Source organism: Durio zibethinus, chromosome 22, assembly GCF_047325235.1.
Source record: "Durio zibethinus cultivar Kanyao isolate XHJ-2024 chromosome 22, ASM4732523v1, whole genome shotgun sequence".
NCBI lineage: Eukaryota > Viridiplantae > Streptophyta > Magnoliopsida > Malvales > Malvaceae > Durio > Durio zibethinus.
The window spans coordinates 17,709,945-17,782,033 of record NC_143183.1 but is presented as its reverse complement, the minus strand read 5'-3'; the positions used below and the strand labels follow the sequence as shown (position 1 = coordinate 17,782,033).

Sequence of the window (72,089 nt, the reverse complement as noted above, 5' to 3'; positions counted from 1 at the left end):
AAAGTCCAAGGAAGAGTGGGTATTGATTTTGCAAAATCTCACCAGTACTCAAGTTATATAGAGAGCTCCATGGATGCCACAAGAAGCTATGCTGTACAAGTATGGTGACAAGCTATAGGTTCCACTCTTAAGGTTGTGGAGAGGTATAAGCTATGCTCCAGTAATGTTTCATCAACAACTAGGGTTAGTGCAGTTTGTTCCTATGACTTATAGGCTTCAAAAATTAGAATTATTTTTTGAGGAGCCAGGATTTCTTGAAAAGGTGAAAGAGATTATTAAACAATAGAAATAGACCCAAAGAGTGGCTCGTGGGGGATATACAGACAAAGCCATATAAGGATATATGATATAAATGAGTCAACACATCACAAGCAAAGTTGGTCCTAAAAACGAAAGACTATGCCACCAAGAAGATGCCTATTGTGAAAAGATCCTTGAAGACATGAAGCACAAATTTAAAGAAGAAAAAGAAATATGGGAGTTTGAAAAGAGTGAAGTAAAATCTCGAAGGCTCATAGGTTTATCACTTCAATGACCATAAAGCTTGAAGAATTTAGAAAAAACATAGAATAGCTCTAGTCTAATTTATTGTCTAAGAAAGAAGAGCTTAGTCAGTATGTGGAAGAAAAAAAGATATTGCAAGGTCTTGTAAAGGACTTGAAATAGCAAATGCACTATTGACGTGAAGTTATTCAACTTTTGAAAAAGGAATGAGATCAATTTGAACATAAAGCATAGTATTGAAAGAAAAAATGTCTGTTGAAGAAATCTCAAGCCACTCACTTGATAGAATAGATAAAAGAAGTCAGCTTCAAACTAAGAGACATGGCCCAAGAAGCTAAACAAGTAAAGAAGAAAATTTACCCAAGACAGTACAACCAACACTTGATCAATTTTTTAGATAGTGCTTATGAACAGTACAAGCATTTAGGGCACTGCTTTTGAAAATTTAAATATTGTAATGAAAGAAGTATTTAGTAAGAATAATGTGACGTTATGATGTGGTAGTTTAAGTTTATACTTAAAATCTTTTATAAATATTGGATATATAACAAGCACATCCTTTGCATTCATGTATTCATGCATCATACGTGTGTTTCATTCAATGTTAAATCTTAAAAAAATATATACATTGTGACTAAAAGAAAGTAACCTCGAAATAACAAATCCCAAAGAGTTTCTTTTAACTCAATTAGGTGCAAAGATAGTTAGGCCGTCAGAAAACATAGATCAGACCACTCATCATCATTAGAATACTCGCTCGTAAGTCAAAATCAGGGAAAACAAGCAAGCATTTAGAATGGAAAAAATGGAGAAAGCTTAGTTTGATATGTAGGAATAGATGATTTGGTCTCAACAAGAGTTGATTGAACAAATGACTAGGCCTCAAGAAGAGACTCAAAAAGAAATGGTTGCAATAATGGACATGATAAAGAAAATGATCAAGAAAAAAAGGGTAGTTGAAGAAGTGACCATTAAAAAAGAGCTTCAAGCCTAAGAAACACCAGTGACAAGAAAAATCCATTGTATGCACTAGGGTTTACCCCATCCTATGCTCAAACTTTTTATCAAGTACATCTATAAATGACACAGCCTAAAAGGCAACCACATGCTCAGTTTAATTTACCTCTCTTCACTGTTCGACCATGGAGTTAAAGACACGTTAAACTAAACATTGGGGCAAAATCATGTTGAGCTCATTATGGTCCTAGATTTAGATAATCTAAGAGAACAAGAAAAACTAAAAAAAGACACATCTGAACAATCTGAGAATATAAAAGCATAACAAAAGTTAGATCTCTTGGAAAAAAGGCTACGAGCTATTGAAAGTGTGAATATTTTTGGCATAATTGATGCAAGTGAACTCAGTTTGGTTCCAGATTTGGTAATTTCACCAAAGTTTAAAATACCAAATTTGAAAAATATGATAAAACTAAATGCCCTCTGGCACATATCACATTTTTTATCGAAAGATGATTAGGCATACAAATAATGACAAGTTACTTATCTATTATTTTTATGATAGTCTTACTAGATCAGTTGCCAGATGGTATATTCAATTAGATAAAAGCTGTATTCACTTATGAAAAGATCTAGTCAAAAAATTTATTACTTAATAGACACATGTCACAGACATAGTCCCAGATAGACTGTCCTTATACAATATGAAAAAGAAGGCTAACAAAAACTTTAAAGAATATGCCTAGAAATGGCGAGATGTTTTCGCCTAAGTTTAGCCTCTCACCAAGAAAGAAATAATTACTCTGTTCATTAATACCTTTCAGGCCATATACTATGATAAGCTCATTGGTCATGCCATGAAAAACTTTGCTAATATTGTGATTATGGGTGAGATAATAGAAAATGCCTTAAAAATGAAAAGACCAAAGAGGGTAATGTTTTTGGATAAAAAAAGATGACCACCCAAGAAGAAAGAACCAGAAGTGCAAGCTATCACTATTAAAAGACTAAAAGCCAGACTTTTTACCTCATACCACTCATATCCTATATACCAACCTTCTTACCCAATTATTTCCAACATTTCTCAAAACTCATACCATTACAAACTAGTGCAAACCCAAATACCTACCTACCAAACCAATGTTCGTCCCTAAGCACCTCTACCACAACCTTTCCCTTAGTCAAACATCATAGACTTTAATCAAATGAAACCTCAAAATAATCAAGAGCAACAATGATTTGATCAAATTTCTATGACTTACATAAAATTATTCTCTTAGTTATTCCAGAAACATTTGATGGCCTGACAATTCATGGAGCCTTTAAAAACTCTATATTCGAAATGGTATGATCCTAAAGCTTCTTGTGACTATAATTATGGGATTTAAGGTCACTCTTTAGAAAATTGTAAAGCTTTCAAACATAAGGTGCAAAGCTTGATTGATAACGAAATTTTGAATTTCACAATAAAGGTTAGACCAAGTATGAAGGCCAATCCGTTTCGTAATCATGGTGGGGAATCAGTAAATGCTTTAAGTAACGAGACGACTTGAAATATCAAAAGAGAAGTAAGCAAGATCAGAACCCTTATGGACTAAATATTTGCTATCCTATTGAAAACCAATATGATTTGCCTAATACCTGAAAACACAAAAAATCAAAATTTCACATATAATCCCAATCACACTTATGAATTCCATATGGGGGCGATTGGTCATTCGCTTAAGGATTGTGAAGCCTTTAAAAAAAATTACAAAAGGATGATGAATATCTTTCTAGTCAAATTTTATGAGGAATATGAAAAGAGTTTAGTAAATGTTGTTACTAGAGTTCCTCCAAAAGCAGACCTTATTGAATGAATTTTAAGCTTGTTACCATATTTTATGAAAAGAAATAGCATGTTATGGTTGATAAGCCAATTCGTATAAATTTTGAAACTATCACCATCTTTTATGATGAGAAATTGAATGTTAAAATTAATGAACTAGTTTGTACAACTATGCCAAAGGTGACAATTAAGGTCCTTAGCCCATTCCCATTCAAAACTGATAATGCAGTCCTTTGGAAATATGATTGTAATATTGTATCACAAGGTTTGGATAATTGTTCCCTTCAATGTGGCTTATGTTACGCAAGCATAGCAAACATAATTGGTGTAGGCGCATAACTCGAAGTGGGCAGTGCTATATCCCAAAAATATTTAAGAAAGCATAAAAAGAAAAAGCAAAAAAAAGAGAGATGAGCTTAGAAAAAGAAGATAGGCCACCCAATGATTAAGAGATTCACCCAATCTTAATTTTAGACCAAGAATGTAAGAATTCAATTACAAAAAAAAAAGGTTTGTGAGTTCTTAAAACTTATTAATCATAGTGAGTATAGTGTGGTAAAGCAATTAAATTACTTACTAGCTTGAATTTTTATGCTCTTGTTGTTGCTAAATTCTAAGCCTTATAGAAATGCTTTACTCAAAATACTCAATGAAGCTTATATAGCTTACAATATATTTATGGAGAAACTTGATCACATAGTGGAAAATTCTATAGTAGAAAATTTTATATCATTTAGCAATGATAAGATTTCAACCGATGCTAGAAGCGATGCCAAGACTTTACATATCTCCACAAGATACAAGGATCATACACTAGCCAAAATGCTTATTGATAATAGATCTTTTTTTAATGTCATGCTTATGATTACACTATCTTACATGCTGACATGTCTTACATGAAGATGAGTCATATGATATTGAGGGCTTTTAATGGGACTTATTGTGAAGTGATAGACGATATCGAGCTACCAATTTAAATCAGCCCATGTACTTTTGATATATTCTTTTAGGTCATGGATATCGCTCATTCCTACAGCTATCTTTTAGGAAGGTCATGGATTCATAGGCAATAGCTGTCATTTCTACTCTACATTAAAAGGTGAAATTCATAATTCGTGAAAATGTGGTCATTGTTACTAGTGAAGAAGATCTATAGATGATTAAACCATTTACTATATTATATGTTAAAGCAGCTGAAGAAGTTTAAGAATGTTTTTTCAAATCCTTTAAATTTGTTAATGCAACCTATGTAGGTGAAGGATCAAAAGTGCTTATTTCATGTCTATTCAAAGCTTCTAAGATAGCTTTTAAAGAAGTAGTGAGAAAATAACAACAAGTGTAGGCTAACTTGTAGGGGATGTAACGACTATGGATGATGCCAAAGAAAGATGATTTATTTGGTTTGAGGTACAAGCCAACTCGAAAAAGAAGATTGAAGTTTATAAGGGAGAAAAAAATGTTGGCTTATTTTTTAGGATAAGAGGCAAAAACTGAAAGCTTATATTTTTTTTCCCTTTTACGAGACTTTCATTTCAGTTGGTTATATCTATCTAGATAAAGCAAGAAACATAGAGAAAGAGCTTACACCATCATTGAAAGATATATGCACTAAATTTTCAACATAAATGATGGGTGAAGAAAAGGTGAACAAAGATCTAGGTTGTCTTTCGGTGTATTTTACTCTTCCTAAAACAGAACTGAAGGATTGACATGTTAAGGAGCTACCTGTTGTTTTTAAATTTTTTTCAAAGTAATGTGTTATACCTAATCTAAATGTTTTTCTTAAAAGCATTAAATGTCTTATGTGTGTTTGTTTTCTTATTTTCAATTGAATAAATGACAATCGTAGTGCATTTGTCCATTTCTTTTACGTCTTTCATTTTAATTTCTCATATTATTATACATTTCTCTATATTTCATCCATTTCATTCACTTTCAGGTACTCAAATAATGAATGTGAAGATCATTATGATAATATTTCAAGATTTGATTTTGAAAATTTTATTTATATTGGTGAACTTGATGATGAAGAGAATGAGAAAAACCATGCAATATCCCCGAAACTATTAAGATCAATGGAACAAAAAAATAAGCAAATCATGCCTCATCAAGAAGCCACTGAAGTTATGAATTTGGGGGACAAAGAAACTAAAAAGGAGGTTAAGATTTGTACTTCAATGCCATCACCAATATAGCAGGAACTGATAAATTTACTACATGAATATATGGATGAATTTACTTGGTGGTACCAAGATATGCCAAGGTTGGATATTGAAATTGTAGTGCATAAACTACAACTGAAATCTAAGTGCAAACTAATTAAACAGAAGTTAAGAAGGATGAAACTTCAAATGTTGTTGAAAATAAAAGAAAAAGTAAAAAAGTAATTTGAAACAAAATTCTTAAAAGTAGCTAAATATCCTGAATCAGTGGTGACTATAATTTCAGTACCCAAGAAAGATGGCAAAGTGAATATGCGTGTTAATTATCAGAATTTGAATAGAGTAAGTCCAAAAGACAACTTCTTATTGCCTCACATTGACACTTTAGTGGACAATACAGCTAGGTATTCAGTATTTTCATTTATGGATAGGTTTTCTAGCTACAATCAAATCAAGATGGCATAAGAAGATATGGAAAATACTACTTTTGTGACATTATGGGGAACATTTTGCTAAAAGTCATGCCATTTAATTTAAAAAATGCTGGGGTAACTTATTAAAAAGTCATGGTAACTCTATTTCTTGATATAATGCATAAAAAAATAGAGGTGTATGTTGATAACATGATTACTAAAACCCATGAAGAAGAAAATCATATGGCTAATATTAAAAAGTTATTTGAGATATTAAAAAAATTTCAGCTTAAGCTCAATTCAGCTAAATGCATTTTTGGTGCAACTTTAAGAAAATTACTTGGATTTATCTTTAGTAAAAGAGGAATCAAGGTGGATCCAAATAAGATACGTGCCATCGAAAAGCTACCACCTCCACACATGCAAAAAAAAGTGAAAGGATTTCTAAAGAACTATATTACTTATTTCATTTCCTAACTTACAGCAAAATGTGACCCCATATTTAAGATATTCAAAAACATAGGTTAGGAGAATGGGATGAAAACTGTCAAATGGCATTTGAAAAAGTAAAAGAGTCTTACCAAACCCATAAATATTAATACTATTTATCCCTAGAAGACCTCTCGTCTTATATTTGACAGTGTATAAAAAATCAATGGGTTGTGTTTTGGGGTAACATTATGAAATAGTAAGAAAAAAACAAGCCATTTACTACTTGAGTAAAAAGTTCACTGATTACAAGTCTAAGTATTTACCATTAGAAAATATTTGTTGTGTACTAGCTTGGACAGCTCGTTAGCTTAGATAATACATGTTGTATTATCCCACTTGGTTCATTACGAAGTTGAATCCAATCAAGTACATCTTTGAAAAGCCTTCGTTATCGGAAAGAATAGCAAGACAGCAAGTACTATTTTTTAAATATGACTCGTATATGTATCCCAAAAGGTAATCAAAGAAAATGCTATTGTTGAATTTCTTACAAAATGCACTCGAAAAGATTATGTGTCTATGACATTCAATTTTTCATATGAAGACTTAATATCCATATTACACATAGATGAAGAATAGCCTGATGAAGATACATAGAAAATAAATTTTGATAGAGCATCAAACGCTTTGGGGCATGGTATAAAAGTAGTTTTGATATCTTTAGAAGGAGATTACTACCCAATTATTGTAAAATTAAGCTTTGATTGCATCAATAATATGGCAGAATATGAAACATGTGTTATAGGTCTTCAAACTGCTCTTGAAAAGAAAGCCTATATATTGAAAGTTTATAAAGACTTTATCTTGGTCATATACCAATTACAATGAAAATGGGAAATTAGAGATTTAAGGTTGGTTCTATACCAAAAATACATATCATAATTGATCAAAAAATTTGAAAATATTTGATTTCATCATTTACCTCGAGAAGAGAATCATATGGCTTATGCTTTGGCCACATTGGCAATAATGTTCAAGCTAAATGAAAATGCTGAAGTCAAACCTATCAAGTTAAGCTTGTGAAAAAAACTAGCTCACTATTCAAATATTAAGAAAAAAGTTGATGGGAAACCATGATATTATAATATATTACAATATGTCAAGTATTAACAAACCTAAAGCACATATCAGATAATGATAAGAGAACTTTAAAAAGACTGCCAATGGGCTTCTTTTTGGATGGAAAAATTTTATATAAGAAAAGTCGAGATCAAACACTATCGACATATGTGAATGCTGCTAAAACCAAAAAGTTGCTTGAAAAAATCCACAAAGATGTTTGTGAAACTCATACAAAGCATGATACTATTAGTTGATAATGAAAAAAGATTGCATCGATTATGCTAGAAAATGCCACAAATGTCAAATTTATGTAGATAAGATGTAAGTTCTTATAACATCCTTGCATGTTATGTCAACACCTTAGCCTTTCTCTATGTGAGAAATGGATGCGATAGGGTCCATTATGCCAAAAGCTTCAAATGGACATCGATTCGATTTAATGGTGATTGACTACTTCACAAAGTAGGTAGAGGCAACTTCATATGCTAATATGACAAGAATGATGGTTTGTAAATTCATAAAAAAATAGATCATATGTTGATATAGACTTCCAAAAAAGATCATTTCGGATAATGCTCTTAACTTGAATAATAAAATGATGAGTGAGGTCTGTGTTCAGTTCAAAATCAAACACTATAAATCGGTGCCTTATTGTCCGAAAATGAATAGGGCAATTGAAGTGGCCAACAAGAACATAAAGAGAATTATCGAAAATATGACAGATGTGTATAAAGATTAGCATGAAAAGCTACCATTTGCATTACATGCCTATCGAACTTCAATTCGCACATGTACAAGAGCTACAACATTTTCATTAGTTTATAGGATGGAAGAATGTTGCCTATTGAAGTTGAAATTCTTTCTTTACACTTTCTTACGAAAATTGAGTTGGAAAAAGCCAAGTGGGTTTGCATTTAGTATGAACAATTGAATCTCATTAAAAAAAAAAGATTAGCAGCATTATGCCATGGTCAATTGTATCAAAAAAGAATAATGCGAGCTTATGATAAGAAAGTTTGCCCTCAACAATTTTGAGAAAAAAATTAGTATTAAGAAGATTTTTTTTAACCAGCAGGATCTTTGAAAAAAATGGACTCCTAATTGGGAAGGTTCATATATAGTGAAGAAAGCCTTATCTGATGGGGCATTGATCTTGACAAGAAATGAAAGAAATGATATGCCAAATCCAATCAATACTGATGCAGTAAATAAATACTATACTTAAAAAAAAAGATAAAAAGCATAATGAATTAAAAAGATATCTAAGTTGAAAATCGAAAATGGTAACTTGGATAAAGAAGAATTGAATAAAAGGAGACAATTCCCAAAATGTGTTAAAAGATCTTATTGGTTTTGGGCTAACTTGGTTTATTGCCTTTTTGAAATGTCAAAAGGCATCAATCAAGGATTTTTAGAAAAAAATCCATGGTGAATTAGTTCATGATGATCTGAACATTCATTATGTGATTACTTGTTTTCTTTGTTAAATCTTTTGGATAATGCATGAAGCACTTCTTCCTTTTACTGAAATAAAATAAACTTTTGTTTATCTTTCCTTTTATCTTTCTCATTAAAAAAAGAAATGTGCAATGTATTATAATTGTCATGAAATTCAAAAGATGATAAGTGAGTGACAATGATCATAAAAGACACACACATTATTTTGAAAAAAATTTAAAATGATAAGCAAAATAGTAAGGAACAAAAGTTGATGAGAAATGAGGCTTATAAGTTAAAAAAGTGGTAAACATTGAATATGAGATATCATGGAGAAAAACTAACTAAATTTTACCAGTTATTAGGATGTATAAGATGCAAAAGAAAAAGAAAAAAAATAAACATTGAAAAATTTTAAGGATTAAAAAAAGATAAAAAAAGTGATGGTCTCTTCATTTGCATCATAAGTGCATTTGTATCATGATCATCATTCATTGTATGACATTGCAAAAGCATAAAAATATCATTCATGCATACGTGTGACATAACAGTTATATGGGTCTAGGATAATCCAAGACCAACAAAAGAAAAAGTCAAAAGCAGAAAAAATGTAAACTCTCTGTTTAAAGTAATCTTTCAAATACTATTGCTTTTCAAATTTTTAATTTAAAGTTTTATTGACTCTGGTAAGATAAGCCTTTTTAAATTGAAAGTTTCATAGTCTCTAGTCATATTAACCTTTTAATTTAAAGTTTCATTACTTCTGGTTAGAAAAGCCATTTAAAGTTTCATAGCCTCTGGTCAGAGGAATCCATCAAAATTAGGCATGATTTGTAAGACCAAAAGACATAATCTATAAGTCTTCTCAAATTTTTAATTTAAAATTTCATTGTTTCTAGTTAGAGGAGCTTTCTTTAAAGTGTCATAGCCTTTGGTCAGAGGAGCCATTTAAAGTATTATAACCTTTAGTTATATAAGTTTTTTTAATTTTAGGGACCTCTAGTTAGAGGATTCTTTCAAAATTAGGCATGATTTGTAAAACTGGATAGCATAATTTATAAAACCTCTCAAATTTAATGAGCCATTTAAAGTTTTATTACTTTAGGTCAAAGAAGCCTTTTAAATTTAAAGTTTCATTACCTTTGGTCAGATGAGCTTTTTAAATTTAAAGTTTCATAACCTTTGGTTAGATGAGCCTTTCTAAATTTTCAGGAGTTATTGAGTGTTGACTTATAAAAGCCTTCCAAATTTTCAAAAAACAAAAAGAGAAAAAGGTGTTCGTAAGTCTTTTTATCTTTGCTATATTCCTAATTCTTAGCAATGTGCAAAGAAAGATAATTGTAGACATATATTTTGTCTATAAAAATATATATAATAATAAAATAAATTAATAACAAAAAGTAAAAAAAAAATTAGTTTCAACTCTGACAGCTGAAATCAAGCTGCCAAAATAGTGTTTTCTTATTTGACACCAACCTAATTTTTGTAGCATGAAATCTTGTTACCTTTTAAATATTTTCACAAAAACCTAAGAAAGTCCATAAACATCCCAGATTTTATGAAATTTTGATATTCTAATTAGCTCTATAAATAAAGCCAATTCCTAAATACACAGGGAGAAAAAAAATAGAAAAAATAGAGAACACATGAAGCTTAGCCTAGGGAGTTGCTAAAATATAGAAAAAATAAAGAAACACTACAAAAAAAAGAACCAAAAAAACAACACAAACACAGAAGAGTTGGGCTACAAAGGGTTTAGTGAAAAGAAAAAGAAAATATATACAAGCACAAACCACAATCCTCTTTGAATAGAGGAACCAGTAAATAAAAAATAAGTAAAATTATAAGTCTTGATTGGGGCATTTCTAGATTTTTATTTGATAAAACTAGTTTAGGAAAGTTGTTGATAAGGTAAAGAGGGTTTTATTAAGCATTTTTTGGATTTTTTAAAATTTTTTTAGGTTGACCAAAATTTGAGAAAGATGGTTTTTTCAGCGACCTTTGAATTTTTTTATAATCAAAAATTAGGAAAATGGCCATATTTGAAAATTTTTTATTTTTTTGACATTGTTACATATTTGGACCACCTTTGTATGGCAACAACCAACTAGAATTTGGGTAACTAGAATTTGGGTTACCACGGTAGCTAACGAGAAGGATAAATTTTTATAGAGAGAGATTTTAAAGGGTAGAGAGAGAAAAGATAAAAGAAAATTAAAAAAAAAGTTTTTGGTCTTTTATAGTCACATTAAAATGATGTTGTTTTGGTGTCCTGACCTGTACTCGACCCACGCCGGATTTGCACGTCAACCCGTGCACCAACCCGACCCATTTGATAGTTTTTTTTTTTGTTTTGATTTTGATTTTATTTATTTTGTTTTGATTTTTATGTTATTTTTTATCTTTTATGATATTATTATTTTATGTTTTACTAGTAATAATTCTTTTAGAAATAAATAAATAAAATGAAAATTAGAATTAATGTAAAATATGGACTTAAAAAAATATAATATGCATAAATATTTTTAAAAAACTAATATTAATAATAGCTATTTAAGGAAAATAAAATTTTATTGCAGGTAAAAATATTATTTAAATTTCACCAAAGTGTTGAGATAATTTTAAAAATAATTTTTGCTAAAAAAAATATAAGATTTTTTTTAAAAAATAATAACAGGGCAAATAAAATAAAAGAGAAATGATAAATTGTTTAAGTGAATCTTTTAAATATAATTTTTAGAGAAAACTCAAAGAGTTTGATTTTCTTTAATTATTGCAAGTAAAAGCAATTTTTTGGATTTCACTATAGAGTTGAAATAATTCAAAATTATTTTTACTAAAATAAATGTTTATTTAAACAATATAAAAAAATAAATAAAAACAATATAAAATAATAATTATGATAATGGATTGTTTGAATAAATGTTTTAAAAAATGTAATTTTTAAAGAAAATTAAAAAAGTTCTATTTTTTTTAATACAAGTAAAAGATTAATATTTTTAGATTTCACTAGGATAATCTAAAATTTTTTTATATAATAAAAAAGATAACAATAACAATAAACAGTAGATAATAACAAAAAATTAAAATAATGACAATAAGAATTAATTAATTAATTAATTAAATTGTTTAATTATCATCAATAAAAAATAATTTTATTTAAGATGATGTTAAAAAATTGAGATGATCCTAAACTTTATTAGGATTTCGCCAAAAAGTCGAAATAATTATAAAATCTATTTAATAAATTTTGAAAACTCACCAAAGAGTCGGGGTGTTCTTAAAATTATTTTTTAATAAATAAATAAAATATTTTATGATGAAATTTTGAGAATTTTTGTGAGTAGTCAACTTTCTCAAAATATTTTTTAAATAAATATTTTCTATAAGTTCCACCAAAACATTGGAAAATTTATAAAATATAGTACTAATAATACTAATTTCACAGCAAAATGTGTTTTTCATTTAAAAATTTTAGTAAATTAAATTTAAATATAAAGAAGCCCATATCATCAAAATCAAAAGATTATATATAATTAATTGATACTGTTATTCGAACAAATAAAATGAGAGTGCTAATACTTTACTCACTCATAACCATACTCCTTAACTTAACATTAATTTCGTAGATTTAAATTTTTTTTAATAAATCTTAATTAATTTTCAAATTTTTATTAAAAGATGATATTTTTGGGTGATCAATCACACTTTATAAAAAAATTAATAATAACTCTAAAAAATTTTTATTAAGTTTAGTGCTTGAGTTTCTTCAAACAAAAAATTGTTATGACATTGGTATGCTGTCAAAATATTAACCGAGAAATGTTAAAGAATCCGAGAAAGTATGAATCCAAAAGTGAGATTAAATCTTTCATTGTAAAGTTTATGTTATCAACGCTCCATCAGTAATTTTTGTTTCATTTGTTTCATCAGTTTTGGATTCCGACCATTCAGTACATCCTAGTTAAATAAGTTATAAATAGCATGGAGCTGGATCCAAAAATGGCATACATTTATGCAAATATTGCTTAATTTGTTAGGTAAAACCTAGAATTACACATTCTGTTGAACTTGCAACATAATGTAACCTTAAACATTGAAAAGCCATAAGTCTATTAAAATACAAAATGATTGAATATGAAAATTTAATCCTTTTCCTGGTTCCGCTATTGCAATTTTTTTATATATATGATTAAAATCATGCAATCACGTCAAATACAATGAACAAAAGACTTTAAATGCTTTAAGGGTACAATAAATTGATATGACAGTCTAAAGACAAGATATGTGATCTTAGAATGTCTAAAGCAAGATTTTTGAATAGAGGCTTTGGGGGTTTGATTGGGAAGAAAGTCAATAGTTGGGGAAACATTCTTGTGTACTGATAACTTTTTAATGCTTTTTAGCTGTAAGGCTAAAAAAATTAGGTGCCTGTGAATACCAACAAATCGTAATTTTTTATGGTTCAAAATGAGATTTCCTTGTTTAACATTGGATAGATAATATTGCCTGTCCATATTCACTGCCCACAGGACACCTTTAATAAATGTCTGAGAAAACTTTTGAATTTGAAAGTGGTAATTGATTTTGTGGACAGTATGATAATTGTGTGGGAGTATTTCATTCTCTGAAAAAAAAAATGTGCCGTTGAGCTAAATTGAGATGGGTTCTTTTCATCCAGGTTTTGGATTTAATGACAGAAAACTGCTGGATTGTCCACAGAAGAAGTTTGTGCCCAAGGGAGCAGATGGGAATCCTCTCAAATTGGATAATGGTTGTGGGTCACTGCAATTACTTTAGTTACAGCTTAAAAATGAGAAGTTTGAATTTGGGTGCTTAAATTTCTTTCAAAAAAATGACATGTAGTTATTGCTCTGTTTGATATGTTCAGGGTAGGCAGCACAGCAGGCAGGTTCCGGCCAGGAGTTGAGTCATCTCTACCAAGAAAGAGGGACCAATTGAAAGCCAGCCAATCAATCTAGCTTCGTTGCCAAGAGCCTAACGGGCACTTATGATTAATAGGCACATGCTTTTCAAGGTTGTTGAAAATTTTGCAGTTCACCAACTTTGGTGGACCCTCCTTTTGTTTTGCTTTGCTTAGATGAATTCTGATTTAAACAAATAAATAAACCTGGAAGAGGAGCTGGTTGGGCCATATTGGGCCAGACTTGTTAAAGCTGTGGGCCGTGAACTTGATGGTCCACATCTCTAACAGCAGACACCGTATTTGGGCCATTATAATCCAGTTGTGCCCCAAAAGATTGGAAAAAAAAAATGAAAATGAAAATTCTTTGTGGCTGATATTGTTTTTGTTATTTTTAACAAATTTCTAATGTTTGTCGGATATGTTGGGATCGAAATATGATCTTTGTTTACTATTCTAGGCCATGGTGGCCACATTATGCAATGAAAGAAAAGAGTTCATAGGGATTCAAGAAAGCCTTTGACGGTGATTTCCAAGTGTAAATTAATTACAAATGCCCTGAGATATAACTTAAAACTTTGAATTTTTAATTTTAACGATTGAGATTTATATTTTGATAAATTTAAATATAAAAAATAAAATTTATTAAAAATAAGTTAATCATTCAAGAAAACAAATGAGAATTAAGATGATCAATTATATGTCAAAACCTAAACTCATAGGAAATGGTTCAATTTTATAAATATATTTATGTTTTTCGCATTTTTATCTAATTGCTTTGGTGCCTAAGTTTGATAAATGATTATTAGATTTTCATGCGAAATTTAAAATGTGGATATGCATGTAAGAAGAAATGGAGAAGATCACAAATAATTATATCCACTCGCTGGGTGAAACATTACATGAAGCCGTTTTTAAAATTCAATTACGAGACTTTATGATACTATCAACAAAAGATAGTTATATCTTCCTAAACTGTATACTAATATTAAAGTATTTGATTGAATTTAGTGTCACTTGACATCAATTCAATTTGAAAAATTACTTAAAACTCAAACCAAAGTTATAATAAAAGAAATGAAGTTAAAGGTGTTTATATCTTAAAAGTCTTAAAACAAAATAATTTTTAAAATTTTTTTGGGGTCATGATGAGAGAAAGCAGATCTCATGATTAACCCTTAACAACGTAATTACACAAAATGGTGCCTAAGAATTGGTTCTAGTGCCTAGACCAATTTAAATTGTTCAATATTATTGGATTGCAAGCATAATTAGCTAGCTGTTTTCAAATTCCAAATTAAGTATCAAGAAACCAAGAAAAGACACGTTATAGTATATTTTACTTAATAATTAATGCAAATTTATTCTCCTATTCAAAGAATTGAATTTTAATCTTTCATATCCCTTAAAATGATAGGTTGATAATCCTCATCAGCGGCAACGGCAAACACTTATAAATGAATCTTTTCTGCTGAGAAAAAAAAAATCTGTATGTTCAACTCATCCTCCCCGGATCAAAGAGAGGAAAATAATGATTTGGAATGGAAATTTTAAAGGATTCATCGATCTGGTTAGGATGCTAGAATCTGGTGACTAAATTTAAATAGAACTAATAATTATAGCTCACTCTCCCTATGTAGAGCAAGTTGGTGCTAGGAGGTTTGCGTTCATCCCCCTTTCCATAATGTGCTAAGGCTAACTGTTTTTTTTTTTTTTTTCTCTATAGGCTTCATTAAATTATATATATAGCTATAAAGTGGAAATTATACCATTTTCATAGTTTAAAAAGCTTTAATATGTCTGTCACTCTCTTCATTTGCAAAAGTGATCAATGATCGAATAAATGTCAAAGATAACTGCAATTAACTCGATCGAGGATCATTCTTGATTATCCGAGCATTTATATACGTGAGAATTATTTTTTCAGATGGGAAAATCACTTGTCTAATAAGAAATCCTTTCCCTCTAATTGATTGTTAGAAGTATATATATATATATATATATATATATATATATATATATATAAATTATAATTATAATTACTGCAAGTTACTACCTTTGCAACAGCTTAATCTGGCACAATCCATTTAACATTTTTTTTAAGGCATAGCTGCCTATATATGGCTACATTATATGTACATGTTGATTTAGTTTTGTTTGATTTAAGCTCACCTAAAAATTTTGATCTTTAGAACCTTAAGCTTAATTCAAGTAGTTTATATAGTTATTTTTAAAAAATGACATCTAATAAATTTGAAATTTAAATTTCTAACACTTGTAACTTTTTTTATGTATTTTTAAATTGTGATCTTCTTTATAAAAAACAAATTGATGCTTACAATATAATTCATTAGAAAGATTAACTGCTTTCTGAATACAAATAAAATCATGTTTAGGTTAAAAATTGCTATGATCTTCATTGATAATAAGTTTCTAAATATTTCTAAGTCGATCTCTTAACAAGAATTCCTATAATTCTAATTAAGGATGACTTAATTAATTACTTTTGAAAACCTCTAGCTTTACGACAATATAGTACAAGCTGAAGCCACTTAAAAAAAAAAAGAAAAGAAGAAGCTCATAACATTTCTATAAATAATCTTCACATGCATGTAAAGAACCCTAGGATAACTACATATATACTTTAGACATTTACAATAGTACCAAAGAATTCGCAGCGAAAACATCAATGTCATCACTTAATCCAATCACGTTTAATGTTGATCATACCAAAAAAAACTATGATGTTAAGGATATACAAATAATTGTAACATTATTTTCAATTAAAAGAAAAAAATATGCAACATGAAATATTTTTCAAAATTTTTTTTGACAAGAGTTTATAATAAAATTGTTGTCAAACTAATAATGTCTAGCCTCAACAGGAAAACTACACATGAATTAGACAAGAAGAAACATAAAGGAAGATACCGTGTTGTATGTTGCTTGATCAAATTCAAAGGATACAATTTGAGGTTTGGAACTTTGAATTGACTATAATTAAATTATATTTAGAAAGAAATTAAAAGGAAGAAATTTGAGGAAGAAAGATGTTCCTTTACAATCACAAACATAAATTAAATAAATGAAATTTGTGGAAAATTAAAAGTAGAATATAGAAAACAACAGCTCGATTTCTACATAAACACATCGAAACAATATACTTACCTCAGGGAGCATTGATTTTAGGTTGATCAATTCATTCAGCGCCATTCTTCCATCTTTTGGTCCCAATTATTTCCAGAACAAGAAACCCCTTTTTCATTCAATCCAATCCCAATGTGCGTCCACAAATTATTTCTAAATTCTTAATATCTACAGAAAGAACCTTATAAATAATGTTTTTTCTGAAAAAAAAAGGCTTCTTAAAATCAATTTGCCCTATCTATGAATCATGCAGTACCTGTCAAAACAATTTCTCCACTGTACAATGAAATTCCTTAATACAAGAATATATGGTTATGTATAGAAGTTGCAACAATACTGTACTATGGATCATGACCGAGTCGAAGCTCCAAATCCACTTCATCTTCTTTCATGATTCCCCTCCTCACGTCACTTTCATCTAGATTAATTGCAGGGCCAATTTGAAGGCTCAAGTCTGCACCCAAACGCTCTTCATTCATGCTCAAGGGTTGCGACCTTGGAGGGGCAAGAAAATCACAATCATAATAACCATATGGAAGTCTGGGGCTATACACTGGTGGTTGAATTTGAGCAGCCTCCATAATCGGATAGTGCTTTGATGGTTGATCAATTGGGATTGGTGGAACATATCTAGGGTTCATGTAGTCCTCATTCATTGGTTCACTTGGAACCCAAGAACTTGTTGGTTGCTTGGCCTTGGCTCGATCTCTTCGGTGTATGTTCATGTGTCCCCCTAAGGCCTGAGCGTTGGTGAAGCCTCGCTTGCAAAAAGTACACTCATAGGAGCGTTTCCTGGTAGCAGTGGTGTCACCCTTGACTGGATCAACCCGATCATTTTCTTCATTCAAAGTATCAGACCTTCCTTGTTTCTCTGATTCCATCCCCACCAAAATTTGTCAAAAACTTTTCCAGCTAATTACTCTTAACACAGAAGATCACTTCTTAATTATTAGCTACACACTTCTCAGAAAGAAAAGAAAATAGGGAGAGAATGGTGTGGGGGGTAAAGAAGGGTTATATAGAGAGGAAAAGGTAATTAAGAAAGAAGGGAACGTAGAGACAATTAGAAGACATTGGCTTTGCCATTGCATTTTTTATGTATTTGTATGAGGAGAGACTAGGTTTTGGCTTTTGCATTAGGACTTTTCCTTTCAGTCGGCTTTATGATGGATACATCTATTTTATTTTTACTTTTTATATAATTTAATCTCTCCCTCACACTCTTACAAACAGACGCTTTGATTTGGTTTATGAACCAGTGATTTGTGCTCATGTTCCCTACAGCCAGTTTTTCTCAACGCGGTAACTCTTCTCTTGAGAACTAATTTTTGTGATTAAGCTACAAAAAGAAAATGAAAAAAAACCCAAAAACGTTTTTTTTTAAAAAAATTCATAAAAGGGTATTTTGTATTCTAATTTTTGAATAAAATTTGATCATTGCCATATCTTGAAGGTTCATAGTGTGAAACCGAATAAAACGTTTTAACTTCACATCATGCAAATATAGTTTTGCATACAATATTTGTAATTCACGAGGGAGACATACTAATTTCAGTGACACGAAACATGTGAACGCAAATCTCTCACAAATGGGTGATGCATGGCATGGAAAAACAAATGTTATTAGCAAACAGCGTCGTTGAAGTATCTTTGACAATATTTTCGCAATGTAAGCAAAAAATCATTGAGTTTCTAAAACTTCTTTCTCCAACAACTCCCTATAGTAAGGAAAATGGACTCTCATTAATATCACCTTGTTTGTTTACCCTATTTAGATTTCCTTGATGAATAATTGGGGAAAGGAAGATCATGTGACATATTTCCATATTTCAATTTTTATGAAAAATTTTGGGTCAAAGTAATTGGCAGCATTCTGTGTGACCTAATGGCATGCTTCATCGAAGGTAAAAATGGGATTTCTTTGAGGCTCATCTCTTATTAGCCACATGCCTTAATCTCATTCATTTAATGCAAGCTAGCTCCAACTAAACAGTCTATAGTAACCTGGTCAAAGATAAGAAGGGAAAGAAGGAGCAGTTCAGAAAGAATAAATTGATGTAACCCATTAATTATGTTTTTTAGTGTATGCTAATTTCATTTAGATGGGTAATTTGGGACAGAAGACGGCCAGAAAAACGCGTTTAAGAGACTTAATTTTTGACCCTATCCCTTGAAACAGCTGCCTTTTTCAAGTTTAAATGTGATACCCTTCAAGAATTGTAATTGTAATAAATTTTTGTATAAAGTAATTAAGATGTTAATCAGTCTTTTACAAATGGAAGATGGGCGACAATGAGAACAACTTAAGTGCTGTATTTCTTGCCTAGTGCCAGTTCATTCATTGTTTCATCTTAATACAAAAGAATTAATTCAGAGAGGCTTTGACTGATCCCTCTTGATATCCTGTTTAAGTATGTTTTCAATTTTCTGATGGAATCTCATGCTTCAAACTAGGTTTTCAATATGGGCCCAAAGTAAAGATAAGCCGAACTAGTAGGGTTCACCAACAAATCAATATATAATTATAATTGAACTAAAACTCAAACTTTGATGAAATTTGGATTCGAAATTTAAGATTTTTTGAAGTTTTTTTTTTTTAAATTTAATTAATTTATGTAACTATATTTAAGAAGTGTATTTAGTAGATTTAAAATTCAAAATTTATCATTTATGACACCTTTGCTTATATTCTTACATTATGGCTTCATTTATATCAAAAAGTTTTTTCCATTTTTAGTTAACCAATTCTTTATTTCCCCTAAGAACAATAATTTTTTTATTATATTGAAAAAATAGGGAATTTTGAAATAAGTACCAAAGAAGCAGCTGTTGCCTATAGAAAATTAAATGAAAAGAAATTAAAGAATGATGAAGAATTTCGAAACAATACAGTTGGTTTAGAAATATACATTTGCGGAAAGTGGTGTTTTATGAGGAAGATATTAATGGATTTAGAACATAGAATGATAATAATGTTGAAAAATTAGACAAAAACTTGGCTTTCAGAGCCATCAATTTAAGAAGTGCCGCATCAGCAAGATTGTAAGGTTCTTAGAAAGATCGTAAAACAACCAGAAAAACTTATCCAAAATTCCCCCATATAAAATTTCTATGTCAATGTCATTTTGCAATTTGTACTGATTTACAAGTGACTTTTTCAATTTGATGATATTTTTTATTTTAAAAATCCCTTCATCTTCTTTTATTTAAGTATTTTATTATTTATTTTGCTTAGGGTCTGGATCCTGGAGTGAATCAAAATTTCCTTGAATAATAAATGGGCCAACCTTTGTTCTTTGGACATGTCATTTGGGCCAAAGAAATTTTGGGTACATTAATTATTGTTGGATAAATTTTATTTTGCTTATGATGGTTAAAAAATCATTTATAAAGAAATTTACAGTAAAAGATAAAAAAATAACAAATGTTAAATTTTGAACTTTAATTTTATTAAATGTTAATTTTTATAGGTAATTATATAAATCAATTAAATTAAGTTTTGGATAAAATATAAGATGATTTAGAAATAAATTTTTTTTCTCAAAATTAGTACAATTTAATCTTTAATATGGTAAGTTGCATGTAATTGAAAGCAATGAAGAAGAGGGAGGTAGAAGCATGGTGGATGGCGATGTGCGCCGACTATGTATTTTATTATATTATATAGCTAGGGTTTGCTCTTTCCTTTTTCCAAGCCATGCCTCTCGCTTTCTTCCTTTCACTAAACCAAGCACTGTTACGGCCTCCCCTCCTACCCTTTTGTCCATCCTCCTTTCTCTATATTTCCTTTCACCGTCCACGTGTGGGCCCTCTTAATTTCTACTTTTAAGTCTTCCTAAATGAAAAAAAAAAAAATTCCCATCAATTTGTTTTGGTCACTTCATTAGTGCCTTTCTTTTTTTTTTTTTTTCTTTGGAGTACTTATTTATTGGTACGACCCATCAATTCACGATAAGTTAGTTGGCAATGTCCATCACATTAAGCTTAATTTGATAGGCCAATCTTTGAATCCATGGGGATCACATAAAAAATTAAACATTCATCTATATACATATTAGACATCGATTTATAAAGACAAGAAAAGTCTAAATGGAGAGGTTCTTAGTTTTTTTTTTAATCAAACGTATGTTAATTTTTGTAAATTGATATTATTTCACAAGGACAGATGCAAATGTAAAGATAAAGTATCTATGGTAAAAATTGAAAAATAAAAAAAATTTAAAGCAAAATTTCTTCTGGGCATTCCAAAATTTTTTTCTAACATTTTTTTTTAATTCCTTAACTACTTCACTTACTGTTATTACCCAATATGCAACCATAGTTCACGGTTAACCGACACTCACACTCAACAAACACCCGTTGCAACAAGTTTATACTTTTGAAAAAAAAAATTGGATCTATCACTATTATTTCTTATTTGTTAAATTTTAATTTTTCATAATTTTATATTCAAATTAAAACTTTGTAATTATCAATTTTTTTTTATTGATGGCAACGGGTCAATTCGGTTGGGGTGTATTTTTATTGCTTAGACTTCTACCCGATTTCATAAAGCATATACTCAATTCTAACCTAATCAGATATTAAAATATTAATTTTATATCCGATCTAATTTATATATGCATAAAATCGTATCTAACTTAATTTGATCTGAAATTAATTTAATATAATATTTATAAAATATTATTTTTAATATAAATTACAACTTAATTATATATAAATATAATATTTTTATTAAATTAATATCTTAAATTAAAATATTAAAAATAAATTTATTAATATAATACATATATATAAATATAAAATTAAATAAATACTAAAAGAATATTTTTTTATATATATATACTGAGTTAAGATAGGTTTACTTAAAATTTGACCCCAAATTTCTTTATAAAAAATTGTGTCTGAAGTTCGATTTTCAAAAAAAATAAAAATTGATCCTATTAGATCAAGTCAAAACCCAAACTCATCCCTATTTGTTTTTAGTAAAAAAATAGAATGCTTAATGAAATTTACATTAGAGTTCTAGACGATATGAGAGTAATATATAAGGTCCTCACATGTAATTAAATGTCAACATTAATCATGCATTAGAATAGGAGAAAAATTGAGTTTTAAGGTTCGAATGTTGCTCTCTTTATACTTCTTATGTGCAATTTGAAAAAAAAAAAAGAATAGGTTTAAGTATCGTAAGTAAAAATATCTTTGAGATACACATTGTCTTTGAAACAACAATAACTTCACATGCAATTCCTAGTCTTGGGACTTTAAGTATGATACAACAATGTCCTCATTTGTGCCATGGATCATAAAAACAAGTAATTTCTTTGAACATTTTCCTATTTGGAGAACTAATTAGGTGACCAGTTACATATAAAAGCAATTTTCGGTTTGATTTTCCGGAAGATGCATTTTTGTGATGGTGTGTTTTTAATGAGAAATGAATGCAATTTTCCTCTACTATAAAAAAAATAAGAAAGCGAAATGAATGGAATTTTTGATCGAAACAATAATTAAAGATAATCACCAAATAATAAGGCATAATATAAAGTTTGCAAGTTTTAATTGATTGAATACTTCATGAATAGATATGTATATAGGACCGGCTATCCGCTTAAATTTGAAGGGCCTGTTTCGATATTTCTGAAGGTTGCCTTAACATATTTTCCTACTAAATTCTATCAGTATTTTATCTAAAAAATTTTGTTTGATGGCAAAAATAACGTCATTAGTTACTTTTATGTTGTCAGTAGTCACATTATTGGGAAAACAAGAGTAAGAAAATCATGTGAAAATAACAGACAAAGTAAACACTTCTCATTTTTTTGGTGCAAGAGGGAGGCACTTCCATCTCTACTTTACCACTTGCCCCAACAAATTAAATATTTCAACAAAAAGAAGAGTAATTATAGGGGATTTAAAATAATTGGATTCCGATTTTTTCGAACTTGATTGTGGATTTTAGATTTTTTTTTATTTTGCTTTTATATTTTTTTTATCTTTTTGATGTTTCACTGCGTTTATTTGTGTATATTTATTTATTTATTTATTTATTTTTATTTTTTCCTTTTTAGTATGCTTTTATTATTTATTTTGTCACATTTATTGTTGATTAACTTTGTTTTTTATTTTATTTGTCATTTTTATGGTTGATTATCTTAACTTTAATTTTATTTATCTTTTTTTAAAATTATCTTATTATCTAAAAAAAAAAAGGAAAAAAGAATAAAAAAGGGTTGGATGGTTGAAAAAAGAGTCGATGATATGTGATAATAAGTTTGATTTTATCACTATTAAATTTAATTTAATTTTTTCAAGATAAATTTTATTTTTCATAATAATATTAATTTCTTTTGGAGTTGGAATTCATTTGAATTTATTCTGATTGTCCTATAAATACGCTTTGTAATTCACTGTCAACAACATGGCAAAAATAGAAAATCATAGAGAAAAATTGGGCAAAAACAAATACCCAGCCAGCATCAATCAATTCCTAAGTAGCATATTGTCAACCGAACCCTCCATCATCTCTGAATTACTGCTTCAATTGAAAGCATACCTTCACCAGCCCACTACATCATCATCTTGTTGCCCTCGGCACTACCCCATTGCTAAGTTGAAACCACCCACAGCCATTACACTCAGTTATCCAGCCCCAACCTTCGTCAGCCTCACCATTGTTATCGTTGTAATCACCACCACAATAGACAAAATCAAACACAACCAAAAACCGAAAGTTGAAATCAATTTAGCACACCCTTCCTACAATTTCAAAATCGACCTCCACACCCACTGTTACCTTCCTTTCATCACAACCATCTTCATCCATACCCAAAAAAAAAAAAAAACTGTTAGCCGACCATAACAGCATCCCCATCACCATCAGTCATCCACATAACAACCACTGTTGGCCATCTCCCCATTGCCGAGATCAGGTCCTCCCACCATCATCAAATCCCCGCCAAACGGCTGCCCATAAACGATACTGCAACAAAAAACCAAGTAGACACGAGTAGCGGACAAGGAAAGGAATTGAGGAAGAGGCAAGGGAGGCATCGTTTAGATAAGAAGGAAAACAAAAAGAGGAAAAGTAAAAGGAATTCGTTGCCGGTAGTTCAAACTCGATAATGGCTTTGATGGATAGACAATAGGGGGCAGCGGTTTGAGGTTGGATTAAAGTTTTGGTTTTAGGAAAATAGGGAGAAGCGGCTTTGAGGTTGAAGGAGAAAAGAAAGATAAGAAGAGAGGGTTTATGCCCATTGTCTGCAGGGGAAGGCGAAGAAGGAAGGTTTCATTTCTTTTAAGCGAATAGAGAACGGCGTCGTGTAAGACTTGGGTGGTTCGACCAGGTTTAAAGACCCAGCCCAATTGCAACCCATTTCCAATCCAGAAGAAAGGCTCAATTTACATGTATACTTGGCCCACATTGAATCAACCTTGGACTTTTAATTTGGGCCAAAAATCAAGCTCCCTTGTTTGGACCTACACAGCTTTGGGCTTCTCTTTGGGTTTTAACCCAAAGTTTGCTTATTTCTTGTCTTTTATATTTTTTTTGTGTAAATTATTTATATTGATTATTGATTTAAATTTAATTTTAAAAAATTATTATTAAAAATAAAATAAAATTTTACCAACATATTAGAAGGTTGTGTTTTTTTTTTAAAAAATCTAAAAATAAGATTTTACTACCATATTGAAAAACTTTATTAATTTAAAAAAATTATTTTAGAAAAAAAAATTTCAATCATACCAAATTATTTGAGGGTTTAAATATCGAATTATGAATTCTATAATTTCATAATGACTTTTGAAAAAGTAAATTTTCAATCTTACCAAATTAGTGGAAGATTTAAAATTTGAAATTATAAATTCTACCAAATTATTGGAGAATTTTATAATAAATTTTTGAAAAAATAATAATTTTGTAATCCTACCAAATGATTGGAAGATTTAAATCTCTTAGTTAAATCTTACCAAACTATTAGAAGATTTAATGACATTTTAAAAAAAATTTCATAAGAAAGTTTTCAAATAAAAATCCTATCAAATGATTGGGAGTATGTATCGATATAAAATCTTACAAAATAATTGAAAGATTTTATTAATTATTTCAAATATTAATGATTGAAAAAAAAAGTTAGTGAATTTTATAACAGAGACTCTTCAGAGTATGGCACCAGTCTTCATTAATATTTTTGAGGTGAGAAAATTATTTTAAACTACTACCAAATGATTGGAGTAATCGTACTCTTAGACCTAGTTATAGTTTATAAATTAGAATTTACTTTTTAAAGATACCTAAATTTAACTTGAGATTTCTTTTTAAAATAGGATAAATTCAATTAGGTGGCCAATCTTATCTAACTAATAAAGATTAGTGGTAGCTCTCTAAGTCAGGTCTAGTGATAGGTCCATGATTTATACATTATGACGACTCTATTGGGGATACCCTTAGAATTAGGCCATTTAATGAATTTGTGTTATCCAAGCCTAATGTTTTTCTTAAAAAAATTTTTTTTTTCTTTTTTTATTTTTTAAGCTTTTAATATTTTGTCATTCATATGTATATGTATAATATGAGCTCTACACCCAAGCTCTGTCTTTTAGGAGAGAGTAAAGCAAATATGCTTTTGTGAAATTTCATGTCTTTGCTTGAGCTAGTGAAAACACTCTCACTAAAATTGAATTATTTTCGTTTATAGCCTATGATGGGAGAGAATTTGAATGCTTTATTAGTCTGTGATGGACAATGATTTAAAAAAAAAAATTGAAAATCGATAGATTGTGAACCCAAACCACATGTAGTAAAACATAAGAAGCTAACTCTAAGTTAGAACCGTATCTATCTATTATTAGAATGTAACCTTAGTTAGGACATATGAGTAAACTTTTTGAGTTTTATTTGCATCAATTTAAAGAGAAATTTTATTTGATCTCTTTTTTATTATTAAGTTGTTAACATATGTATTCATCCAAGCATCATAATGTGACAAACATTAGTACATGTATTCCATTCACACATCATTGTAAATATATTCATGTGTTTATGCATCATAATTTGTTATGTCAAACATCCAATGCTTTCATTCATTCATATAGGATTATTAAGTAAGTTAAGTTAATCTTGAAAACTTTGGCATAAACACTTAATAATATGTGTATGCTAATTATGGTACACAAGGTTCAAAGGTAGCTCCACCGTTCAAGAATCTAGTTCAAGCCATTATCATCAATACAACATTTAAGCCCAAGTTAGATGAATGGAGTAAGAGAACACACACTACTTCGAGAAAATAGAAAAGGCCTAAGAAAAGCTTAAGGGAGAGTTAAATAAAATTCTAGAAGTTTTGAACAACATGAATTTAGGAAAGTCATGGAAAATGAAGCTATCCCTTAAGACCATTCATCACAAGATGTCGTTGAGCCCTTATATGGCCCAACTTAAGCCCATTTTACTCAAGAAATTCTTTCGTAACAATTCATATTCCTTACAAAATATCTTGGATGCCATCCGTATCAACCCAAAGGTATTTTCAAAGCTTGATTAATCTTGTTTTCATAAAAAAGATAGGTGAACCAGTTCAAGTCCCCCACCTAGATGATCTAAAAAAGAAAGAAAAGCTATGCCTAAAGGCAGTTAAGACTTTAGAAGACTCGAAAGTCGAAGAAAAAATCAACCTGCTGGATTAGAGGCTATGAGCAGTCGAGGGGATAGACTTTTATAGCTCCATGAATGCAGTTGGCCTATGCTTGGTCTAGATGTTGTAATTTTTCCAAAATTTAAGATCTCGAAGTTTGAGAAATATGATGGTATGAAATACTTGATAACTTACATCACTATGTACTATAAAAAAATAACTACTTACACCAGTAATGAAAAAATGTTAATGCATGTGTTCTAAAACAACTTTGTTGGCTTAGCTACAAGATGGTACATTTAATTAGATTGAACTCATATCCATTATTGGAAAGAGCTTGCTCAGGCATTCATTATCCAGTACTGACATATTATAGACTTGGCTAATGATTGTCTTTCTTTACAAAGCATGAAGAAAAAGTAACATAATCCTTTAAAGAATATGTCTAACGGTGGAAGGATATGGTTACTCAAGTTTAACCACCTTTAACTGAGAATGAGACAATAGTTTTGTTTGTCAGCACTCTTAAAACTCCATACTACGATAAGATGATTGAAAATACAACTAAAAATTTTGCTGACATGGCCATATCTGGGGAGATAACAAAGAATGCCATAAAAATGAAAAGCTTAAAGAGAATACTACAACTAGTATAAAGGAAGTTAGGGCACTAATAATGGAAAAAGGAGAGGTTCAAGCTATAATTTGTAAAGGAAAATAGGTTGGAGGTTTTACCCCACACCATCCTTATTCGGTGTATCAACCTTACCATCTTTTTATAAATAACCTTTTTCAAAATCTTTATTATCATCAGCCAGCCCAATATTCAGTTGCTCATACAAGTTCTTATCCACAACCTATTGCTAGACCATTAAACAGTCAAAGAAGATCAATAAATAATCTTAAGAAAATCCTAATTCCAATTTTTGATTTTTTGCCTTTGCTGGTCAAGTACTGATACTTTAGCTCAATACCTTTGAAGGCAATTTTGAATCCATTAGTGAAAAGTTATGATCTAAATTGTAAATATGATTATCACATGGGAAAATTAGGCATTCAATTGAGAAATATGGGCAGTTGAAAGAGAAGATTAAAAGTCTCAACCAAATTGGCACCTTAACCCAAGAGCTTTTTGAGCAATGGAAATCCTTTTTGTCATAAGTTAATTTTAAAAGTTTGTGATAAGTTTTAGTTTATCTAATTTTAAATTGTTTGGATTCTTGCGTAATTAATTTTCCAAATGCATGTGAAAAATCTCAAGAAATTTATTGATTGCTGTTAAGAACGAGCATCATGAGCCATTTCCATGAACATTTCATTCTTTTCAATTAGAATATTAAAAACCTTGAGAATCCTTAAAGACAAAAGCTTTAGAACTTCACCCTTCTTAACCAAGATGAACCTTAAAAATTATTGATCTTCATTTGGGCTATGAGCAATGAGATGGTCAATTAATTTGTAAATATTTTAAAGCACTCTTCTAAGTTTTCTAGATTTGGGTGATTTAATAAATTTCAAGGTTATTTCAAACACTTCACCACCTAAATTCTTTCGTAAATCCCAGGCTTTCATATTTTGTCAAGTTGTTCAATATTTTGGTTTGTGCAATATTTTACTCTTTTTTAGTCATTTACCAAGTGATCCTTCAACCTTATCTAGGGATAAATTTACTGAAAAAGCGAAACCTACTTAATGTCGCGAATAACCCTTTTTTACTATTTTGAATTGTGAAAATGAAGATTATTAGGCTTCACTTGAGTAGAAAGTTGAGAAAATACATCATAAGTATGAGTTGCAAAAATTAATAATAATAAAAAGGAAAAAAAATTGAGTGTGACATCATGTATGTGAGTTGCTTAAATAAATCTAAAATTGATGAAAAAAAGTTATGTTTTGAGAATTGCTTTTTAATGGAAGTATCCATACTTGAAATAAAAAATAACCATATTTCAAATTCCCTTCATAAAAGAAAAAAATGTTCATTTGCCACATTTTTAAGCCTTTTGATTTTTCTTTTCAAATGAACCTTAACCAAGGATCACCCTTCAAATTTGAGTGTAAATTAAAAAAAAAGATTTCATCAAAATGGAATTTAATCTTTTGATGGTTAGGAAACAATGTTGTATGTTAAAAGGCAAGCTTGAAATAAGATGAAAATTTTAAACTCATGCAAAAAAAAAATGAAAAAATGAAAAAAAAAAAGAGAAAAAAAAAAGAAAAAAGAAAAAAAAGGAAAAATTGAAAAATATCTTTATAGAAAAGAAATGATCCTTGGTTTAATTACCTTTTAACATGTATTTTAGGCCTGTTTATCATTTCTTTCAAAACCTCAAACCCTGGCTTACATTACATCATTTTGTAAAATCCATTTGGATTATGTATGGATACTTAAGTTGAATAGCTTGTTCCTTAGGAAATCATTATGATTTGATTCTAAATGAATTTTGAATACTCAAATGCATGATGGAATAATCATAAAAAAAAAGATAAAAATAAAAAAAGGGAATGAAGCTCTAGGGTGAAAACCCAAAAGAGTAGTCTAGAGCAAGATTGAAGATGTGAAAACAACTCATGACATTAAGGGTGAAGTGAGAAGCATTAAGAAGTCATTTTGAATAAACTAAGGGACTTTGGAAAATTTTTCTTTAAAAGCTAAAGGAAATCAATCTCACTATAAAATTTAAGCTTTGCTTTTATTTCATATATGAAATTTTGAGATTGCCATAGTTGGTCTTGACATTCATTAAAATGCCATATATCAAGAACTTAAAAAAGTGTTGAAATAGATTGTGGTTTAAAAGATGATTTTCCTTGGCAAGCCTAAATGAAGAAATATTCATTTTCTCGTTCAATGGCCAAATCTTCTTTGATAACTAAGATCATGATATGCCAAAACCTTGCCTACTTTTGAAAAGACTAAGTTATGATCTATCACATTCATTCTAGGTAGCAATCATGAATTTTTAAAAGATTTGATCACATGTGAAAAAAATTGATTCATTTTTTAGGAAGATAGTTGTGTGGGGTAATTTCCATTGCTTATTAGGGTAAAATAGGTGAATGTTTTGATAGGTGAATGTTAAATAGAGTTAAAATAGGTGAATGTTATAATAAAAGTGATCTTTCTGGGGTGAAGATAATGACAAATGTAGGGGATTACTAGTGAGGAAGACTCATAGACAAAAAAAAAATGATTCTAAAAAATAAAAATATTTTGAAAATACTTGCTTTTGTTCATGGAAGAACATGTCAACTAGTTAGAGACTATATCATGGAAAGTTGGAAAGATTGAGATGGTTTCGAGAATTGTATTACCACAATTAAAGAAATTTGGTATTTATTTCATACATTGCATATATCACATGCATTATATGCATCACATTCATTCTAGTATTGCATTCATTGTTTATTTTCGACAAATAGGAGAAAAAGATTTAGACTTGAAGTTTTGGTTGGAAAGACTTAGTTAAGATAAGATTTTTGTTTTGGAGATCAAATAAGGTTTTGCCTCAAGGTAATTTTGTTAAAGCTTCCAAGTATCAGTTTTGAAAACTTTCAATATCATTTTCTAAAACTTTTGATGAATTTTTTGAAAACCTCATAGTAATTCTTCTTAAAACCTGAAAGTACATTTTCAAAAACTCTTAAACTATTTTCACATTTTCAAAAACTCTTAAACTATTTTCAAAGAACTTTATGCATGATTTTTAAAACTTTTTTAAGAGTTTGATTTGTAAAACCTCTAGGTATAATCATCAAGGCCTTCGAGCACAAGATAAAAATGATTTGTAATATCTTTGGGCATAATCTCCAAGTCTTTCGATTAAAATTTGTAAGTTTTTTGAGTTAAATCTGTTTTAGAGTTAAAAGTTATAAGACCTTTAGGCATGATCTTTTAAGTCTTTTAAGCATAATCTTAAAGACTTTTAGGTATGATCTTTAAGACCTTCAGACATGATCTTTTAAGTCTTTTGGAAATGATCTTTTAAAGACCTTCAAGCATGATCGTTAAAACCTTTAGGTGTCATCTTTAATTTTTTTTAAGTTGTGTGCCTTAGTGTTGAATAAGCTCTTGATTTTTAATATAGGGTAACTCTATTTTCGAGGAGCCTTTACAAAAATAAAAAAAATAAAAAAAAAATGAGAGAAAAATGTTGAATAATTTGGGCCCAAACGTAATGGGTATTTATCTTTGCGCAATTTCTGTTTCACAGAAATGTGCATTGAGGGACAGCTGTAGACATCCTATTTAGTTCAAGGCCTAAAACAGTTGGGCCCAATTGTAGATTATGGATTTTAGATATTTGTTTTTATTTTCTATATTTTTTTCTATTTAATGTTTTACTATTGACCATAACAGCATCCTTACCAACATCAGTCATTCACACAATAACCACCGTTGGCCATTTCCTCATTGCCAAGCTCAGGTGTTGCCACCATCATCAAATCCTTACCAAACAACTACCCATAAATCATATTGTAACAAAAAAAACCAAGCAAACGTGGGTAGTGGACAAGGAAATGAATTGAGGAAAAGGCAAAAGAGGGAAAAGAGGCACCGTTTAGATAAAAAGGAAAATAAAAAGAGGGAAAGTAAAATGAATTCATCACCGGCAATTCAAATCCAATAATGGCTTTGATGGATAGACAATAAGGGGTAGCGGTATGAGGTTGGATTAAAATTTTGGTTTCATTAAAATAGGGAGAGGCAACTTTAAGGTTAAAGGAGAAAAGAAAGATAAGCAAAATAGGAAGGTTTCATTTCTTTAAGCAAATAAAGAACAACGCCGTGTAGGATTTTGGTGGTTCCTCGATTTAAAGACCCAACCTGATTGGAACTCATTACCTAATTGAAAAGAAAGATCCAATTTACAAGCAAACTTGGCCCATATTGAATCAACCTTAGACTATTAATTTAGGCCAAAAATCAAGCTCACTTGTTTAGACTCACACAGCTTTGGACTTTTCTTGGTTTGGGTTTTAACCCAAAGTTAGGTAATTTCTTGTCTTTTATATAGTTTTTTTTTTTTTTTGTAAATTATTTATATTGATTATTGATTTAAATATAATTTTAAAAAATTATTTTTAAAAATAAAACAAAACCTTACCAACATATTAAAAGGTTGTGTTTTTTATAAAAAAAAAAATCTAAAAATAAAGTTTTACCAACTTATTAGAAAATCTTATCAATTTTTAAAAAAGATGTGTTTTAGAAAGAAAAGCAATTTTTCAATCCTACCAAATGATTGAAGGATTTAAATCTCGAATTATAAATTCTACCAAACTATTGAAAAATTTCATAATGAATTTTTAAAAATTAAATTTTCAATCACACCAAATTATTAGAGAATTTAAATTTTGGAATTATGAATTCTATCAAATGATTGGAGAATTTCATAATAAATTTTTGGATAAAAATAATTTTGTAATCCTACCCAGTGATTGTAGAATTTACATTTTGAGTTAAATCTTACAAACTATTGAAAGATTTAATGACCTTTTAAAAAAATTTTCGTAAAAAAGTTTTCAAATAAAAATCTTATCAAACGATTAGGGGTATGTATCAATATAAATTCTACCAAACGATTGAAGGATTTTATTAATTGTTTTCAGATATTAATGTATAAAAAAAAAGTTAATGAATTTGAAGATGGAGCCTCTTTAGAGTTAGATATGAGTCTCCATGAATACTTTTGATGTGAGAAGATTGTTTTAAATTACTACCAAATGATTGGAGTAATTTTAAAACTAATTTCCATTATTAAATTTACTTGGTAAAATTACGAACATATTGAAGGCTAGATAATATGAAATCAAACTAGTATCATCTTTCAATAGACGTTGTGAGGGTGCTATAACCTTCTTTACGTGTAACCATACTCCTGGATCTAATTCTAGTTTAATGTATTAAAATTTACTTTTTAAAGATACCTAAGTTTAGCTTAAAATTTCTCTTTAAAATAAGATATATTTAATTAGGTAGTTAATTGCATCTAAGCAAAACGATTAGTGATGACTCCCTAAGTCAGGTTTAATGATTAGTTTATGGATCTATATATTATGAAAATAATGAAGGAAATAGGGATTTCTTTATATATAAAAGTATCTATAAATTATGGTCTTGCATTTATAATGAAAAGTTATTGATTGGCCCTAACAACTATTTACTTAAATATGAATGAGAGTAAAGCTGGTAAATTAGTTGTCCCGAATTCCAAAAATCCATTTAATTTGATTCAATAATTCGAATGTTTTAACTTTAATCTAAAATAATTTGAATTTAAATTGACTCAAATAGAAAATAATTTAAATCCAAACGATCTCAAAAGATTGATATAAAAATGACCTAAACTTTAATAAGCCATAAAGAGTTTTCAACATGTAATTATCTTACCCCCAATTGCTACCTCTAAATGAGATCTTACATATAATTTTAAAGTTTGAAGATGGAGCCTCTTTAGAGTTAGATATGAGTCTCCATGAATACTTTTGATGTGAAAAGATTGTTTTAAATTAGTACCAAATGATTGGAGTAATTTTAAAACTAATTTCCATTATTAAATTTACTTGGTAAAATTACGAACATATTTAAGGCTTAGATAATATGAAATCAAACTAGTATCATCTTTCAATAGACGTTGTGAAGGTGTTATAACCTTTTTTACGTGTAACCATACTCCTGGATCTAATTCTAGTTTCATGGATTAAAATTTACTTTTTAAAGATACCTAAGTTTAGCTTAGAATTTCTCTTTAAAATAAAATATATTTAATTAGGTAGCTAATTGCATCTAAGCAAAACGATTAGTGATGACTCCCTAAGTCAGGTTTAATGATTAGTTTATGGATCTATATATTATGACAATAATGAAGGAAATAGGGATTTCTTTATATATAAAAGTATCTATATATTATGGTCTTGCATTTATAATGAAAAGTTATTGATTTGCCCTAACAACTATTTACCTAAATATGAATGAGAGTAGAGCTGGTAAATTAGTTGTCTCGAATTCCAAAAATCCATTTAATTTGATTTAATAATTCGAATGTTTTAACTTTAATCTAAAATAATTTGAATTTAAATTGACTCAAATAGAAAATAATTTAAATCCAAACGATCTCAAAAGATTGATATAAAAATGACCTAAACTTTAATAAGCCATAACGAGTTTTCAGCATGTAATTATCTTACCCCCAATTGCTACCTCTAAATGAGATCTTACATACAATTTTAAAGTTTGAAGATGGAGCCTCTTTAGAGTTAGATATGAGTCTCCATGAATACTTTTGATGTGAGAAGATTGTTTTAAATTACTACCAAATGATTGGAGTAATTTTAAAACTAATTTCCATCATTAAATTTACTTGGTAAAATTACGAACATATTTAAGGCTTAGATAATATGAAATCAAACTAGTATCATCTTTCAATAGACGTTGTGAGGGTGCTATAACCTTCTTTACGTGTAACCATACTCCTGGATCTAATTCTAGTTTCATGGATTAAAATTTACTTTTTAAAGATACCTAAGTTTAGCTTAGAATTTCTCTTTAAAATAAGATATATTTAATTAGATAGCTAATTGCATCTAAGCAAAACGATTAGTGATGACTCCCTAAGTCAGGTTTAATGACTAGTTTATGGATCTATATATTATGACAATAATGAAGGAAATAGGGATTTCTTTATATATAAAAGTATCTATATATTATGGTCTTGCATTTATAATGAAAAGTTATTGATTGGCCCTAACAACTATTTACTTAAATATGAATGAGAGTAGAGCTGGTAAATTAGTTGTCCCGAATTCCAAAAATCCATTTAATTTGATTCAATAATTCGAATGTTTTAACTTTAATCTAAAATAATTTGAATTTAAATTGACTTAAATAGAAAACAATTTTAATCCAAACGATCTCAAAAGATTGATATAAAAATGACCTAAACTTTAATAAGCCATAAAGAGTTTTCAACATGTAATTATCTTACCCCCAATTGCTACCTCTAAATGAGATCTTACATATAATTTTAAAGTTTGAAGATGGAGCTTCTTTAGAGTTAGATATGAGTCTCCATGAATACTTTTGATGTGAGAAGATTGTTTTAAATTACTACCAAATGATTGGTGTAATTTTAAAACTAATTTCCATTATTAAATTTACTTGGTAAAATTACGAACATATTTAAGGCTTAGATAATATGAAATCAAACTAGTATTATCTTTCAATAGACATTGTGAGGGTGCTATAACCTTCTTTACGTGTAACCATACTCCTGAATCTAATTCTAGTTTCATGAATTAAAATTTACTTTTTAAAGATACCTAAGTTTAGCTTAGAATTTCTCTTTAAAATAAGATATATTTAATTAGGTAGCTAATTGCATCTAAGCAAAACGATTAGTGATGACTCCCTAAGTCAAGTTTAATGATTAGTTTATGGATCTATATATTATGAAAATAATGAAGGAAATAGGGATTTCTTTATATATAAAAGTATCTATATATTATGGTCTTGCATTTATAATGAAAAGTTATTGATTTGCCCTAACAACTATTTACTTAAATATGAATGAGAGTAGAGCTGGTAAATTAGTTGTCCCGAATTCCAAAAATCCATTTAATTTGATTCAATAATTCGAATGTTTTAACTTTAATCTAAAATAATTTGAATTTAAATTGACTCAAATAGAAAATAATTTAAATCCAAACGATCTCAAAAGATTGATAAAAAAATGACCTAAACTTTAATAAGCCATAAAGAGTTTTCAACATGTAATTATCTTACCCCCAATTGTTACCTCTAAATGAGATCTTACATACAATTTTAAAGTTTGAAGATGGAGCCTCTTTAGAGTTAGATATGAGTCTCCATGAATACTTTTGATGTGAAAAGATTGTTTTAAATTAGTACCAAATGATTGGAGTAATTTTAAAACTAATTTCCATTATTAAATTTACTTGGTAAAATTACGAACATATTTAAGGCTTAGATAATATGAAATCAAACTAGTATCATCTTTCAATAGACGTTATGAGGGTGCTATAACCTTCTTTATGTGTAACCATACTCCTAGATCTAATTCTAGTTTCATGGATTAAAATTTACTTTTTAAAGATACCTAAGTTTAGCTTAGAATTTCTTTTTAAAATAAGATATATTTAATTAGGTAGCTAATTGCATCTAAGCAAAACGATTAGTGATGACTCCCTAAGTCAGGTTTAATGACTAGTTTATGGATCTATATATTATGACAATAATGAAGGAAATAGGGATTTCTTTATATATAAAAATATCTATATATTATGGTCTTGCATTTATAATGAAAAGTTATTGATTTGCCCTAACAACTATTTACTTAAATATGAATGAGAGTAGAGCTGGTAAATTAGTTGTCCCGAATTCCAAAAATCCATTTAATTTGATTCAATAATTCGAATGTTTTAACTTTAATCTAAAATAATTCGAATTTAAATTGACTCAAATAGAAAATAATTTAAATCCAAACGATCTCAAAAGATTGATATAAAAATGACCTAAACTTTAATAAGCCATAAAGAGTTTTCAACATGTAATTATCTTACCCCCAATTGCTACCTCTAAATGAGATCTTACATACAATTTTAAAGTATTTTCAAGTTAGCTAGACCATCGTTTTTACATTATTTAATGTAAACAGGTGACATTTGATTCTATGTTTCCTATATAGCACTTTAAACTTTATCCAAAATAAAAATAGTAAATAATAATAAAAAAAAAAAACAAACAAGTTACCTCCACCTAATTTCCTTCAAATTAATATACCAGGAATTGATTCTTTATAAGTTAGAGGAGGTTGAACAAGTAACAATTTTTCAGTACTTTGGCAAGCGTAATTGGTCTGATTTGTCTTTGGCAAAGACAGCATCTAAAAGAAGTTTGTATGTACAATGATAAAGAAGGTGACGTGGGTTCTGTCTCCTGGCCCCTCTCTGAGGTTCTATAATCAATCACATTTCGGTATCTGACTTGAGTGAAGAGTGTTTGTACATGGTATATGTTTGTAACAGATATGTTAGATTGGGGTGGATGTGCCTTCCCCCATAATTTCTCTTCTGTATAGTTTTTCCTGTTAGAGATTGATTAGGGCACTCTCTTTGAAAATCTGACCTCTTATGCCCATTACAGTTAATTTTTATATTGAAAATTTCCATTTATATCTATTTTACTTTAGTTAATTTATGCTCTCGGTGCATATATGGCCCCTTTTTGATTCAGTTGGTTACTCATGAATCGATTTAATAGTACATTCCAATTGATTATTGAATTGATCTTCAGCAGGTTGTTTGTCAAGGAGGGATCTGATTGATTTTAGTTGCTCCACATAGGTAATTTATTTTTGGACTTTTCCTATGATTAATATTATCCTTGTTTCTCTAATCATCTCTTATTGTGTTTTTGAATTTGTGGAGCATAATTGATCCATACGTGAAACTTTTTGTCTGTGCACATAAAACATGTGGTCTGGTTTGGATAGGCCTTTAAATGTTGGTGGTCAAAAGAAAATAGGGTTAAAAAGGATAGACCAACTCTTTTTTTCTATGATATGAAATTTAGATGATGAAATGCACCTAAATCGCAGCCTTAACTTGTTAAGTAGACAACGGTTAAATGATAGATCATTTCTTATAAAACATATATAGAAGACCAAATGCAAAATTCCTACTGGCATTAATCTCAAGTCTCAACTCATTGTTCAGATTCCCTTCTTCTAGGTGAAAGCCTATAGCAAAAAAACAAAGAAAAAGAAAAATTGAAATACCAGAAACTTCAGAAAGAAGATTTTACGGATGCTTACGATTTGTAGGAGGAAAATGAATATAGAAAATTCTCTCTGTTTACTCTCATCTGCCTTTTTTAGATCTTTCATTCTTTTAAGTTCGAATCCTGATTTGTTCATTGCTTCAATTTTCTCGTTTTTGTTTTTTCTTTTCTTGTTCATAAACTCAAAGAGATGAATATGCTGAATAATAGCCATGGCTGTCAAGCTGAATAGCCTCAAATTCAAGTCCATTACCACCAAAAAGGAGTAGCGTTTGTTTCAGTCCTTCATTTTGGGCTTCTGATAATGATGTACGGTAATTGAAACATATCACTTATAATAATTATATTACAGTTAATCAATCAAAATTTATAGTTACCAAGGATCAGGGACGCAACTACATGGGGTCTAGGATGGAGAAAGAATAGAAAAAGAAAGGGAGGAGGAGAAAGGAAAACAAATTAGTAGGGAAGGAAAGCGGGACAAAGGGAAACGATGACTTGGCTGATGACAAAGGAAGCAATAGAGAGAGAAATAAATAATAAAAATAAAATAATTATTTGAAAATTTTTCAAAATATATTTTTTAGGAAAATTTTAATTGATAATTTTTCTTGATTTTTATTAATTTTGTAAATAAATGGAATAATGATTTCATTAAACAAATAATGAATAAATAAGAAATTTGTTTTGTGGACCATTAAATGAAAAATTTAAGAATATTAAAATAAGGAAACACTATCAACATTTTTTGGCTAGGTATGATTTGCAACATAAAAAATTTATCATTTTAATAAAATTTTAAAATTAATTAAAATTTATTAAAAAAATAATTTTTAGATTTGTGGCAGAGTATGACATATGTAGAAAAAGATTAGTACCTTTATAGTGTTTGTTTTAAATATGGTATCAATAACCATATGTTATTCTTTCATTTAAAAAAAAATGGTTTGACTTTTGATATTTAAAAATAATTTTCTTAAATTTTCTTATTGTAACAAAAAAAAACTATTCTTTTTTTGTAATTTTTTGCTTGAAAAATAAATAAAAACGTTGTGTATTGAACAATTCCAAAAAATATTTTAATACATGGATAATATTTAGAAGAATTTTTTAATCTAAAGATTTCTTAAAACTCACTACTTAGAGTTTTCAAGAATCTTATTATTAATGGCTCATATTTATTTTTAAAATTGATATTTATACAAATGCGATATAAATAGTAAAACATGATGCTTATAGTTTAATTTAAACAATATTTTATTTTCTACCTTTTATAAAAATTCATCTTTTAAATTTTTAATAAAAATGATATTTATTAAAAAGTATCCCAAATATTCTAATACCTTAATAATATTTCAAAAAAAAAAATCTTACTAAAAGATTCTTAAAAATCACTACTCGAATTTTTTTAAAATCGTATATTAAAAAATTCATGTTTTTAACTTATTATTATTTCACCCTAAAAGTTAAACAATAATACAATTTTCAATAAATAAATTTATTTATTAAAAAATACATATTTTGATAAATATTTTATATGTTTATTTATTTTAAAAAAATTATTCAAATTAAAAAAAAAAGAATAAAAAGAGTTTTGAAACATTCCAACAAAATTTTAAAAAAAAATTTTCACTTAAAAAATTTTCAAAAATTATTACTCGCACTTCCGTAAGTTTCATTATCAGAGAGATTATCATTTACTTGGTAATATTTAACAATAAAATTTTATGCTAACATAATTTCCCCAAACTAAATTTATTTTTTAAAATGTCATCCAAACCGACTGAAACCAAATTATGTTCTTCTCTACTTCACGATCTTTCGAACCATGGTTTCAAATTGCCCAAAATCCTTGCTGTCACAGTCATTCTTCTCACGTTGTCGTTGCTTCTGTAACAAACGGTGGTGTGACATCCTTTTCTTTTCTTTCACGAACCCAAACCTAGCCCTCATAGAAAATTTTCTATGCCCAACGACTCACAAGACAACCGAAGCCCCCCTTTGTTTTTGATTTTTGATTTTTTCATATATTGTGGGTTTTTTTTTTTTTTTTTGTTATTTGTATGTTTGTTTGTTTGTTTTTTTTAACTTTATTATTTGTGTGGGTCTTGGGCAAGTGGACAGAATAGGAAATAATGGTTGGGTGAAATTTAGATGTCGTTTGGCGCTTGTTAGCTAGTGCAAGTTAAGTCTGCAAAGGCAGGTGTTGAGGTAAAGTTTGGATGGAATGTGAAGTTGGTAATGGTGGATGAAAGTGGTGGGTAGGGCTGGTTGATTATAGAAATTGGATGGGGTTGTTCTTAGTGTCTTCGGTGGTGGACTGGGGTGTTTTGGTTCGGTATGACTGGTGGTGTTTTGATTGGAATGGCGTATGGGCCTTGATTGGGGACATTGGTAATGAGAAGGGTGATTTTTCGGTGCTAGTAAAGGTTTGTTCTTGGTGGCTATGATGGATGGTGTTTTAGGTGGCTGTGAAGGGTTCAGCTGGTTTGTGAGGTTGAGTGAGTTAAATGATTAGTGATTGGCGTTTTTCTGGTGAATTGGTGATGGTGGTTTTTTGGAATTGGATTGAGGGGATGGAGGGACTAATATTGGGTTCGACTGGTAGGGGGAGACTCTTGAAGGCCGAGGGCTAATCTTTTTTTTAGGTCCCTGGTAGAAAACAGTATCCAATCTTTTCATGGGAACTTGGTTTTCGGATGGTTGCCACAGAAGTGCAACAATGACTATTGAAAATTTTTTATGGAAGTGAAAGTTATTTGTCTTTGATCAATCCTTCCTAGAAGTGAATTAGGATGAAATTATGAGGTAAAAAAATAAAGATCAGGGAATGGTGGTGCAGTAAAAAAAAAGTGAGGGAGACTCCCTATGGTCGACCAAGCTTCAGCTTTTTTTTTTCTTTTTTTTTTTTTGTAATTTATAAATTAATAAAAATAATTAAATCCAAAAAATAAATAAATTTGAGTTTTAAAATCAAATTTGAATTTGGGCTTTAAAATTTGATCTTAAACTTTGGACTTTTAAGCTCATATGACCTAATTTCAAATTAGCCAAACCAAATTTGATTAGGTTTTGGCCCATGTAAAATGGTAAAAAAAAATTAATCTAAAACAAATCCAAATGAACTCAATTCAATTTAAACTTTTAAATCGGCCAAATCAAAATGTTCAAATTAAGATAAAACTAAACAAACTCGAATCTATCTAGACAAAATTAGTTGTTTATAACTATTTCTTTTTACACATTATTAAAATCAAGAATAAGACAAAAACATAGATAAAAATTTTATTCGGAGTCAACGATTCGATGATTTTTCAAAATTTCTTTTATTATTTTCTAAATTTTAATTTTTTTAATTTTTTGAAATATTTTTTTTTCATGAATTTTTTTATTTTTTATTTTTCTTGGATTTTTCCTGGATTTTTTGATTTTTTAATTTTTTGAATTCTTAAAAAACTCTTTTTATTAGAGGCTTCATAACTTTTGAGAATATCTAAAAGATTCTCTTATTAAAGGCTCCATAACTTTTGAAAAACATAACACAATAACTCGAAGAATATGCTTGGAGATCTTAAAAATTTAGACATTAAAACAAATTCAGCTTAAAACACTTACGAATCTTACTTAGAAGACTTTAAAATTTTCTTATCTAAGAAATCTTAAAAATTCTCAACATTTCTTTTAAAAAAATTGCTTTTAACTAATGCCATATATATTTTCCGTCTTCTTCAACAACATTTTCATAATTGAGTTAGAGGTCTTGCGAATCTTTGATAGATTACGTTTGAAAGACTTATGAATTTTATTATAAGGTTCTAGAGAGTACGCATGAATGTTTTACAGATCTTAACACTTAAACAGATCCAACTTTGAAGACTTATGAATCTTGTTCAGAGGCCTTAGAGATTACATTTAGAGGTCTTATAAATCTTGACATTTATGAATGCTCCTTTAAAAAAAGGCTTCATAACTTTAAAATCTTATCTGAAAAAGTTCCACCTAAACAAAAGTTAAACAATTTTAAAAATCTCATCTTGAAATAAAACTCCTCTTAAATAGAGACCAAGATATTTAAAAATTTTATCTTGAAAAGGCTCATACTAAATAGAGGTTAAACAATTTTAAAAATCTCATTTTGAAAAAGCTCATCATAAACAAAGGTATCGTAACGGTTTTGGGACCGTCAGACGTAAAACGAGTTTGAAAATTGAGGAAAATAAAAAAAAGAGAAGAGTCGCCACCAATCTTTGTTAGGGTGTGATTGGCCACCCAAAAGGTTATCCTTTTGATAAAACTATAAAAACAGGTTTAAAGTTTATCAAAAAGATAAATTTCGATCTACAAAAAATCAGGTTGAGTCCGGGAGTCGGTTACGCATAGGAAAGAATTAGCACCCCCACAACACCTATAAATTGGTACCATTTAATTACGCGCTATTTTCGGTGTTGGATAAAAATAATTTTAATTTAAAATTTAACACTAATTCCCTTCACTTGAAAAAAATAAAATTTTGCTAAAATATTTATTTAGAACTATTGAAAAAATCTTTAAGTTAAAAAATTATCTTAAAATTCTTCATCGTCTAGGCAGAATTTAAAATAACTCTTTTCGCCTAAAATTTAATACAATAATCCTTAAAGTGAAATAACAATCTTTATAGAAAATAATTGTTAGTGACTCTCCAACATCTAGGCAGAGTACCAAGAATTATTTCTTCCGGAATGTTATTTTTGTTTTATTTTATAATATCACAAAAAGATTTTTTTTTAAAGTATTATTCTTTTTTTTTGTTTTTTACTATAAAATATTTTATCATCGAACAGCAAATTAAAGAGAGAATAATGCAATCAATTATCGATGATAACATGCCAACGTATGTATGCTAATGAATGCCATTTACAATGAAATGCAATTTAAGAGTTTGATTCTTAAGTATAATGAGACCACCTCAACTCTCAAACATCTAGGTAGAGCTTAAGTGCGACTGTTTATATTTAAGATCCCAATTTTATTATACTTTTTATTTATTAATCTTATTATTAATGTGAATTAAGAACTCGTGTGAAAAGACTTAATGAAGTAAAATTTCCTAAATACCCCATCATCTATGCGACATTCGGAAACAAATTACTTCAAATAGAATTTTTACATGTGTCCTTAGGATTGTTAAGAGGTTTTGATTTTAAGAGGTTTTGAATCTTAGGGGATTTTGAATTTTTAGGGGTTTTAAAAACTTAGGATTTTGAAAATTAAAAATTAGTGTTTAAGATTTAAGTAAAACGCGAACATCTCTAAAAATCTCCATCATCGAGGTGGATTTTCGGAGCAAGTTCAATTTTTTTATAATTTTTCAAAACTAATTAAAAATTTCTTATGTGTTTTTTTTTTTATGAAAATTTATTCATAATAATTTCCCAACATCTAGGCGAAATTATCTTTTAGAAAAATATTTTTTATTCCTTCCAACATCTAGGCAGGAAAAATAATAAAAATTATTAATTTTTTTAGCATTTTTAATATATATTTTTAATTATTACTTTCATTTTTATTATTATTAAAACAATGAAACATTTATTCTAACAAATTTAAAAATTTATCATGCAAGAATAAATAAAACAAACTCAAAATAACAAAAATAATAATATATACAAAAAATTTTAAAAATTCAAAAAAAATTTTTTTTACCTGAATCGGATCGGTCAACGATCCGGTCAACACTGGTTTGGGTCGGTCTGATCGGTTCGATCAGCGGTTCGGATGATCCGACGGTTCAGACCTGTTTATTGGCGGTTCATCTGAATCGGTTCAAGGTTTGTTGAAGCGGGTTGGTGGGTCGATTTACACGGATCTCGGGTCAGATCCGGGTCCACGCGCGGATCCTTTTTGGTTGAAACGGCGTCGTTTTGGGTCTTTCCCTAAACGACGTCGTTTTGAGTTTTGCTTTCCTATATATAGCTAAAGATTTTTTTTTGATCCATTATTTTCTGTTTCAAAAAAAAAAAAAAAAGAGAGGGAGAGAGAGAGAGCTCTGGCAGAGAGGTCTGGCTGTCCACCGTCCGGTCACCGGAGTACTGCACCGATCACCGCTGGTCACCATCGACGGTGGTCATCGGTAGCAAAAAAATTACTAAAATTCACCACGATGCTCCTCTCGACCTTCTGAGATCAGATCCAAGGTCATTTTTAGGAGAACAAGCCCGATCGGGGTGGATCGGGGTTTGAACTTTTTTGAGTTTGCTATTTTCCCTTTTTCTTTTTTTTTTTTGTAAAATCAAGGTTGATCTGATTCCTTTTTTGTTCTTGCAGAAAGCTTGGCGCTGAGGTTCCTCTCTGCGGGGAGGACTGTGTTTATTTTTTTCGTGTTTTATGTAAATCTGTTTTTGCGTTTCTGTTTGGGTATGAGTTTGGTGTGGTGTTTAGGGTTGTTGAAAGTATTTTGAGGGGGTGTAATTCATCTGAAAGTTTTCGAAAGGGGTTCCGAGGGCTTTCGGAAAAGAGGGTTCGAAGGAGGCTTAACTCTTTGGAAAATGGTGGTTTTGTTTTTTTTTTTTTTTTAGCTAGCTCATAGGGGAAAGGGCTGTAGATTTTAAATAGCTTTAGGGGAATCTGGGTGGCTGTAGGTGGACTGGTAGGGTAGTTGGTCGGTGGCTGTAGGGTGGCTGGTCGAGGGCGACAGCAATGCCAGTCACCCTACTTTTTTATTTTTTTTTCTCTTTTTTGTTTTTTTTTGTTTTGTTTTATTATTATTTTTTATATAATTAATAATTATTTTTTAAAAAAATATTATTATTATTATAAAAATTATTAATATTATATTAAAATAAAAACAGTAGACCGGACAAAATTGGTGTCTACAGCTGCCCCTCTTTGCACATTACTGAGAATCAGAAATAGGGCAAAGATAAAGAAAACGATTTTGTCCGAAAGCAAATCATGAATTATTTTATATTTTTTATTATATATATATTTTTTATTTTTACAGGTAAAGTCAAGTGATAAAGAAAACGACATCGTGAGTTGAAAAATAAAGAATTGATTAAGGCAACACCAAAAGTTTAATAATAAAAAAAGTGATCGGGACGATACTGCGAGTCAAGGAATAACAAGATCCGGATTGAACTTGGATTGAATTACAAGTCAGAAAGGAGGAGACCGGGATTAAACCACGAGTTAGAGGATAACAACAATCGAGATTAAACTGCGACTTTGAATTAAAGAGATTGGGATTGAATCACGAATCAGAGAATAAAGAGATTGAGATTAAACCACGAGTCAAAAATAACAACAATCGAGATTAAACTACGATTTTAAATTAAAGAGATCGGGATTGAATCGTGAATCAAAGAATAAAGAGATCGGCATTAAACCATGAGTTAGAGGATAACTTCAATCGAGATTAAACTGTAACTTTGAATTAAAGAGATCGAGATTAAATCACGAATCAAAGAATAAAGAGATCGGGATTAAACCACGAGTCAAAAATAACAACAATCGAGATTAAACTACGATTTTAAATTAAAGAGATCGGGATTGAACCGTGAATCGAAAAATAAAGAGATCAAGATTAAACCACGAGCCAAAGATTAAAGATGACCGGGACTAAATCACAAGTTAAAAAAATTAATGAAATGACCGGGATTAAACCACGAGTCAAAGATTAAAGATGACTGGGACTAAACCACAAGTCATAAAATTAATGAAATGATCGAGATTAAACTACCAGTCAAAGATTAAAGATGACTGGGACTGAACCGCAAGTCGGAGAATGAAATGATCGGGATTAAACCACGAGTCAAAGATTAAATACAACTAGGACTGAACCGTAAGTCGGGCAATTAATGAAATGACCGAGATTAACCACGAGTCAAAGGATAAAGATGACTGAGATTGAATCGCAAGTCAAAAAATTAATGAAATGATCAGGATTAAATCGCGAGTTAAAGATGACTGAAATTGAACTGTAAGTCGAGGAATTATACCAGACTGAGCTGTGAGTTGAGAAATAAGAGATTGGGTACTCCATAGACCAACAGTTTTAACTTTAAAGATTGTGCTAACATACCATCTTCAAGGCCATCATCTTTGTTTCGAGAGAGAAAAATGTTGATTCTTCCTGATGTCTTGTAAAGAAACCTTTTATGCAACTTATCGAGAGGCATGTAATGCGTGTAATGATTGTGATGAATGAAAAGACAAAGATGCCATCAGCGAATTATATCATGCATTTCATCCAAGTTAATTCAACTTTTGGTTCAATTTTTTCAGACTTTAAAAGTCGCTTCCAGTAATCTCGTCCTTTTGAATCTTTCAATTTTCAACCAGAAATCTCTGTCTCATGACGGACCCATCTGGCTTTTAGTCGTTCTAAAATCTCTATTTTTTTTATTCTTTATCCTATTTTTCTTTTTTTGTCTTCAGTAATCAATCGATTTCCTTTCATTCTTTTTGCCCCCATGTTACTATTTTTATCATCCTTATATTGCATTCTCTTTTTGAGCGATGCATTGGTCTATTATGAACTTTATCAATCAATATTTTAATTTTAAATGACAAATGCAATGATTTCAGATTAAAAGTTGGGTGTGCAATACGATCAGTAATAGGATATTTCGGGTTTAGAAAGATAAGCCTTTCGAGACATAAAGAACAGATGATTCAAAAGTATTTCAAAAATCAAAAATCAAATATCAATTCTCTAAATAATGAACATTTGGACAACCTCGACCTACTCAAACCAAGTCTTTTCCCAAAAACTCATTACATTTGCGATCTTGTCACCTGTGATTTTATATGACCAATCTTTTCCCCACATCTGTGACTAATGAGAACTTGCCCCCTAAAAGTCATCTCTTTTAATTCTGGTGACAATTCGTCCATTTGGTGCCACTCTTTCGTTCTCTGGAAAAAATTTTCTTCGAGTTCCACCTTCATTCAAGCCGTTTTTACAAGTTTTTAGCTTAAATGACCCCCTTTTGACTCAAACTGTCCTTTTCGGGTTTTCAATCTAAATCACTTCTTTTCTCATTTTTTTTTATTTTTTTTATTTTTTTATATTTTTTATATTTTTTATATTTTATATTTTTATATTTTTTTCTTTTTTTTAAGCAAAATATTTTTTGATAATATCTGAATTTACAGGACTTGGTAATTCATCTCCATCCATTTTTGTAAGGATTAGAGCCCCACCAGAAAAAGTCTTTTTTACCACATATGGACCTTCCTAGTTGGGCGTCCATTTTCTTTTATTGTCATGCTGATATGGTAAAATCTTTTTCAAAACCAATTCGCCCTCATGAAAACATCAGGGTCATATCCTTTTGTCATGTGCTCGCATGATTCTTCTTTGATACATTTGTCCATAACTGAGTGCTAAGAGCCTTTTCTCTTCAATAAGATTCAGCTGCTCGAAACGATCTTGAACCCATTCTGCCTCATCCAATTTTATCTCCATTAACACCCTCAGAGAAGGAATTTTCACTTCAATTGGTAGTACAGCTTCCATCCCATACACTAGTGAAAATGGGGTGGCCTCTGTGGAGGTTCGGATTGATGTTCTATAGGCAAGCAAAGCAAAAGGTAACTTTTCATGCCAATCCTTATATGTGTTAGTCATTTTCCCCAATATTCTCTTGATGTTCTTATTCGCAGCTTCTACTGCACCATTCATTTTTGGGCGATATGGTGCTGAATGATGATGCTTGATCTTGAACTGTGCACATAATTCTTTCATCATTTTATTATTTAAATTGCTAGCATTATCTGAGATAATCCTTTCCGAGAGACCATATCGACATATTATCTCTCTTTTTATAAATCTACACACCACTGATCGCATAATACTAGCATACGAAGTTACTTCCACCCATTTTGTAAAATAATTGATTACCACAAAGATAAATTGATGGCCATTTGAAGCTTTAGGGGTTATGGGTCCGATCACATCCATTTCCCACATGAAGAAAGGCCATGGTGGTACCAAGACGTGCAGCAAGATTGAAGGAGAATGAATTTTATCTACATAAATTTGGCATTTGTGGTATTTTTTGGCATAACTGATGCAATCATTTTCTATTGTAAACCAGTAGTAACCAGCTCTCATGATCTGTTTGGCCATCATATACCCATTAGCATGTGTTTCACAAATTTCTTCGTGTACTTCTTCAAGTATCATTCTCGCTTCCACAGCATCAATGCATCTTAGCAAAATCTGATCTCAACTTTTGTTATATCTCTGTCAAGCACAAAACCTATTGTTAATCTTCAAATGATCCTCTTATCATTTTTTAAAGCCTGTTCTGGATAATTTTGACACTTGATATATTGTACAATGTCATAGTATCATGGTTGTCGATCTACCTCTTCTTCCACATTTGAACAGTGGGCTGGTAAAATTTTCATTTGTACTTTAATGGGCTGGATTCCCATACCATTATTTAACTTAAACATTGCTACCAAAATGGCCAAGGCATCAACAATCTAGTTTTTTTCTCGAGGAACATGCTGAAAATGAATCTCTTGAAAATGTTTCTTTAAGCCAACTATGTGCTTTTGGTATAACACTAGTTTCGAGTCCTTGGTCTCTCATTCACCTTTTAGTTGATAAATTACCAAGGCTAAATCCTTATATACTTCTAGTGTTTCAATTTTCTTTTCAATGGCCATCTGTAACCCCATGACACATGCCTCATATTCAGCTACATTGTTTGTGCAATTGAAATCTAACCTTATGGTACATGGGTAATAATTTCCTTCTGGGGATATTAGCACTGCTCCAATGCCATGCCCCATTATATTGGATGCTCCGTCGAAAAATATTTTCCATACTTCTCTTACAGGCTCTATATCTTCATCTTGCAACATTGCCATCAAATCTTCATCTGGAAATTCAAACTTTATAGGTTCATAATCTTTTGTAGTTCAATCAGTAAGAAAATCAGTAATTGTGCTCCTTTTTATAGATTTTTGTGTCACATACACAATATCATATTCTGAGAGCATGACCTGCCATTTCGCTAGCCTGCCTGATAAAGATGTTTTTTCAAAAATGTACTTGAAGGGATCCAATTTTGATATTAGCCATGTCGAATGGTAGAGCATGTATTGTCTGAGTCTACAAGTAGTCCAAACCAGGGCACAACATATTTTTTCTATTTAAGGGTATTTGACCTAGTACTTTGTAAACTTTTTACTCAAATAGTATATAGCATGCTCTTTCTTATCAGTTTCATCTCTTTACCCCAATACACATCTCAGCAATTTTTCTTGAACCGTTAAATATAAAATCAACGGTCTTCCTGCAATTAGTGGAACCAACACTAGTGGGCTTATCAAATACTTTTTAATCTTTTCAAATGCATTTTGGCATTCTTTATCCCATTCATTAGGATTATTTTTATGAATCAACCTGAAGATTGGATCACATTTCGAGGTAAGTTAGGATACAAAACGAGAAATATAATTTTATCGCCCTAAAAAACCTCTCACTTCCCTTTGCATGCGTGGTGCTGACAATTCTTGAATGGCTCAAATTTTATCAGGGTCTACTTCTATACCTCTTTCACTGACTATAAACCCTAACAGTTTTTTAGATTTAACACTAAAGGTGCATTTGACTGGATTTAGCTTGAGCTGGTATCTTCGTAATCTTTCAAAAAGCTTTCTAAAATTAGCAACATGATCTTCCCCTTCTTAAGACTTAGCTATTATATCATCAACATATACCTCTATCTCTTTATGCATCATTTCATGAAAAATAGTGACCATCGTTCTTTGATATGTGGCACCAGCATTTTTTAGCCCAAAAAGCATAATTTTATAGTAAAACGTCCCTCACATTATCACAAATGTAGTTTTCTCCATATCTTCATTAGCCATTTTGATCTGATTATAACCAGAGAACCCGTCCATAAATGAAAAAGTAAAGTGCATAGTAGTGTTATCCACAAAGGTATCAATATGTGGCAATGAAAAGTTATCCTTTGGGCTAGCCTTATTTAAATCTCAATAGTCCACACACATTCTAACTTTTTCATCTTTCTTGGACACTGAAACTATATTGGTTACCCATTCAGGGTATTTGGTTACTTTTAAGAAACCAGTATCAAATTGCTTTTTACTTTTTTTTTTTATCTTCAACAACATTTCTGGCTTCATGCGTCTTAACTTTTATTGTAGTGGTCGGCATTCTGGTTTTAAAGGTAGCCTATACTTAACTACTTCTGTGCTAAGTCCTGGTATATCCTAGTAAGACTATGCAAATACATCCATGTACTCTTACAGCAGATTCACCAACTTTTGCTTCTCAATCAGTGATAGTGAAATATCGATTCTGACTTTTTTTTTATTGTCACTATCTCTCAAATTTAATGGGTCAGTTGATTCATGGTGGGGTTCTATAATTTTTTTTTGTTCTATCCATTTCAACAAATCATGAAGTAAATCATAGTCTTCTGAATCAACACCGTTATCAAGCTCGCTAATGTGAGTCAAATTTTTAAAATCAAACCTGGTGTTACTGCCTTGGTCATCCATAATGTTCATTATTAAAAAACCTGAAAATGGGTATAATCACAAAGAAATATATATTGATCTTGGCAAGGGCAAGGAAAATGGTAATGAAAGAAAGAAAAAATGAAAAGTAGGGAACACAGTATAAGTGAAATGCATTACATTCATCATTTTATTAAGACAATGAAAATAAACCCATACACTTAACCTCCGCATGCTCTTGGGTAGAAACAATTGGAATTTTTGAGTTTAAAGGTTCAAGGACAACAAAAACGGTACACCATTCTTTGAGTCTCTTAAAAAGGAAAAAAGATCTCTTCATTTTGCATGACTTCTTCATCCGCTTCCACTTGAAGTCGTGAGAAAGCTTTCTTTAATCCCATTACCAGTCCTCCTTGTTCAACTCCTATCGACCTAGGATAGATATGTCCGACTGAACGGAAGGTTTTAATGAAATAAGGGAACATCATTTTCCCATCAATCAAATCTTATCCTTTGAGGCGTGCCATTCTCTTTTCTTTTTTTCTCCAGCATTACATTTTTCTTATCAGCAGCTAAGGCTTATGGCCTAACCTCCATCTTTCTTTGTTTTCAATCGGGCATGGTGCTCTTGCGATCCCTTGTAGAGCTTTTTCTAAGCCTTACCCTGCTCATCAACCCTTACTAGAGGTCTGCTTAATTATCATATTCGTAGCTTTTGACAATTGAAGGATCGACATCCTTAACCTTTCTCTTACATAAATAGCGTTTGTTACTTCAAAAGCTCTGAAAGAACATTCAATTGCTTCTTCTGTTGTCTCAACGTAGGGAGTTGTTAAGGTCTTTGTCACCAATAAGTCATCTTCACCATCCACACAGACTTGTTTTCCTTTTATGATAAATTTTACCTTCTGATGTAGTGATGAAGTTATAGCTCCGGTCGTGTGAATCCAAGGTCTTTCAAGTAGACAACTATATATTGGAGTTATGTCCATTACTTGAAATATGATATTAAAGGTATAAGGACCAATCTGTAATGGGATCTCTATATCGTGAATTACCTCTCTCCGTGCCCCATCAAATGTTCTTACAATCATATGACTATTTCGCATGTGAGAGGGATCCACTGGAAGTTTTGATAATGTTGTCAGAGGCATAACATTAATAGACGATCCATTATCAATCAACACTTTAGCCATAGTGTGAGACTTGCACTTGACAGTAACATGTAAAGCCTTAACACTATCACATCATTTTGAAGGTATTTCATCATCATTGAAGGTGATAAAATTTAGGGCTATAATATTCCCAACCATGTGGTCTACCTTTTCAACAAAAATGCTATGCTCGACATAAGCTTGCTTAAGTACTTTCAGCAAAGCATTCCTATGCAGCTCAAAATTCAGTAGTAGCGACAGTAAGGAAATACGAGCTGATAGTTTATTTAGTTGGTCTATCACACTGTACTCATTGTGTTTGGTGATCTTAAAAAACTCACAAGTTTTTTTTTTTTGATATCGATTTGTTAACTTGAACTTTCGAGCTTACCACCGGTTGAGAATCTTGACTTTTTTTTACATCTTCTTCTCTTATCTTACCTTTCCCTTTCCTAGCCTTTTTTGACATTTCAAAAGTGTAAATTCGATCACTTTGGGTCATTTCTCCTATTTTTGCTATGTTGGTGGTATTCTTCACGCTCGGACTATTCGAGGTCATATTAGGCCCTCGCATCACTACATCATAATCATATCGTCGTGGGATTACCTTTTTGGTCTAATAAGGGAATGGACTAGGGACATAAATGGTCATTGATGTCCTGGAAGAGAAGATAGTTTTCTCAGTTAGGGGCTCTGGTTTCTCATCATAGTAAATAGTGAGGGGTTTGGGAATAAAAGACTTGCTAGAACGCTCGTCACCCACTGTATTCACACTATTTCCATCATATTCATCATAAAATTTAATGATGGCCTCATCCATCAAGCTCTACAATATTTACTTAAAGACCTCACTACTTCGGATCGAATGTCTAATTGTTCTCTCATAGTATTTACAAAAATGGTCAGGGTCTTCATAACACCATTGTCATCCAAAAATAATGGTTGAATCATGCCCGTCTCATATAAACAATCATACACCCGTTCAAAAGAGGTCTTCACTTCATCCGTACATCTTTTGATCTTCACATATTTTTCCTTACCCACCATATTAATTTTCGTTTCGGTGTGATCCGACAAAGGGTTTCCATTGACATTTGGCTTGAATTTAGTATCAAAAGATAAAAGCCCATCATTTATCAAACCTTGCACCTTATGTTTAAATGTCGTGTAATTTTTAGTAGAATATCTTGTAACTCCATAATGATAATTACATTTGGCATTAGGGTCATACCAACTTGGGTAAGATGGTCTTAACGGTTTCGCATAAGTGGGAGCGACAAGGTGGCCTTTCATTAACTGGGGGTACAAATCGGTGTAAGACATGGGAATTGGGTCAAAATGAGGTTTTTCCTGATTGTTATTATTCTGTGAGTTTCTTTGATTGTTGTTTAGGTAGGTTAGTCGAGTAAATGGTCAAGCTGGAGGTGTAGAGGTGTAATTGGATGGTTGAGGGCTAAAACTTGGTCTGGGTAGCGATTGTTGGGGTGCTCCGTAATGGTATGGTTGCTGAGAGATTTGGTTTGTGGCAGAGTAGTAAGGGGGGTATGGATTATACGAGATAAAAAGATGGTGTGAGGGATTTCTGTGAGTGACGACATGTGTCTCCTGCTCTTTCTTCCTTAAAGCTGCTGTCTTCTTTTCAGACCCTTAATTTTATCACTTTTGATAGCGTTTTCTATCATCTCCCTTGAAATTACTATGTCAAAAAAGTTTTTCGTGGCATTTTCCACCAATCTGTCATAATACAGGGCCTTCAGTGTATTGACGAATAACACAGTTATCTCTTTTTCAATCAGTGACGATTGGACCTGGGTCGCTACATCTCTCCACTGATGTGCATATTCTTTAAAAGTTTTCATCGACTTTTTCTCCATATTTTGTAATGACAACCTATCAGGGGCTATATCCAAGACGTGCTTATATTGAGTAAAAAAAACTTTACCCAAGTCTTTTCATGAACAGATTTTGCTTTGATCTAACTGTATGTACCATTTAGCTACTGAACCTATCAAACTATCTTAAAAATAGTGTATCAATAGTTTGTCATTATGGGTATGACCCACCATCTTTCTACAAAACATGGTGATATGAGCAGAAGGACACTTTATACCATCGTATTTTTCAAAATCTAGGGTCTTGAATTTTGGTAAGATAACCAAATCAGACACTAGGATGAGCTCATTGACATCAATAACCCCATAAATGTCATTACCTTCAACCGCTTTGAGCCTCTTTTCGAGTTGGTCATACTTGTCTCGAATTTTTGAATTTATAAGAGGTCCTAACATTTTGTGAGACTTCTCTTGTTCAACAAGGTCATCAAGATTTGGAATCATGGTGGGATCGACTGGGATGGGTCCCTAATTGGTATTCAAGTGGGTCTGTTGTTGACTTGCAGAATGATTGACATAGGGGTATGGCTGTGTACTTGGTGGTTGTATGTGTATACCCCTAAGAACTTGAACCTGAACCTGAACCTGAGACGGAATGAATCCCATAAGGTATAATGGCTCTTCCATATTGACCTCATCTCCTGTCCTTGATGCACCAGTGACTCATTTTCCTTTCATTGATCCAATCAACAATTGTCTTAATTCAACCATTTATGCTTCAATTCTTTATTGTATTTTCATCACTCTTTCTTGTATCTTTTCGTGTGCCCTTTCGACCCTTTCAAATCTAGCTGTATTCTCTTCTTTCATGGCCTTAGTTTGAGAACGAGTATTATATCTATATGAAATTGATGGATTTTGGTTCCTTGGCTTTGCTATCCTTGAACCTTAGTTTATTAACCATGAATTAGATCGTATGATATAATGTCGTTGATATTATTGTTAGTATGAAAATGCATGCATGAAATGAATGAAATACAAATCAGGGTACTGTCTTAGATCAATCAAAACAAAAAGAAACTTTCATTAACCATGGGAGTCTTTATACATCATTTGATCATTCTTACATTAAAGCTATAAAAACATTTAACTTGAGCATATTGCTCCCTAGCTTCATACAAAAAGTGCAATAATTTTTTACTGTAGCTTTGGGTTGGTACAATCTCTCATTCTAGTGCTTCCACCTTTTCAACCATGTTGCTTGCTTTTCGAACAGCCTTATAGATTTGAGCAGTCAAATGTTCGATGTATTGTTACCTCTCTAAACTTTTTGCTCTCCATATCTCTCGAGCATCTACCTTCATATTGTAAGTACGAGCCTAATAATCTTTTCTATCTTACCACTCAATCAAAATCTTATCTATGTGACTCTAATTGCTTGTCAATTGAAGTTCCAAGCTCATTAATTCATGCTCTAAGGCTTTTTTCTCACTTTGCAAATTAGAGTTCTTGCTTTGTTCCCTCTTTAGTTCAGCTTTTAGCTTTTCACTTTCTCTTTGGTGCCTTGCTACCTTTTCAGAAGCTCCTGAAAGTTTTTCTTTCCATTCATGTTGTTCTTTGGTAAGTGTGGAGATTATTTCTTTGTTCTCTAGAGCTCTATTCTTTCAATATTCCACCATATCTTGTAGTTCCTCCACATCCTTCTTGGGTCCCTTCAAAGGTCTACTATCCAACCTCAATTTCTTTTTTTTTTTATTCAGATTTTACAGATCCTCTTTCAATACTTTTCATTCTTTAGTCAACTTCTGTACTGCATCATCTCTTATCATTAAATCATATCTTAGTTGGTTAACCTGATCCTTCATAGCCATCTTTTCTTTCTCTAACCTTTTCTTTTCAATCTCAAACTCTCGTTAAGCAATCTCAAGAGTCGATAATATCGGTATTAAAATAGGAGCTGGTAATTTCTCTGAAACATCAACTGGTAGAGGCCTAATTTCGTTAACCCTTTTCATCCTTCATGCAAGGTAACCTTCAGCAACATTATTTACGAATCTAGCTGGGCTCATTCGGTTGACCTATTTCCATGCTTGGATGATTTCACGAACCCTTTTCACATAATCGGGTGTTCCATAATCAAATTCGAATGAACCGAGCCTATGAGTTATAGGGATGAACTACCGTGAATCATATTGTCTTTAAACCATAAGGGGTGCGTAACTCACTGTCCCTCATATTCCTAACAAAGGTACCTATGACTCATCTCCGCAACTATACAAGATAGCCATCGAAAGCATCCATAGTGCCCTCCATGTTACATCCTCGCTCGTGAGCTTCAGAAAGAATGCCAACCACTGACCTTTTGTCCAATCTTTTCTCCATTTTTTAGCAATAAACTCCTTGATAGGATTGAAATGTAGGAGAATGGCCGAAATGATATCTTTTCTTTCCCCTAAAAATGGCTTCTGAGCCAAACAAAAAGTAATTGAGCACACCTCATAAATCGTCCTTCACTTTTTCTTCGATAAAAATTAAGTGATCTAATAGTCTCTACCAAAATCGTTGGTGAAGGGTTTATACCTTTATCTAATTGCTCAAAGAAATCAACCACTGATGCTTCTATATGTCCTAAAATCTTAGGAAATATCATCAATCCATAAATGGCCAAAGCAAACACATCCAACCCTTGATCAGTATCAATATACTTTCTTATGTACTCGAGCAAAAAAGCTGATGAAATGGTCTCAACCCCATTCTTTTCTTTCTTGTGCTTGTCTATCTCTTCAACCTCCACTTGCATGATCTTGGCTAATTTCTTTCTATATCCGGTAGTCTTATGCTCTTTCCAATAGGTCTTATCTTGATTGATAGACTCTATTCGGAGTAAAGAAGAATATTCTTCAATCGTGAGGGCTAAGTCTTCTTGGTTGAATACAAAGCATCGATAAGATGGATCCCAGAACTATATTACGACTCTCATCAACTGTTCATCAACTTTGATTGACATAAACAGTGCCACATCCCTGTATTTCTTGGAAAAAGATTATTTTCTCTCTGTTTTCCACTGTTTCCAAATAGCTTCCAATTCTGATATATTATTCTGACTGAGATCCATATGCATTGACTGTGGTAGCATTGATATGTGACCATCTACTAAGCAATCTCTTTTTTTTTTGGAGTACTTTCTGAATGGCTCTTGACCTCTAAGTAGCTCTTACACACAGACGACATCCCTTTAGGTTTTTTGAAAGTTTTTCTTGCTGAAGATTGATTCAAAACAATACCCTCTAGAAATATGGTACCTATATGATGCATGCAATAAAATTGAAGACAATAAAACAAATCATTAATGTAAATAAAACAAATAAATAAAAATGAGTAAATGAATGAACAAGTATAACATACATCATAACAGAATATACATTGTGTCCTATTTTAGGTAATTTTCTCGTAAAAGGGACAGTATGGCTATCCTAAAGTTGGATCTTACGGCTCACTATATGCCGGGTTAAGATTTACATGTCTAAAGGCTCCTAGACTATTCCTTACATCATCGTCCATTATAGACTAGTAAGGCTCCACGATCCTCATCCATTACAGGCTACTAATAGAACGGGTTCAATCTGAGTGAAAGTGTTTCACTAGCAAATGCGGAGGTTATCACCTCACGAGAGCGTAGCTACTTCACTTCCTCCTAAAAGGAATAGGGCCCGGGTCTAGAGCTCATGCATGAATATGTAAAGTGTGTGCAAAATAATGTATTAATTAAAATAACATGAATAAATCATAACCACAAAATCATACAACTTGTTTTATTCATTAACATATATATTTTTAAAAATTAAAATAAAGGAGATTAAATGAAATGTCAAATAAAACCAATTAAATCCAACAATTCTTAATAGTGCATAATTAAAAGTTTTGGCTTGACTCTCGAATTTTATCTTCAACGGAGTCGCCAAGCTGTCGTAACGACTTTGAGACTGTCAGACGTAAAACGAGTTTTAAAATTTAGGAAAATAAAAAAAGAGGAGAGTCGCCACCAATCTTTGTTAGGGTGTGATTGGTCACCCAAAAGGTTATCCTTTTGATAAAACTATAAAAACAGGTTTAAAGTTTATCAAAAAGATAAATTTTGGTTTACGAAAAATCAGGTTAAGTCCGGAAGTCGGTTACGCATGAGGAAGGATTAGCACCCCCATAATGCCTATAAATTGGTACCATTTAATTACGCATTATTTTCGGTGTTGGATAAAAATGGTTTTAATTTGAAATTTAACACTAATTCCCTTCACTTGAAAAAAATAAAATTTTGCTAAAATATTTATTTAGAACTATTGAGAAAATCTTTAAGTTAAAGAATTATCTTAAAATTCTCCATCGTCTAGGCAGAATTTAAAATAACTCTTTTCGCCTAAAATTTAATACAATAATCCTTAAAATGAAATAATAATCTTTATAGAAAATAATTGTTAGTGACTCTCCAACATCTAGGCAGAGTACCAAGAATTATTTCTTTCAGAATGTTATTTTTGTTTTATTTTATAATATCATAAAAAGATTTTTTTTTTAAAGTATTATTCCTTTTTTTGTTTTTTAATATAAAATATTTTATCAAACAACAACAAATTAAAGAGAGAATAATGCAATCAATTATCGATGATAACATGCCAACGTATGTATGCTAATGAAGACCATTTACAATGAAATGCAATTTAAGAGTTTGATTCTTAAGTATAACGAGACCACCCCGACTCTCCAACATCTAGACAGAGCTTAGGTGCGATTATTTATATTTAAGATCTTAATTTTATTATACTTTTTATTTATTAATCTTATTATTAATGTGAATTAAGAACTCGTGTGAAAAGACTTAATGAAGTAAAATTTCCTAAATACCCCATCATCTAGGCGGGATTCGGGAACAAATTACTTCAAATAGAATTTTCACACATGTCCTTAGGATTGTTAGGAGATTTTGATTTTAAGAGGTTTTGATTTTAAGAGGTTTTGAATTTTAGGGGATTTTGAATTTTTAGGGGTTTTAAAAACTTAGGATTTTGAAAATTAAAAATTAGTGTTTAAGATTTAAGTAAAACACGAACATCTTTAAAAATCCCCATCATCTAGACGGACTTTCGGAGCAAGTTCAATTTTTTTATAATTTTTCAAAACTAATTAAAAATTTCTTATGTGTTTTTTTTTTTTATGAAAATTTATTCATAATAATTTTCCAACATCTAGGCGAAATTATCTTTTAGAAAAATATTTTTTATTTCTTTCAACATTTAGGTAGGGAAAATAATAAAAATTATTAATTTTTTTGAGTATTTTTAATATATATTTTTAATTATTACTTTCATTTTTATTATTATTAAAACAATGAAACATTTATTCTAACGAATTTAAAAATTTATCATGCAAGAATAAATAAAACAATCTCAAAATAACAAAAATAATAATATATAAAAAAAATTTAGAAACTTTTTTTTAAAAAATTTTTTTTACTTGAACCGGACCGATCAACGGTTCGGTCAACGGTTCGATCAACACTGGTCTGGACTGATCTGACTGGTTTGATCAGCAGTTCAGGTGATCCGACGGTTCGGATCGGTTTACTGGTGGTTCATCTAAACCGGTTCAAGGTTGGCTGAAACGGGTTGGCAAGTCGGTTTGAACGGATCTTGGGTCGGATCCGGGTCCACACGTGCATCCTCTTTGGTTGAAATGGCGTCGTTTTGGATCTTTTTCGAAACGACGTCATTTTGGATCTTCCCTAAACGACGTCGTTTTGAGTTTTGCTTTCCTATATATAGTTAAAGATTTTTTTTGATCCATTATTTTCTGTTTCAAAAAAAAAAAAAAGAGAGAGGGAGAGAGAGCTCTGGCAGAGAGGTCCGACCGTCTGTCGTCCGGTCGCCAAAGCACCGCATCGGTCACCGCTGGTCACCACCGACAGTGGTTGTTGGTGGCTAAAAAATTACTAAAATTCACTGCGATGCTCCTCTCGACCTCTTGAGATAAGATCCGAGGTTCTTTTCGGGAGAACAAGCCCCGATCGACGTGGATCAGGGTTTGAACTTTTTTGAGTTTGCTATTTTCCTTTTTTTTTGTAAAACCAAGGCTGATCTGATTCGTATTTTGTTCTTGGAGGAAGCTTGGCGCTGAGGTTCCTCCTTGCGAGGAGGACTGTGTTTGTTTTTTTCGTGTTTTGTGTGGATCTATTTTTACGTTTCTGTTTGGGTATGGGTTTGGTGCGGTGTTTGGGTTTGTCAAAACTATTTTGAGGGGGTGTAGTTCATCTGAAAGTTTTCAAAAGAGGTTTCGAGGGCTTTCGGAAAAGAGGGTTCGAGGGAGGCTTAGCTCTTTGGAAAATGGTGGTTTTGTTTTTTTTTTTTTTTAGCCAGCTCGTAGGGGAAAGGGCTGTGGATTTTAAATAGCTTTAGAGGAATTTGGGTTGCTGTAGGGTGGCTGGTCGGGGGCGACAGCAGTGCCAGCCACCCTACTTTTTTGTTTTTTTTTCTCTTTTTTATTTTTTTTATTTTATTTTGTTTTGTTTTATTATTATTATTATTTTTTATATAATTAATAATTATTTTTTAAAAAATTATTATTATTATTATTATTATTATTATAAAAATTATTAATATTATATTGAAATAAAAATAGTAGGTCGGACAAAATTGGTGTCTACAAAAGGCTAAACTACTTTACAAATCTCATTTTGGAAAAAGCTCTTCCTAAACAGAGGCCAAGCAACTTAAAAATCTTATCTCGAAAAAGTTGTTTCTAAACAAGGCTAAACAACTTTTAAAATTTCATTTTGAAAAAGTTCATCCTAAACAATAGCTAAAGAATTTTAATAATCTTATCTTGATGCCAACTAGATTGGACTCCAAATCTATGTGCTAGCTAGAATGGGCTTAAATCTCATCGGTGCCAACAAAACTAGGTTTAAATCTTATTAATGCTAGCTAAACTAGGCTTGAATCTCATATCTGCTAGGTAAGCTGCGCTTAAATCTCATCAATGCTAGATAAAATGGGCTTAAATCTCATTAGTGCCAACTAAAATGAGTTTAAATCTTATCAATGCCAACTAAACTAGGCTTAATTTCATTGGTGCCAACTAAACTAAGTTTAAATGTGATCGATTATCATAACATCTTTTTTATTCATTTCTTTAACAACCCTTTTTCTTTTTGCAAATCATGTTTTGACTCTTTAAACTCTTTTAACAGTTTGATCTATTGTCAAACTATTTTTCTTTTTTTTTTCTTTTTGGTGATAGACTTTCTTCTCTCTTTTTACTTTATTCGTTTTTCCAAACTCTTTTCTCAAAGATTTTTTCTTTACTTTTCCAGAACTTAAAATGTTTTTCTCTCTTTTTTTTTTTTTAACACTATTTACTAAGTTGACAAATGCAATCATGACTCAAATGCCTATTCTCAATGAATGATGTGAGTACAAATATCTTGATGCAAATGTAAGAATCCATGTCATAACAAAACTTTTTCATGATGCAAATACTCATGTAAACGTAATGATATTTTATGATGTAGATGCTAATGCTCTTTCCATGTAGATGACTATACAATTATACAAATGTGAATTTTTTTTTCATGAGACAAATGTACCTAACAAAGCTGTAAGTACAAATTTTTACCAGTAAATTTCTTTTTCATGATGTAAATACCTATTACAAATGCAAATTCCAATGTTCATACATGATACAAATGCCCTAAAGATATAAATGCAAATTTATAAATTTGATCATTTTTCAATAATGCAAATGCTCTCTACAACTACAAATTTTCATTTTAAAAAATGCCAACTTTTGTGCAGATGCAAAAATTTTCTGGGTGCACATGCCTCAATGTAAATGCAAATACTAATATTTAAAATCATGGTGCTAATGTGCGTTAAAATATGTAAACGTTAAAAATACCCTTTCTTCAAAATTTTTCTTTCTTAGTTCTATTGATTTCCTATTTCCCATCAAATTAAGTTTTTAACTTCTTTCCAAAAGGATTACAACTTACCTTTCTTCTTTTTCTTCACTTATTTTCATTTTTTTTTACCAATTTCTACCTTATTTGCTTTTTAATAGGCTCTCTTGATTTTCCTTTCATTTTTCAATATGCTTTCCTTTTTATTTCCATTTTCTACATACAACTTGCAACTTGTATCTTGAACTCGATTGCAAAATCAATAAGACCAACCACCATGTTCCTCTAAAAAAAAAAATTTCCCCTTTTTTTTCAACTATATTTATTTTTTAATGAAAAACATTTTATCTTGAATCCAAACCAATCTAAAGGCTTTCATAATTTGATAATTTTCTTTTATATGAAATATGATTTCTTTAATTTTCACAAAAATGCATGACTAGTCATTCAAAATTTTTAAAATGATCAACAAAATTACCCTACATAAATAAATTTCTTAGTAAAAGATAATGAAATATCCAGACAAATGTGACTTTGGAGTCTCTTGAAAATTGGTGTTTCCAATTAGAAATGAAAAATGTGATAATTTTCTTTTCAAATAGATTGAGTGGTTTAGCATGTCAAGATTTTAGTTCATTCAAGAAGGCTCTACCACTTGAAGGGAACAAAAGAGATTTATACTTTCCATCCAAACATATAAATAAAATATAAATTTTTTAAAAAAACATTAATCCATCAAAAAGCCAAACATGTTTGACACTCTCTTTAGTATCCAAATATGAGATTTTCATAGATGTCAAGGCCAGCTGTGATGAGCTAAAAATTTTAGGTCATTTAGAATGGGAAGAATGCTCAAATTTTCAATATCAATCCCTTTAATGGATTTTAAATTTTTAGTGCCTTGATATTCTTAGATTTTTCAAGAGTCTAAGTGTGCTCTAAACTACCATCTTTTAGGGTTTTCACCCTAAAGCCACATCTTTTTTTTTTGTTTTTTAATTGTTTTGTCATGCACTTAATAGTTCAAATTTTATCCAAAATGAGTTAATGGTTCAAAAAGTAGTCAGACAGTGAAAAAAGACAAGACTTACAAGTTATATGATGATCCTACAAGGAAAAGCTCTTTAGTTTGAGTATTCATACTTAATCAAAATAGATTTTTTAAAGCACATAATGTAAGCCAAGGTTTAGGGTTTTAAAAGAAAAAGATAAATAGGCCCGAAATGTGTTTAAGGGTGATCAAATCAAGAATCATTTCACATCATACGAAACACCCCACTTATTTTTTTATTACCCCACACTTGCTACTCAATAGCTTTTTTCTTTTATTGTTTTGTTGTTTCTTTTTCTTTTGTTGTCCTTTTTTTTAATCCTCAATTCCCTTTGCACATATCCACTTTTGATTGAGCGAATTCATAACTTTACAAGAACTCATTTTATTGGACTTTTACCTCTTGACATATGCAGTTTTTTCTTTATACCTAGAATAAGACATCACCATGCATGATTTTTTAATATGTCCCTCTTTTACCCTACAATGTAAAGGGTGATATTTGGTCAGGGTTTATTTAGAATGAATTCATCAGGCTCATAAGGGTAGTAAGTGAATATTTTACGTTTTTGTGAAATGATAATGAAAAATGACTATTTTCATCTCAACTATAATCACTTAAATTGAAGAGTAATTCTTTTTAGGAAAAATGAATTGAAAAAAAGTTTTTTTTTTGTTTTCTCGACTTTCTCTTATAGTTTTTTTTATATATTTTGGCTTTTCTTAGTTTCCTTTACAAAATTTTTGTTTTTTTTTTCCCTTTTGTAGATTTTTGAAATCTTTGTTTAGATTTATTCGAATTTCTCAAATGCATAATGTCACAATCATTTTTTGTTTTTGTCTTTTCCTTTTTCCTTTTTACATGCTCCCCATAATTTATACATAATTCATGGAAGATGTTTCATTTTAGTGTGCCACTTCAAATGAAAACCCATATAATAATGACAATCACATTGATAAACTCACTTAGGGTTTTAAATTGTTCATGTCATTTGATAAAAAAGAAGGGTTATGGCATAAATTAATTAAGGGCACTGAGTTAACTTTGCTCTTTGGGTCAATGTGCCTAACATGGAACAAGGTAGGGTGAGAATTGAGCCTTTATGTGTTTGAGGTTATTTGATGAAATTTGGGATTTTGGTTTTTGCATATTTAAGACTATAGCATAATTTTCACACATTAAATTACAAACATCCATATTCTTTAAAAAAATGTTATATTTGCTTGATTTTCTAGAAATTAAAAAAAAAATTTTCTTTTTTTTTTTCAAATTAATTGTCTCATTGTTCATTGCCTAGGAAAATATTATCACCATTTTATATCATAATATGATCAATTGAATACAAGGCACATGAATTCAAATTCATGCCCTTTAAAAGGTTATGATTGATGATAGAAATTTTTCGAGTGGTTCGGAACATGAAAGTATTTGAAAAAGGTGGAGGTTTTGGATTAGTTCATTTTAATAGCAATCACCAAATTTCTTCAAAACATTTGTCACTTTTTATATAAGAACATGAATTTCGCCTCTCTTTTTAAAAAAAAAACCCATTTTTCAAAATTTATTTTGTCTTACTTCTTTTTTTTTTTTTTTCCTTCATGATCTTAACAATTACTTATATGGGGCTTTATACTTAAATAATTGCAAATCAAATTTTATTTTCTCTATTTTGAATTTTTCTCATACAAAAGTTAGAAAACATAAAAAATAATAGTTACAAATCCTATCTAACCAGTTAATATGCTATATTTGCAAAGTTCAAAAATTAAAACCATTCCCTTTTTTTAGGACCAACAATCTGTTTTCAAGAATTTTCAAAACAAATTATGTATAATGTTAGGAACACAAAAAATCACCTATGATCAATAAACTATACCTTTGCATCCATGATATTTGTTTTTTCTTTCTCATTTTGGATTTATTCACTTCATGTTGCTCAATCCTTTCCTATATTTAATTTCTCAAAACTTTTGTCAAACTCAAAGGAAAAGGAAGAAAACCAAAAGACAATTGGCTTCGTCAAACTTTCCATAATTATGATATTTTCTCATAAGAACTTTAGGATTTTTTTTCTTTGTTTTCACCAATGGGGTGCATTCGTTATTCATCAGATGATGGGATGCCATGATAGAACAATTAAATGAATACATGAATGGCATGATATTTTCATGATGAATTTATGAACATATGTGCAATAAAGATGATGCTTGCTTCCCTGAAATGCAATGTATGTATCATTCAAGTTTGATGAGTGTAGATATCTAATTTTGTCCAAGATAAATGAAACAAGCATTGATTTAGACCTATTTTAGCATCCCAATTAAATTGGTTTTGTTCTTTCAAAATGAACTTGTTTGGTTTAATTGCATGAATAAAGTCCGCAGTTAGTTATATGGCTCTAAGTCTAATTGTTTGAATTCCATGACAATTGGGCTTTAAGCCCCAAAATGAATTTCGATTATCATTAGGCCAAATTCAACATCTTTGGCCCAAAGCCCAAGGCCTAATGTTCATATTTAAACCCTAATATTGTTTCTTTATAAGTAATTAAATTTTAATGATTAAAAAATGGGAAAATTAAAGAAAAAATTAAAAAAAAAAAAACTATGAAACTGGTACCTTACAAGGCACCACCTAGGCCCCTACCCTTGCAACCATCATTTTTCAATCACCAGCTCCACCCCGACCCCACCCTACCCTGCATTTTTCAACTTCGACTACCACTCTTGGTAGTTGAAATTTAACTACCACCAATCCACACTCATACCCAATAGTTTATTCCCTTCCCTAGATCCTTTTAATGATTTTACAACATAATAAAACCCTAGCCATAAATCTTTAAAAAGAAAGGGGCCAACCTAAGTAACAACACACAAGAAAAACCAAAGTAGCCATCCTATTCAGCCTCCACAGCTAAGCCTCATTACTAGTCTCTTACCTCAACCACCACCAAGAGCTTAAGAAAACCACCCTCTATATATCCTATCTATCCTCTACATCTTCATTATAGATAGCTCACTACCAATTCCTAAAGCCTTACTACAAGTCGAACCATAACCCTAAACACCAAGCCCTTAAACCATTGGCTTTTATTACCTAAAACCCATTCAAATTGAAACCCATCCCACAGCCATAGAAACCAAAAAAAAAAAAAAAAACAAAAACAAAAAACAAAAAACAAAAAGCCTAAAACCAAAAAAACCAAAAACAACGAAACAAAAAAAAATCATTACAGCCCTGGAATAGGGACCCAACACTTATACAAAAAAAAAAAAAACCAAACCAAAAAACCAAAAAAAAAAAGTTTGGCCAAAACTTTGAAGGTTGATCTTAAAAGATTAGGGTAATTTTTGTTGAAAATGAGGCCAAAACAAGGACAAAAAGGTTGAGAAGAGTAGTTAGGTGTTTATTGGCTTTTTTTAGTTACCAATAATAGTGGCCGATGACCATTGACGGTGACTGGTACAACAGGCTAGCACCAAAATCTAAAAAAATGGTGGCAAGCTATTTGTTTTTTTTTTTTTTGTTTTTTGGAAAGTATTTGGAGTTTTTTTTTTTTTTTGGTAAGATAGCTTGAAATGAATTTAAAAAAAAATTGTCTTTTATAAGCTTTTTTTAGAAAAAGAGTGAAACGATGCCATTTGACACTTTAAGGATCCGCGTGTGAATCAAAGACCTGACCTAGGGTCCACGTGCCAATCCTTGATCTGGCTCCCTTAAACACCTCTTGATCGGCCTGATTGAACTGTTGTGGACCTGACCAAACTGCCAAAAAAATTATTTGAATCATTGAATTGCATGAAAAATCACTCCAAACTGTTAATTAATCTAGTCGAAGTTTGTTTTATATTTTTTATATTTTTTATTTACCATTATTTTTTTAGTATTTTTTTATATTTCAAAATATTTTTTTAATAAAAATGAAGTTTAAATTTTTTATAATTTTAAATTCCATTAAAAAATTAAAGTAAAAATTTTCTTTAAAAATAAAATAAATAATGTAACAATAAAAATGTAAAAAAAGAAATTTTATCCGACAATGAGATTCTAAGATATTTTGAATAGTGATGCCTAAGAAATCTTTAGATAAGAAGATTTTTTGAAATACTACCAATGTATTGGAGTATTTATAAAAAATTTTTTATATGTTAAAAATTTCTCTTTTCTTAGAAAAATAAATGTAATAAAAATAATGTGTGTAATAAAAAAAAACAATAAATTTTTAAAGGAAAAATAAAACATGTGCATCGATTTTTGTCATTTGTATTGCATGCACATCATTCTTATAAAATAAACACAAGCCTCCGAGGATAAGATTCTTAAGATGTTTGAGTAGTGAGTTTTAAAAAATTCCTAGGTGAAAATTTTCCTTCAAATATTATCAGCGTATTGTAATATTTTTTGGAATTTTTCAATAACAAGGTTTTAGTTTTTTTTTTTTTTTGAATAAAAGAAAGATAAAATTGTGATGAATAAAATAAATCAAGAAAATTATTGATAAATATCAAACTTAAGACCAATTTTGTCAAAATTCAATGGATAACACGTAACTAATTGATTACATTTCAAACAAGTGTTCTACGGGTGCTAATCCTTTCCCATGCATAATTGACTTTTAGACCTAATCTGTTTCGTAGACCCTAAAATTATTTTTTTAATAAATTTTAATTAATTTTAAGATTTTATTAAAAAGATAAGTTTTAATAGGTGACCAATTGCATCTAACCAAAAAAGATTGGTGGCAAGACACTTTATTTTTAAATTCTTCTAGCGGTCTCAAAACTATTAAGATAGTTTGGCAAGTCTATTAGAGACGTATTTTTTCAAGAGTCAGGCCAAAATTAATTATGTGTTATCCTCAATTTTTATTTAAACGGTCTCAATCGGTGTTTAACTCTAATTTCCTTGATATTGATTTTTTTCCTTTTAAATAAGAAATAAAAAAATAAAAAATTCAATCAAAAACAAAAAATCACTTGCATTGTATTTTAACTATGCTTTTTGTTTATTTTTTATTTTATTTCTCTGTATATATTATCCTTAATAAATTAAGGTGCATTTGCACACAAGATGACACATTGCAATTCATGCATAAGCTCTATACCTAGGCTCTATCCATTATAGGATGAAGTCCCTATGCTCTCATGAGATGATAATCTCCACAACAATAAGCGAAGTACTTTTATTTAAATTGAACCATTTCTATATGTAGCCTATGATAGGCAAGGATTGGGGTGCCTTACTCATCTAGCATGGATGAAAATAAGGAACAATTTGGAAACCTCTAGATAATTGTCAATCCAAACCAAGCATATAAGAAGCCATAAGGGTTTGACTCTATAGAAACTCATGTCAATCTTTTTATATGAAATCAATCGAATTATAATGTATAAAGAAACATCTTTATTTTTGACAACATTTTTTTGGATTAATAATAAAATGGCTATATATTGCTACCAAAATTTAAATAAAAATTTCACAAAAAAAGCCTTTTATCTATTTATTTTTCATTTAAAGGATTGTATGTTTGTCAAATTTTGTATCTTCCATTTTTTTTTATAAATATTTTGCATTAAAAAAAGTTGTAAAAAAATGATTTTTTTCTTTTCTTGCCTAAAAAAAAAAGATAAGCTTTTCTTTTTCTAAAAAAGATTTTTTTTCATATCTTTCCTCTAAATTAAAAGAAAAAATGTTATAGTCCAAAAAATGGGTAGAATTATTTTTGGCATTTGTTTGTCCAAAATAGAAAATGAAAAAAAGATTTAAAAAAAATTCTTGAAAAAAAGGGTGGTTCATTAAAAGAAAAAAAATAGGGTTTTAAATTACTAAGATTTTTTATTTTTTACTTTTTTAATCATGTATATATGAAAATTCATTGTTTTTAGATTTTAATTTTAGGATCGCGCATATATGAAAATTAATCTTGCTCACCTAACATTTTCATGCATAAATTCATCGTTCCATCCATGTATATCATGCATCAATTGTACATTTGTAATATATATATATATATATATATATTTTAAGTTTACTCATTAAAAGGATTTTGTAAAAAAAAAAAAAAAAGGTTTTAAGTTCTCCTAATTTTTTCTTTGGGTCATGAAAAATAAAAAACTCTTTTTGTCATGGCACAAGTAAATAAATAAAACCGGAGCCTAATTTTGAAATTATGGTAATAAAAAGTCTAAAGATAGCTCAACCATCCAAGGTTTCAAATAAACTTGTCCACCATTTGTGCAACACTCAAGTTAGGATTATGGAAGAGGAACGGACCAATAAAATGGATGAGATCGAGAAAGCACAAGATTAAATAAAGGAACAGCTTAATATGATGATGGAAATGATGAGAAAGATAGGCAAAGAAAAGGAAATAATTAAGAAAGAAGCTACTCAAGAGATATACCAACAATAAGATTATGACGATGACCCCATCATATTCACCAAGTTTCATCCCATGCCAGGCCCAAACTTTTTGAGTGGTACAATTACGATCTATGCCCTTCATTGTAGAATGCCCATCCACATGTATTGCCATATCGATAATACATGGACTTACTTAATTTTTAGGGCATGTTGCAATACCTACAGGGATGAAGTCATCAAATTTGATTCATGTCCCTAATTTAAGTGATCCAAAGGAACAAGAAAAGCTCAAAACAAGTATGGCAAAAGTTTTTAGAAGAAAGGTTACAAGCCATTATAGAGATGGATATTTATGGATCTATGGAAGCAATTAAATTATACTTAGTGCTAGACGTGATAATTCCACCAAAGTTCAAAGTTTCTAAATTCGAAAAGTATGATGGGACTAAATGCTTGATAACCCATGTCACAATGTATTGTCAAAAGATGGTTGCTTATGCCAATAATGATAAATTATTAGTCCATGTCTTCTAAGACAGCTTTATGAGATTTGCCACAAAATGGTATGTTCAACTAGATAGAAGTTACATTTGCTTATAAAAAAAAGCTAGCTAAGGCATTTATCACACAATACAAGCATATCATAAATTTAGCCCCAAATAATTTGTCATTACAAAATATGGAGAAAAAATGCTACTAAAAGTTTCAAAGAGTATGCTTAAAGGTGGAGTGATGTAGATGCTTAAGTTTAGTCATCGCTCACAGAGAAAAAGATCACTGTCTTGTTCAGTAACACTTTTCGAGTGCCTTATTATGACAAGATGATTGAGAATGCCACAAAAAATTTTATGGATATGGTGATTTCGAAGAAGATAATAGAGAATGCAATTAAGAATGGAAGGCTAGAGAAATAGGCTGTAAAAAAAAAAAAAGGCATTCAAAAAGAATGGAGAAGACATGAAACCATAACTTAATAGAGGCAACGAGACAATGGCATTGCTCTATATTATACTCACTTGGTCTACTACCCCACCATAAATAATGCATCATCAAATTCCGCCCCATGCTAATAAGAGTTTTAAGCAAACCACCAGTGTCAAATAATTGCTTATAATCTAGTCCTTGCATTCGGATCTACTACCCAAACAAGAAGAAGCCAAGGAAGATAAAAAAATAGTCAAGAGAAATTCCCTATCCCCAATTTTAATCTTTTGCCTTCGTTAGTAGAAATTCAGTACCTTACTCTTATGCCTTTGAAAATAAACCCAAATTTATCAGCAAAGAGATACGATCCAAATAAGAAATGTGATTTTCACATAAAGGCAATTGATCAGTTGATTGAAAAAAGTAGACAGATAAAAGAAAAGATTGAAGATCTTATCAATGGCGGCATTTTAACTTCAGAGCTTATAGAGCAATAGCAATTTACTTTGTCTTGAGTCCAATTGTAAAATTTGAAGAGTTATTGGAATTTTGTTTAGTATACATATGCATGGCATGCACATGATGTTGTTAGGTTGTAATTGTTCCATGCAATCAATATTGTTGGATTTTTTAATGAGCATTTTATAGTTTTTATTTTTGTTTTTATTTATTTAATTTCAAGCAATTGTTTGAAAATAAAACCCATGTAGCCTACTTTCCAAATCATGGAAAAGTAAGAAATGAAAAAAAAAAATGGTTTTCAAATTCATCATGACAGGTCTAGAAGAATTGTTAATCACTATTTGGAATGAACCTACCTCAGAAAATACCTTTTACCAATGCCTTCATGTTTCAAGAGGGCACAAGTTTTAATCATATCTTCACTTAATCATACCATGACATATAAAAGGGGATAATTTTTTTTAAGTGATGATCGATGAAATATTTACTTTGAAAAATGCATTTTGGATTTCTTAAAAATCTAGCAAACATAATTTTTTTTTATTTGACATTGGTAATTTGATATGTGTCAAGATTATGCTTGCTTTTCGACAATAAAGGCAATCACTTGAATCTTATCAATTGGCCATAAACACATAATGTTTCAATTCCATTCCTAAAGTGATCGGTGTTCAATTTCTTAGGGCACATTAATGAAAGAGCAAGACCACTCATTACACTGAAGACAACTTGGCTTATACCATAACTATTTATTTTGGTGGGATAATATGAACAATCTAAAAACCTTTTCAACATGATTTCCATCATATGGACCTTTTCAATGGCATATCAAGCTAGAGCACCTTTTGATGAATTATGTATGAGTTATGCAAGCATGAAGAAAATGATAAAAAAAAAAATGAAGAACAAACATCATGCATCAAGAAATTCAAATAAATCCAATCAAAAAATTCAAAAGTCCAAAAAAGAAAGCCTAAATCTTTGAAAAAAACCAAGAAGAAATGCCAAAGAACTCAAAAGTGAGGGAAACCAAAAAAAAATTCCAAAAAAGAAAAAAACATTTATTTAAAACTTTTTTTAAAAAAAGAATTACTTTTCAATTTAAATGATTATGCTTGAGATGACAAATGGCCATCTTTCATTACATTTCACAAATAAGAAAATTATTCCCTTGCTATCTCTTTGAGCCAAATGAATTCATCTAAAATAACCTTGACCAAGGGGCATCCTTATCATAGAGGGCAAAAGAGGGGTGCATTTAAGGGTTAAGTATGATGATGCCCATGAAAAAACTTCCATGTTGAGGGGAAATGTTGCATAAGAAATTCTTCAAAAGTTGGAAATCCATTCAAAGAAAAAAAAAAGAAAAACAAAAGGGAAAGAATAAAAAAATAAAAAAGGAAGAACAAGAAAAAAAAAAAAAAGATAAGGAAAAGATAAGAAAAGAAATAATTAAGTGGAAAAAAAATGAAAAGACAAGCATCTTGAAATGATCATTGGTTTAATCACTTTTAAACATTTATTTTAGGTATATCTATCATTTTCTTTGAAAACCATGAAACCTTGGCCTAAATTATATGTTTTGAAAAGTTTATTTTGATCAAGTATGAATGTTTAAATTGAAAAGCTTTTCCTTGTGGGATCACTATACAACTTGTCAGTATTTTATTTTCTTTCACAATCCAACAACTTGAATTGTTAACCCATCTTGGATAAAATTTGGACTATTAAGTGCATGATGAAACAATCGAAAAAAGAAAAAAAAGGATGTGGCTTTAGGGTGAAGATCCTAAAAAAAAAAAAGTCTAGAGCAAATTTGAAGACTTTGAAGTCAATCTTGGTGTCTAGCAAAATAAGATAAGTTGGTATAAAGTAACCCATGCTTTTGAAAGGTTCGAGAATATGGATGCTTTCAAAGTTTGAAACCCATTAAAAAAGTTAATTTCAAAATTTGAGCCTTCTTTTTCCATTCCTAAATGACCTATCAAAACCTTAACTCCTAATAGTTGGTTTTGACATTAATTAAAATGCCACATTTAGATACTCAAGAGAATGTTAAACATGTTTGGTTTTCAAAGAATTCATACTTTTTAGAAAATTCATATTTCATTTGTGAGCCTAAATGAAAGATTGTTAATTTCTTACCAAGTTGTGAGGCATTCCTTAATGAACTAGAACACTGATATGATAAACTATTTAATTTGTTTGTAGAAGATCACCTTTTTCCTCTATAATAGTGAACAATTCTTGAGAGATTCAAAAGTCACATTTTTAGTTTTCCCTATATGGGGCAATTTTGTTGTTTAATTTTGAGTTATTTGTTAGGCATTTTTGTAAAGAGTAAAGAATTCAATTTTGGTGCAAGAATTTTGTACATGAGTTTTGATTTATGAAATAAAATGTTGTTTCATTGAAAACCAATCTTTCAAAATAATTTTTAATATTTTTCAAGAAAGAGAAGGAAAAATCAACTTTGGTGAGAATATATGGGATTATTTTC

At 30.2% G+C, this 72,089-nt stretch overlaps 2 protein-coding genes across 2 annotated transcripts; both read right to left on the bottom strand.

Annotated features, from left to right (window-relative positions):
- Positions 1-17,267: 17,267 nt before the first annotated feature.
- LOC111307379 (uncharacterized) lies at positions 17,268-17,807 on the bottom strand. Its single transcript, XM_022905391.2, has one exon. It carries the CDS (start codon positions 17,805-17,807, stop codon positions 17,268-17,270), a length of 540 nt encoding a protein of 179 aa, XP_022761126.1.
- A 6,001-nt stretch (positions 17,808-23,808) lies between these two features.
- On the bottom strand, positions 23,809-47,032 carry LOC149512654 (uncharacterized). The gene is made up of 2 exons (XM_089751475.1): positions 46,716-47,032; positions 23,809-23,911 (listed from the first exon to the last, which is right to left on the bottom strand). Exons 1-2 carry the CDS (start codon positions 47,030-47,032, stop codon positions 23,809-23,811), a joined length of 420 nt encoding a protein of 139 aa, XP_089607601.1.
- Between the last annotated feature and the right edge of the window lie 25,057 nt (positions 47,033-72,089).

What these genes read in the sequence shown, in the direction of transcription:
- LOC111307379 (XM_022905391.2), bottom strand. Translation starts at nt 17,807, where the DNA reads ATGGAATCAGAGAAACAAGGAAGGTCTGATACTTTGAATGAAGAAAAT.
- LOC149512654 (XM_089751475.1), bottom strand. Translation starts at nt 47,032, where the DNA reads ATGAATGGTGCAGTAGAAGCTGCGAATAAGAACATCAAGAGAATATTG. An exon ending in GCACTCAGTTATGGACAAAT is followed by an intron (nt 23,912 to 46,715) that starts GTATCAAAGAAG and finishes TTTTTGTTGCAG; the next exon opens with TATCGTTTATGGGCAGCCGT.